Source organism: Papaver somniferum, chromosome 4, assembly GCF_003573695.1.
Source record: "Papaver somniferum cultivar HN1 chromosome 4, ASM357369v1, whole genome shotgun sequence".
NCBI lineage: Eukaryota > Viridiplantae > Streptophyta > Magnoliopsida > Ranunculales > Papaveraceae > Papaver > Papaver somniferum.
In genome coordinates, this window is record NC_039361.1 from 53,705,079 (window position 1) to 53,777,167 (window position 72,089).

At 36.9% G+C, this 72,089-nt stretch overlaps 4 protein-coding genes and 1 long non-coding RNA gene across 5 annotated transcripts; 1 reads left to right on the plus strand and 4 right to left on the minus strand.

Annotated features, from left to right (window-relative positions):
- Window positions 1–5,184: 5,184 nt before the first annotated feature.
- Window positions 5,185–9,599, minus strand: LOC113275523 (serine carboxypeptidase II-2-like). Its single transcript, XM_026525055.1, has 10 exons — window positions 9,111–9,599; window positions 8,727–8,834; window positions 8,524–8,619; window positions 8,332–8,424; window positions 7,902–7,987; window positions 7,534–7,797; window positions 7,232–7,368; window positions 6,977–7,072; window positions 6,584–6,689; window positions 5,185–5,613 (listed from the first exon to the last, which is right to left on the minus strand). Exons 1-10 carry the CDS (start codon window positions 9,400–9,402, stop codon window positions 5,452–5,454), a joined length of 1,440 nt encoding a protein of 479 aa, XP_026380840.1. The 5' UTR covers window positions 9,403–9,599; the 3' UTR covers window positions 5,185–5,451.
- A 15,583-nt stretch (window positions 9,600–25,182) lies between these two features.
- LOC113272527 lies at window positions 25,183–30,834 on the minus strand. Its single transcript, XM_026522350.1, has 7 exons — window positions 30,594–30,834; window positions 29,833–29,975; window positions 27,605–28,490; window positions 26,395–27,017; window positions 25,989–26,263; window positions 25,299–25,422; window positions 25,183–25,239 (listed from the first exon to the last, which is right to left on the minus strand). Exons 1-7 carry the CDS (start codon window positions 30,832–30,834, stop codon window positions 25,183–25,185), a joined length of 2,349 nt encoding a protein of 782 aa, XP_026378135.1.
- A 195-nt stretch (window positions 30,835–31,029) lies between these two features.
- LOC113275524 (protein ESMERALDA 1-like) lies at window positions 31,030–36,768 on the minus strand. The gene is made up of 10 exons (XM_026525056.1): window positions 36,053–36,768; window positions 34,986–35,055; window positions 34,338–34,405; window positions 34,151–34,239; window positions 33,838–34,035; window positions 33,442–33,646; window positions 33,161–33,328; window positions 32,672–32,839; window positions 32,389–32,579; window positions 31,030–31,755 (listed from the first exon to the last, which is right to left on the minus strand). The coding sequence occupies exons 1-10, from the start codon at window positions 36,443–36,445 to the stop codon at window positions 31,593–31,595; spliced, it is 1,713 nt and encodes a 570-aa protein (XP_026380841.1). The 5' UTR covers window positions 36,446–36,768; the 3' UTR covers window positions 31,030–31,592.
- Window positions 36,769–46,587: 9,819 nt separating this feature from the next.
- LOC113273883 lies at window positions 46,588–48,397 on the minus strand. The gene is made up of 3 exons (XR_003322647.1): window positions 48,245–48,397; window positions 47,920–48,137; window positions 46,588–47,554 (listed from the first exon to the last, which is right to left on the minus strand). It is a non-coding gene; the product is annotated as an uncharacterized LOC113273883 (long non-coding RNA).
- Window positions 48,398–54,194: 5,797 nt separating this feature from the next.
- Window positions 54,195–54,524, plus strand: LOC113272528. Its single transcript, XM_026522351.1, has one exon. The coding sequence runs from the start codon at window positions 54,195–54,197 to the stop codon at window positions 54,522–54,524; it is 330 nt and encodes a 109-aa protein (XP_026378136.1).
- Window positions 54,525–72,089: the final 17,565 nt, after the last annotated feature.

Below are 72,089 nucleotides of genomic sequence, written 5' to 3' on the forward strand. Positions count from 1 at the left end.
TGAATTGAGAAGCCAAAAGAGCTAAAAATTAGTGACAACGGAAGAGAGACAACGAAGTTCCCGCTAGAAGGCAGTTGTAAAGGAAGCATCGCGCAAAAAAATGTGCAATCCGTTTGCAACTTATCCGCAAGCATCTTGCAAAACCTAAAACTAGCAGTGGGCTTGAGAATTAGGCTTGAAGAAGACATGGGCCTAGAAGAAGATTTTCCAAGAGGACCCAAGACCCAAACCCGTTTCTGTACCCGAGAAATCAAATATGATACACCCGTTCAACACCCAGAAGCTGCTCAACATCCAACGACATCTCCGCAAGGTACATTAACATCTGAGGCATCCACCCAACACCGTAACACCTTTTATTTCTTTCTTTATTCGAACAGAAACCAAAACCATCTCCATTTATTCTCTTCGTTCTCTACATCACCACTTGTAGCCCTCTTCCATCAAATCCATCTCCCCGATCATCTCTGCTCACAACCACCATCATAAACACGATTAAACTCTTAATATCTATCGCTCTCTCAATCTTATCCTTTTCCTTATCAAGAATAGTAACACTAGAAGCTGGGATTGAGAGAGATAAGATTAGGGTTATCTTCAACAGCTGGAAAAGTAGGCTTGCAGGGATGGATTGAAGATGGAAACTGTCAGAGAAACACCTTTTGGTGAGTTGGGTCCCTCTTAATTGTCGAATTAAAGATGAATAGAGATAATTTTGTGTATAAATAGGGGTTGATGCTTTGTAATTCGATATCCAATTTTAGCTGGATCAATTAGTCTTAATAATATTGTGTTTGCATCTTGTTCATCATGTTCTAATCTCATTTGCTAGAGTTTAGATGAAGCCCTTTTGCTACTGCTAAGGTTATTCATGTTTGATTATTATTCTTGGTGTGCTTAAAATGGTATAGAAATGGTATAATTTGTGTGTCACGGTATATTGATTTCATCTTATTTGCTATGCAACATAGGTAGTTAGAATAACTCTGTGTTGTGCTTCAACTCATGCTTCATTGTTTAATTCGATTTGTGACTAGTTGTTCTGTAAGAAGACAGCTAATGATAGGGATTGATTACCTTAGTTGATATTAGATCATCCATTTAAGAATACCCTGGATAAAAGGCAGAATTGCATCTTCATCGGAGTCCATTACAAAGGGACAATAATAATATTTGAGTCGAATTAGCTTAGTAGAAGTTAGGAGGTGGATTCAATTTCCCTAGTCTCTTCCATTCAAGTGTTTACACCCTTGTTATTCACATCCTTTATTTATATTCTGTTTTACTATTTCAGTCAGTGCAAACATCTTATCGCATCGACACACAAACCCCCATTGTTGTTACTTCTTATTTGAACTATAGTTTGTTTTTAGTTATTTAATAACGCCATGGTAAGGAAGAAAAGTTTAAGAGAAAGTTTCAAGCAAAAAGGAATTGAAGAGTAAAATAGAGATTGTCAAGGTTCTCATAAATACAGATGTTCATCATCGCAGATGCAAATTGAAGATTGAAGATTAAAGATGAAGACGTTTCTATAGATGTTATGAGAGTGGTGATGACTTTCGATCGGATGTGAAGGTAAGTGAGTACCCTCATCCTCGAATAATGATTGATTTCCTTTCTTAGAGATCATCAGTAAAAGATTCTTATTTCCCATGATTTTGTGGAGGCTCCAGAAATTATTTCGAAAGGTTTTCCTTCCCACCATTCAACGTATGCAGGATTTCTATCTTTATTCCTTCCTGCGCACATGAGAGACTAAAAAGCAGTCTTTGTGAGTGCAATTATCATAAAACCATATTGGTGAGGTAGAAGTCGAGGCTTTTAATCACTCTCGAACCTGAATTCTTTCATAATGGCGTGGTTATTTCTGGCTCAGCTCTTAAGCATGAAAATGTGATCTTTGGTGTTTCTAACTTCTTATTACTAGCATGCAGAAACTCTATGTCCTCATAACTCCTTGGATGCTTTCGACATATCCAATTTCATACAACAAAATCTTGATTAATCTTTGTGATTTTCATGGAATGAAGTAATTCATGAGCAATGATGATATTATCTTGAATGTGTCAACCTTGAATGTAAGTTGTTTGAGTGGGAGAAATATGTTTGGGAAAAAGAGGTTTTAGTCTGTTTGATAAGATTTTTGAGATAATTTTATAACTTACATTGCATATACTAATTGGTCTATAATCAGCAGGTGTTTGAGGGTATTGAATTTTGGGAATCAATACTTGATAAGTATGATTGATAACCTTCAACATATTTTTATGAATAAAAAAATGATGAACAATGGAAATTACCTCATTGCTAATAGTATCCCAATATTGTTGATAAAAGCCAGCTTGAAATCCATCATTCCCTGGTGAATCCCAAGGTCTTATGCTGAAAACAACATCTTTGATTTCTTGAGTATCTGGTAATCTGATAAGATTGTCATTTTCTTCATTAGAGATGCAAGGACTAAAAATTTGTACTGTAAAATTTATTGATTAAGATGAGGCTTTGAAGTAGTTGATATAGAAGTAAAATGTGAGAGAAAAACTTGTTCAATTTTATTCTTAGAGTCATACCATAAACCCAGAGGAGCTTGAATAGCATTAATATTAGATCTTCTTTTGTTAAAATTGTATTCTTGTCAGCTTCTAAAAATTTATCACCAGCCTGCTGCATAAAGTATTCTTTTTGAACCGATAACCATTGTTGTAAGGAGTTACCAAGTTGAATGACTTTAGGATGTGTAGCAGGAATATAAGTGTCATGACAAACTTGAAGTTGAGACTGAATCGAATGCAGATTCTCTTCAATATTACTAAAAGATAATCTAACTCAGCTAACTTGAAAATCGGTAAGAAGGAAAACCTAAAATCTGATGATTCCAACTCTGATTAATAGTCTCTGTACAAGAAGAAAATTTGAACCAATACTTATACAACTTAAATGGCGAATGCTTACTAGAATGAGGAAAGTATGCAAAATGATTGGACTATGATCAGATGCTATAGGAACTAACTGCTGAAGAAAGGCATTAGTATAAGTGTTTATCCAATGAATATTAACTAAGGGTTTATCTAGTCTGACAGAAACATGAGCATCACCAGATCTATGATTAGACCAAGTAGTATATGAACCAGAATAACCATATCAATTAGGCCCGATTGTTGTACATAATCTCTAATATGAGTAGAATGATGAGAATTTTTAGCATGACTATTAGTTTCAGCATCATTCATGGTAAAATTTAAATCCCTAAAAAGAACCCAAGGAAGATTTTAATATGACTACTCATATGTAAGAGATACTGCCATTGGTTAGTAGTATCCAAAGCATTGTGAGCTCCATACATGAATGTTATCAAAAAATTAGGGTTATTATCATGAATATGAAGGATAGAGTGTATAGTTTTAGAGGTTGTATGCATAATTTCTAAACCTACACCATTTTTCCATGCAGTAGCAATTCTACAAGAGAGACCAATGACTAGATAAGACCAAAAGTTAGGATATTTAGTATGAGTAAGATAAAGATGCATTTTCCAGTTTTGGGCTTTGGTTTCAGAGAAGAAAAAAATATCAGGGTCATACTGAGTCAAGCAAAATCTAAAATAATCTTGAGTATGAGGATTACCTATACCCTAACGGTTCCGGAATAAAATTTTCATGATGAAAACCAAAGAAAGAAAAAGGAAAATCAAGAGAAAAAAAACAAAGAAAATAACAGAAAGAAATAAATAAAATAGGAGAAAAGTAACAACCTATTGCCAAACATCAGTGTGATTTTGAGCTTCAAAAGCTTGAGCGGCAGCAATGTCACAGATAACATTTTGATAATCACTAATCGGAGAAAGATGAGAAGAAGCAGTATCTTGATTAACTATATCTTCCTGATATTAACTGGTAAAATATGATCTGAAATGTTCATAAAACAAGGTAGCTAATTATCCGCCAAAGGTGGTCTAATGTGGACAAGAATCCTGCTAAAGCACTAATCCAGGAAATTTATTTTGTTGTTTGTCAATTCATAGAGAAAATTAAATTCGTTTTCAAAAACAAGGTGCTACATCAAATGATTAAAGATCACTATACTTATCAGTTGCAGTGTAAATTAAGATTATTACCTAGTAAGTATATATTGCATGTACTCATAATGTTGTGCAACAAAACTTTGGCATTTGCTTCATTGTTATTAATTTATTATCATGGGAGTGAGACAGTGAGTTAACATAAATAGAGAGATCAATTACCCATACGAAAGGGTTTTCGCAGATAGACAGACTTTTTTTTTTTTTAAACTCTAAATCCGCGGTTAATCCGCATCCGGCCCATGCAATCCGCTGATCCGCAAAGGTCAAATTCGCAGGTGATTGGGCTGGTTACGGTTCAATTTTCCAAATCCGCAATTTTGACGGTTTACTTGCGGGTGAGCCCTAATCCGCAACCGTCCATCCGCTGCACACCGAGGTCCCGAAAGATAGCTGTGAATCCTAAGAAAAGGAACCGGAAGAAAGACACATTAATCCACAATTCTGTAAGAACTCACGTGAGATTGATATCTTTAATGTGCATCAGCGTTGAACATGGTAAGCTAGAAAAAGTCGTAATGGACACACGGCTGTGCACATACAGATTTACTAGTCTCAGCCATGATGTACATGCATTGGGCAAACACTTGTTTTCTCTCATCAACTCTTGGAATAATTCTATATTTTTCGCAACTGTTTGAGAAATAAAATTTCTTATGTCTAGGAGTTGAGCTTTCTTAGAATTACAAGTTCCATTGTTTTCCTTGTAAAAAGAGGCCAAGTCATTGTAGTTTTTCATTATAAAATTTCCATTACACTTCTTCGACTTCCCTAGCTTTTTTTTTCTATTCATCACGCTCAATCAACAACAACTAGTATAAGGAGCCTTTACATTTTTGATTTACAATCAATCAACTGAAAATATGTCAGGTGAAGAAGCTGTTGTTATGGACATAGAGCTGGATGCTATATACTGTTTAATAATGTTTATGTGCATTACTTACGGTCTTGTTTTTTTTTTCCAAAATTGCTACATATAAATGGCAAACAGAAATCAGCATCACTAGACAAATCACTTTTAAAGAAATATCCACATGGAACACAGTTTGTGGTCAATGAAGACAGAAAGAAGAAGGAGAAGCAACCAGAGAAAGACATCCTAGTTTACATAGTAGAATCTAGAATCCTATAAAAGTGAAACTCATCCAACAAGTCCAGTTTGAGTTGACAGATCAAAGTATCAGTACACTTATTTCATAAACCTCAGCACATATTTATTAAGCTCAACTTACGGATAATCTGGTTTCTACTTTCAATGCAGAGACTATTCTTACAGGTTTTCCCAACATTTGTTCACAGTAACGTTTGCTCCTAAGATAATAATAGTACATTGATGCATACAGCAAGTACATAGCATGAACATGATAGTCTCATGAATCTGCGAGTTGTGATGGAGTTGGCATTGGACTTCCAGATAAGTAAGATTTGATAACTGGATAGGCGAGGCTAGGTTTATACATTGGGATATCATGTCCAGCTCCTCTCACAGAGACAAAAGTGAGACCCTTGTACTCTTGAGTCCATCCTCCTACCTGTTAATTAAGTAGATTAAATTCATAAGAATTGGTTATCAGCTTATATAAATCCATGGATATATTTTTTAAAAGCATGCATTTCATATGATATAGCTTGTTGGGTTATGCACAGTTCTTGCACATGTTCCTTTTGCTAGGTTTATACAAATGAAGTAATCAAGTATATGCAGTAGCATGGCATTTGATCTTCTTCAGATATCTTAAATGGACAAGTCTAACTCGACCTGATGACCTTTTCTTCACTACTAATCTACTTGTTATTTTCATGCTTTATACCAGCCTACATGCCCCCAAATCTGGACAATAAAAATCAATCCTATATTCACCTCTAAGTAGTTAGGCAGAACGACATGTCTAACCATGGGATAAGAAAAAGCTGGTGTAGGTGGGAACTGCGGAGAACATATAGTAAAAGTAGGACTGAAATATCCTTCCCCATTTTGTGTAGCATGTAAGCATTCCAAATGCAATTGCGTCAATCCGGCACAATAAGAAAGGACACAGAGCCATAATTACAATAACAGTAGAGACACACCATTCAAAATCAAAGGTGTAAATGTTAATGACCAAGTTATGATATCTTACACGAAAACAATATTTGACATGGTTTCTTTTGAGCGGAAACTTAATGAAGAAAACGAATTAGTAATAATATATTCAAGTTTACTTTTCACATGAGAACTTCTAGTCTCTAGATTATGCGAGCGAGATCACTTACACAACTCGTAAACTATACAGAGATTCCTAAGGAAGTATGAAAAACTCATAATGCACCAATTTTCTTCCTTATTTGTGAAGCTTATGTTTACTTTCCTTGCCATAGGAAATACTTAAGGAATACAAATGCGACATAGAGGAAACATATTTTCAAGAACAATGTTCTGCATAAATTTTTGGAGAGTGCTATGATTATATTTCTACTCCTAGAGAAAACAAAAGGATGAAAATGTATTTAAAACAACCATACCTGTCCATCATCATACCAAGCATGGAAAGGAGTGATTGTTGGAAGCTTGAGAGCGTTTATATTGTAGCGGGTGGATGTTACTGAAGCTAGAGAATCAGTGTCTCCGCTGATTGACCCAAACCAAAAGAAAGAGGACATTAGTGCACTATTCATATTTTCAGGATTATGCAGAAGCTACATATGTGACCTGAAAAACTTTGATTACACATTTAAGGAAAAAAAAATCCCTGATAAGAACATAAACTCGTTTAGTGCATCAATGTTTCATAAATTTAAGGTTTTAAACTTGGTGCGTCCTTGTTACATGGATAGACATGCTTCTAATTCCAGAGGCTGACTATCATGAAAGCAAAAAACTAGCAATGAGAAACAGCATCAAGTGTTTTGAAGCACCTGAGCATCCAGATGCGAAGTCCTAAATGTATCAGCTTGTGATAAATAGGTAGCACTGACGTTGCAGAGTCCTTCCAGTGCTGGTCAATAAAGCCCCTTCAAAATATAGCCAAGAATGTGTTATTACAGAAAAAGTCCACACAACTTTCTTTACATTCTGTCAGCATTGTTATCATCTTTGCCCAACCAACAAAAAAAAAGGTGGTATTAAACAAAGAACAAAATAAATAGGTGATATTATCATATGGGCAGTACTTGCAAGTTTCCCATGCAGATGCAACTCCCTCTGCATCAGCATGAAGTGCCTTTTGAACCTCGGGTCGGTTAAAATAAGCAGTTGTGTGGCCCTCAATGCATGGGTCATACTCTTCATGGATTTTCCCAACCTTCTTCTGCAAACATATGAGTTTCTACATTAATATATTGAAAACAAGATTCACAATATTGTCACATTACATTTTGTACCACACATTATCCTAACTAGTACCAGGAAAAAGACTGAAAATAAATCACGAAATCACAAGAAACATAATAACTCTTATGAAATTCAAACTTACGAACAATCTTTTAAGTAGCATTTTTGATTGAGTAGAAGTGCCTGTGCAAGAAGGAGCAAACACGCTGTATGAGTCAATGTCACCCATTTCTTTGCTGGCCTGTTCAAGAAGAGTCTGACACTTGGATGAAACATGTTCATATGATTGAGAGAGACAAGATGTGTTCAGAAGGTTGTATGTGTTATCGGATATCAATCCGTTGGTCCACATATACTGGAAAGATCCCAAGTGATTATAGTAGTCGTCAGTCAAACCGTTTCCTACCTGTATTTTACAAAGGTTTTTATTAAGATTAATGATCAGAACATTTTACCATTATTGCGAAAAGATACAATATAGTGTTGAAGGAAAGACGTGGAGAGATTTACCATGATTCCCTTCAAATTTATCGATTTATCTCCTGTTGATTTATGGAACCTCACAATGGCTTCAGCTAACTGAGGAACGTAGTGCCCTATAAGTATTTCCAATTTTTAGATTTCATTCCATACACACGACTAATTAACAGGCGAAGTTCCATTCCTATTAAATAACTATCAATGTCAAAGGATTGAGATCATTTTAAATAGTGAGCAACCCAATTTGGATTAGCCATAGACTTAATCCCATATAGCGGTCCACATTATAAAATGGTAAGGATATCCATTTGACGAATCATAAAAATCCTCTTTGCACTATACACTACAAGTTCGATGAGTTACCAAACAGGAGTTTCATGCTATGCTCAGCTATCATCAGAAAGAAACTAATCAACATCAGCAGCAATAACATGCCAACAGCATAAGAAAGCTTTATCACCTGCGTAGCTCTCTCCTACGATGTAGAACTCCGTGTCTTTGTATTGAGGAAACCGCTCTAACCACTTCTGTAGAAATATCAGGTTGTCCCGGGCTGCATAAACAGGAATTAACCATGTCAAGAATAATTCAGACACTTGTCAAGAATAATGCTAAAAAGGATCGATATTTAGGAATCATAAGTGAACAGCACCTGTCCTCTCATCTCCATTTTCCAACAAATCATCGGAGTTTTTGGAGTAAGAATATCCAGTTCCGACTGGAGTGTCAATGAACAGAAGATTGGCCACTGCGGAAATCACAAGTTAGTTGACATGAGTATATTGTTGAAACTACACAACTAATTCAAACTATGTTATATTTAGAATCATAACAAAATTTGGTAAATCTACTCACTTTGATTCCAAGAGTAAGGATTCAGATAAATTGTCTTTCCATCTTCCTTGACGCGGAAAGGGCCAATCTCCATTGCCTCGCCATAACCAACCGAAGAACATCCAGGCCCTAATGTACAAAATACCAATCACAGATCACACACCCACAGTCCAAAAATAATTCTAACCAATGTAAAATACTAAAGAAATCACATATGGCATGTCTTGGAAAATGGAAGTGAAAATGTCATACTCAAAAGCCCTAACTTCCCAATCATATCTAACACAAATGTTCAGATAAACCCACCAAAGTTTAAAGGAATCAATCAATAAAACATGGTAAGAGCTAACAGAAACAAGAACTGGATAATTTCTTGAAATGAGAAAATAAATCTGCAAGAATTACCTCCATTGAGCCAAAGAACGAGAGGTTTAGAAGAAGGTTCTGTAGTGGCTTCAACAAACCAATAAAAGAAATTTCTTCCTGCATCTTCATTGACTGTGACATACCCAGAGTAATGTTCAAACTCAACATTGAAATACTGTCCAGGGAGGTGATTAACTTTATCTAGTTTTTGTTGGTCAACTGGGTTTAACTTAAAACTACCACTAACACTATTCCTAGTACTAATGCAACTCTTTAAAGTCGCAATGAGTAAGAATAACTGAAGAAACAAAACCCATGTCTGTTTTTCCATTTTTTTGGATTTGAGAGTTTGAAGTTGAAGTTGGTATTACATGTGATGGGTTTATCTTGTTTATATTTGACCAAGTATTGGATCTAAGTTGGTAGTATCATGTTGAGATTCTCTGAGAATGTCTGGGGAAAATAAATTTAAGATTTAAGAGTGTTCACCTGCTCACTGCTCACTGTTGAGAGTCTGGAAATAGTCCAGTGGTAACTAATGCAGACAATATTTATATTTATTGGACTTTTTTAGGAGGATGGTGTGCACTATGCAGTTAAGGTGTACAACGACAACACTGTTAAAAATGGGAATGTGTCGAGATTGTTTATATAGGGCATGTGGCAGCTAGCGGAACATATAAATGTTATAGGCTGAGCTCAGTTGAGTGAACCCCACAACGTGTAAAACGTGGCAAAGCCAGTAAAAAGTAGCACATCTTTGAAATATCAATGGTCATTTATGTTTTTTTTTTCTTTGAAGTATCAATAGTCATTTGTGTTTACTTGATTTTTGTATTGCTTCAAAAAAATAAAAAATAATTGATTTGTATTTTAAGTTCTTGAATATACAGGTTAGGATAAATAAATAGAGTCGAAGACTTTTTAGTGTTGGTGAATTGGGAAGAAAAAATTTAAATTCAAGTTTGTCTTGTTTAATTTTTTGAAATATGGTTCAAGCAATATGTGTTTAATATAAGTCACAAACTTAGCTAAGAAGGATTTATTGTTCATCATCTATATCAATTCAAGTTAATCATTTGAAAATTGTCCAATCAATGATGTTTATCATCTATGGCGATTTGGAAAGTTTCTAATCGATTAAAGAGAGTTTGCACAACTACTGAAATGTACACGTACCATTGATATTTGAGTTCCGGAGTAGGGGTAGGTACGCGCACCCAGTACGCATACCCCTTAGTTTTGAGTTCCTGTGAAGGGGGAGGTAAGCATACCTAGTACGCATACCTCAAAGGTCTGAGTTTGTGAACCGCTAGGGGTATACGTACCCTAGACGCTAGCATTATGAGTTCATGGACTGACCTACAGGTAGCGTACCCTTTGGCATACCTACCTTGTACGAACTAAAGCAGATGCTCATGAGCTATTTTCACAAATATGTTTGGCATTACTACAACTCTCGTAGACACTTCTAAGACAACTTTAATCATTGAATTACTTTGTGTTTGTGGATATTGGTTTAGTCTTGAGTGTTATTGAACACAATTATTGCATGAATGTTCACAACCTTCTTGGTCCATTTATGAACATATGATGCATAGTCCTTAACATATATATATATGCATCTTCTCCGTTGTCAAGGAAATCTTTTCGTACGCTTTTGCTAGCCATTCTTAATATAAATCCTTCCGGAAAAGGTTAAATCTTCCTTCTGAGAGTAAATCAGATCTTGTATATTCTTTACAAGTTTGTATCCTAGCTAAGATGATCGACTTGATCCACATGATTATTCTTGTGTATTGCTTGACTTCCTTGAGATATTTTTCTTTGTTATCATATTTCTATGATTAGAACGTCATATCATGATGATTTTTCCTTAAAAGTTATGCTTTTAAATTTTACGTTCTTAATAGATTAGGAGGAGTAAACTTTTGATGGTGATGGATAAAAATTTACTTGTGAACTTGTTAATATCCATGAAAATCCATTCCTTGTAAAGGTTGTCGTGTTATTCTCTTTGAGGATAATATCAAATGGGGGAGAGTTCAATTGAACCTGTGCTTAATTGTCACATCTTTGTGGGGTGTGCAGTTGTGGAATTGTAAGAGATTCTTGTACCTATGTATCTCCTTGATGAAGACGTTAAGTTTACTTGGTGAGATCTTCTAAATAAGAGCCGGTATATGTTCTCTAGTCTTGATAACTCTTTTTTTTAATTCATTACGATCCCTGTTTTTGGCCTTTGCCAATTTCGTTGACAAAAAGGGAGGAATTATTTTGTAGTATTTTACTGCAACATATATATTTTTGGAGCGTTATGTAGCGCGGAGTAGATTATAATCTATAGGTTTTACCTATTCTGAAAAAGTAGTAAGTATCGAGTAAGGGGGAGAACATACCACCGAGTATTGCTTCAAAGTTGTCGTGTAATTAAACTTTGAGGAAGGTAACAATACTATGTTTTTGGTATACAACCAATGAGTTAAGTGATTTCTCATTCAATAAAAGCTCGAATAGAGTATTCCCATAAGTTATTATCTCTACGGATCTTCAACAATAACGGGGCTGAAACGATCATATGCAAAACCATAAAAGAACTTCAAAAACCGAAGAATTCAAGACGATGTTGTAGAACCACGAAAATTAAACATGATGGATTTTTGAGTTGAAAGATCTATTTATTTATTTTAAATCCATATGTCTTCATAGTTTTATCACTAAAATTGACAAAGGGAAAGATTGTTAGAGCACTTCTCGGTCGAACTCTCAAGTGTTTCTATCTCAAGGTTGTTTGTCAAGTTTAGGTGATCAAAACTATAAGTCTTGATTTCTAATCTACTTATAGATATGTCTAGGACTAGGATGGAATGTGTATTTGAGCTTTAGACTTCACGACATTCATCGATTTGAAGACGAAGATCTACTGAGGAGAGCTTGGAGGAAATTTATCAATGAAAGGTATGTGGAGACTAAAACTTATCTATCACTCAGAAGTTTATTCTATTCTATATCCTAATGAGACTAAGTCGTATAGCTATATAGACTTTCACATTATACATATTTAATATTTCAAGTTGAGTTTAACTCGCTTATATCGTTCTCGAAATTGTGTTGGAAAACTTTTTTCTTTAACTACGTTCACCATTATTCTTAACGAGTTTAGTTGGAAAACAAATTTATTTGTTGAAAACTAAATAAAGAGTAAAAAGATGATCATGTGAAAATTGCCTTGAAACATCTTACATGATTTGTGTGAGACGGTCATTTGATGTAGACTCGGAATGTTTCGTATTGATTATTCGATCACTTGAAAATTACTTATAAGTTAATAGTTTGTGTAAGACAGTTGTTGCCGTCTTCTAAGGATGTTTCAATGATTGAAATGGGAGTTTAAAACAATTAACCATTGTCTGGATATAGCACAGTATGCATACCAGTATGCAAACTGTTGTAGTATGATTCAGGTCCGGGAACCAAGTTTGCATACCAGTATGCGAACGTTTTTAAGTGTCAATGTCCGGGAACCAAGTAGGCATACCAGTATGTGAACGGTTCTACCTGAGTTAGGTCAGGAATGACAGTATGTGTACCCTTTTGCGAACTGTCAGACGTGACCAACGTCCGGAACTTAAGTTTGCGTACCCGTTTGCAAACTAAGTTGGTAAGTTCTAAAATCAGTTAAATATGATTTCATACTCATAAACAATAAATTTATATATTAAGGAATGTAATCTTTGCAAACCTTGGCTAAACGTTCATGAATTGATTCTCTTGAATCAATCCGATTTTGTTTCAATTGATTCTTGTATACTTTTATGGGAATATAAATATTTGAACAACACTATGAGTAATACAAGTAGATTCATTTGATTATCATTTGATCCAGAAGTATTAGATGAATGTTGTTAATCCAAAAGTGTTCATATGGCTAACTTCGGTTAACTGTTATTGATCCAACTCAATATACACGTTTAGGTACGGTTACCCATATCTAAATGAAGGTATATTTCATTTGTGTGTAACAAGCTAAGACCATCTAACATTGGGGAGATATTGCTTTGGTTTTAAACAAACTTAGCTTGAATCTTACATCAGAATTTCATCTAACGGTGAATATTGATTGCTTTGTTTCAAAAATATCAAACCCTGATTTGAAGACTATATAAGGGAGAACTCTGGCAACTGGAAAACCTAATCCCCACACCTCATGTGTGATACTAGTTGCGTACTAGAGTCGATTCTCCTTTAACCTAGGCTTTTCCTAAAACCATTATATGTTAACGACTTAAAGAATTCATTGGGATTCTGACGCCAGATACAACTATTCATTGATCGTGATTTACCTCTGATAGGTAAGATATAAACAGTAATCCCAAATCTCCTCGTGTCATTCTTTGTGATTCCACAATAACTTGTTCTACTACCATATAGTTAAGTTATTGTGAGGTGATTCATATTTTTACATTGTTCTTATGGAATATAAGACTGGATTATCAATTGGTTCCTGCTCACCTTGATTTATCAAAATATGTAACACAACTTCATAGGTACTTCTGTGAGAGACATATTTATCTATCAGAATAGAATTTTCTGTGAGAGACAGATTTTTTTATAAAGTCTTCGACTTTGGGTCGTATCAACTCTTAGTTGTGGGTGAGATCAGCTAAGGGAATCAAGTGTGTAGATTCCTGATGGGATTCAGAGACGTAAGGAACGTGACTGTACCTTAATCGGTGTGAGACTTAGTTAGGGCTCAACTACATTCCAGTCCGAAGTTAACTTGTAGTAGGCTAATGTATGTAGCGACTTAATACAATGTGGTGTTCAAATATGGACTAGGTCCCGAGGGTTTTTCTTCATTTGCGGTTTCCTCGTTAACAAAACTTCTGGTGTCTGTGTTATTTCTTTTCCGCATTATATTTGTTTATATAATTAAAATATCACAGGTTGTACGTAGTTCAATCAATTGGTAAATCCAACCTTTGGTTGTTGATTGAAATTGATTGACACTTGAACATTGGTCTTTGGTACCATTCAAGTTGTTTCTCATAATAATCAGGCTCACGGATTCCTAGCTATCTGTTTGATTTGCTGATTACATTGAGAAACAAAGATATAACTCTTGGATATATTTCCTTGATTGAGTCTGATTGGAGTTGGTCCATACAGATTGCCGAACGAAATATTGGATGTGGTTGTTAGACCCCCGCTTTTTCAGAACTCGCAAGTTTTGCTATCTCAAGCTTGTTGTCAATGTTTGATGCAGACAACTATATTTTGATTTTTAACCTACTAAAATCAAGTCTCGTACTAGGATTAGAATATGGTAATTAAGTATCAGACATCACTGAATAACCCTCAAAGATTGAACACTAAAGATCAAATGAAGACATCACCAAGGACTTCATCGAAAAAGGTATGTGGTGACTGATCTACCTTTCTAATTTGGAACTCTGGTTCAATTCTACCTTTCTAATCTATTGAAACAAGTGCTTACTCTATACAACAATTCCTATGACAGGAAATATACATTTATGTATGCGCTCGATGATATTTGAGCCCAAGACTTTTATGAGAATGACCTTTATCCCTGAAAAGGTACTCATGTTGTAATAAATGAGAATGAAGAAGTTATAACGAAGAGGTTATGAGTGATCTATCAAACCGACACTTATTATGTGTTACAGTTCGTGAATAGGAAACAGTCCACGAACTGTTTGTAACGGTTCACAGACTTATTCGTAAAAATGTGATTAGATGCCTTTTTAGTCAAGTTTTGGATGTTTCCGCTTCTAGGCAAGATGGTTATTCTTTCACACAAAATCGATTGCCATATTAAAGTGTGAGTGATGTTTTAAACTCCTTCTTAAGTTAAATTATAATTTATTTACAAAATTATAATTTGTATTAAGTAATTATTTATTTAATTATTTATGCTAGAATTGTAACTTAGGAAAGACTCTCAAAATAAGGAGAGTTTTGTAAAAGGAAAATAGATCACGAACTTGCTTAGGATTCAAAGAATCATTTGCTATAATTAAAAGGTTTACTATCACTTGGAAAATTTGTGTGTGCTTTATAAGGTTGTTTTTCACGACTTCTATTCTTCAAGAAAAAGAGTGAGACAATAATACTTTTCTTGGGGATCGCGAAGCACAAGTTGGTTATAATCTTCTTAGATAGTTACAGAAATTGTATCAAGGTTAATTCAATAATCCTTATCCACTCTAAGGTCCTTCTATTCTGATATAAGGCCATTCAAGAATTGTTGACATAAACCCTAGATTTGATAGATTTCAATCTGAGATCCCGTATTGATACTAGTTGGTCGAAATCTGGATTAGAAAGAAAACTTCGTATAAGGTGTCTCATAAATTCCTTAAGAAGTTTTACAAGATATCTCTAGATTTATTCTAGTTTTTCTTGTTATAGAAAAGATTAGGTATCTCTACAAGTTTTGAAGAGCATAAACCCTAATTCTACAAGTTTATTTTGATATTAATTTTTACCTAGTAATTATTCAAAACAAACACAAGATTTCCAAAACTTTGATTCACATCTAAAGGAAACTCAAACTGGTGTTTTGTGAAAACAGAATATTAAAAGGTCTCCCCTTAGGCTGAAGAAACTCTAAGGATGTGTGGGATCTCAGCTAAGGGGATCAATTTCATAGAGCCTTGCGAGATTCAAGAGACGTAAGGAGCATGACTGAAGCTGAACTGATTGAAGGTTGAATTCGGTCTCAACTATATTCCAGTCTAAAGTCTGATAATAGGCTAGTGACTGTAGCGGATTAATATTATTCGATGTTCAAATCTGGACGAGGTCCTGGGGTTTTTTACAAGTGCAGTTTTCCTCGTTAAAAAAATTTCTCCTTGACTTGCTTTACTTTTTACTTCTGCATTATATTTGTGTTTGAGATAATTAAAGTGAAACCAAGTGATTCGATAACCAACGTAGAAAGTTTTTAATTAAAACTGTATATAACCTACAAGACTTGTTCTTGTGAATTTGTATTTTGAGATATAGATTGCAAGACTTATTTTTGTTGGAATTCGGTTCGTGTACTGTTTTGATACATACTATAGGTTAATCTTGGATATTGAGTTTTTAGATCGTCCAAGAGTTCTTGTATACAATCAGGTTCACGGATCCTTCATCTGAACTATTGATTGTACAAGAAAGATAAACCGTATATACAATCATATACAAGGATCTTTTCTAAAGTTCTACTTGTCAATAATATTAGGTTTTGTCTTATAGGTTCAAATAAAAAAGTTAGTGGTGTATTTGATACCCTATCCTTTTCAGCTTCATATTCATGAGAACCCTAATATGGATTCAAACATGGAGAATCACATCAACCAACTGTCAAGGCAACTATGAAATGCAGCACCGGAGATTCTAGCTAGTCAAAGAAGATTTGTCGGCTTATCTCAACCATTAATGAAGCAGCAGAAGACTGGTTTCATGGTATCTTGGAAAAGCTTATGGCTAAAGGAAAGGTGAAAATGAAGATTATCAGAAAGGACATAAAGTCTCTATGGAGAAGATATCGAAACAAAGAAATCCATGTTATAGGACATAACCTCCTATTGGTAAAACTGAACCGTGAAGAAGAAAAAAAGGAAGTGATTGGAAATGTTTTGTGGATTATTGGTGGTGCTTTATTTGTCATCCATAAATACATAAATGGGTTTTCCCTGATAGATTATGTCTTTACTCATCAAGTGTTCAATGTCCAGTTCAAGTATCTCAAACTTGAGCACATGAATGTTAGTGTTGTGGATAAAGCTATTGGTTTTATGGGAAGGAAGATATCAACAGATCCTAAGAATTGTAGACCAAGATATTGCAACACTGTGAAATCAAGGATTGAAGTTCAACTTATGAATCCTCTACATCGAGGGGGATAGTTGAAAATAATCTTTGGATAAGATGTATGGGATCGATTTCACTGGGATTACCAACCCAAGAATATTTGTGACAAATGCTTTGTGAATTAGTATTCAGAGAACAGTTTCCTACATACTGCATATTTTTTCTACTAATATATTTTAACAATAATAGAATATCAGAGGGACGAAAGTGATGTATGGGAAGGAAATGATAATAGGAGTCTGAGTTACTCTATTGAGGAAGATATGGAAGATGGAGAACCTATTGAAGTCTTAAGGAGTAACAAAAGAATGAGGAACTCAAAACCTTAACCAATATCCTTCAATGAATCCTCAAAATATCCACATCAGTCCACCAAATATTATGCAGTATGAAATTACTACTAGCATGGACACTCAAAATATCTTGACTATCCTAATTATGATTTTGAGCCTTCTATAAGTTTATCTGGAGGTTTTTTTCTTCTATGGAAGGATGGATTTGAGTTTGAGATAGTACATTCTTTTAAAAACATGTTCCATTGTTTGGTCTGAAATGATCCCCCTAAGCCAGAATTGCTTCTCCCATGTGTTTATGGTTCTTGTAAGCCACAAGAAAAGGAAAAAAATGGTCATTTATTAGAGATTTAGGTATAGAAGTAATCCAACCTTGCGTTTTAGTTGGAAACTAGAATTTTATTTTTGATTCTGCTGCAAGACAGGGTAACAATGTTGCTTCCAGCTTTACCTACCCTTCTGTTTTCAAGTGTATTTATGACACGGGTTTGATAGACTTAAGCTACAATGGCAAGCCCTATAATTAGACAAGTAATAAGTACGGAACAGGAAAAATAAAGTCCAGATTAGATAGAGCTATGATTAATGGTGATTGGATTAATTATTTTTTATACTCTAATTTGTCCCATTTAACTCAGCTAGAATCGGAACATACCCCAATTACATTAAATATTTATAATTGTGATAACCATGCAAGTAGGAATTGGAATTTTTTTGCTTGTTGGTTGAGAGATGCTTCTTTCAAGGGTCGGATTATTAAAGCTTGGGGAGACAATACCCAAGATAGTACTACTTATAATGTGAACAACAAGCTACATATGACCAGAAATACTTTTAGCTTATGGAATAAGAGTTCATTTGGTCATATTGATACCAATATCAAAGCTCTTGATTCTCAACTGGGAAAGCTTCATTCGGCAGCTGGTATACAAGATATTACAGAGGAAAATTATAAATTTGTAGTAGACATAAATAAATGGGAGGATATTAAACAAAATTTGCATGCAAAAAAATAAGGACAATTTTTTCATGAAAATGGAAAACAACACTAAATTCCATCGTGTAAATGTAAATAGAAAGAGATTTCGAAACCGAATTGATACCTTGCAAGACAAGAATGGTATTTGGTGTTCATATATGGGTACTTTGTATACCCTATTAACTAAACATTTTCAAGAAATCAGTGCAACCTCCAATCCTATTTCTGATGAGGATTTTCTGAAGCATGTTACAAGCGTTATCAGTCTAAAGGATGATGATAAATTTCTACAAGCTGAGATTCTTGATACGTTAAAGAGTGTGGATCCATGTAAGGCACCAGTCCATGACGGCTTCCCAACAAGTTTTTATTTTGATGTCATTAAAGATTACATTGTACGTATGGTATAAAATTACTTCAGAATTCATTTCATCGGCAAGAAGATCAACCAAACAAGATTGATGTTGGTTCCTAAAGTAAAAACTCCAAGCTATCAACGGACTATAAGAATATTTCTCTATGCAATAACTCATATAAACTTATCTTTAAGCTTATAGCAAGAAGAATGAAGTATTTGCTTGATAGGGTAATTTCACCGATACAATCTGCTTAGATTCCAGGGAGACTCATCTCAGATAATATTTTACTTGCGCTTGAAATTATCCACACTTTGAAAAAGAAAAAAAAAAGGCGATAGTTACTTGGCGTTAAATATTGACATGTCGAAAGCCTTCGACAAAATGGAATGGGACTTTGTTGTTCAAGTTATGAAGAAATTGGATTTTGGAGAGAAATGGTGTGATCTTATACACAAGTGTATCTCCACAACAGGTTTTTCTGTGCTTCTCAATGGTTCGTCGTGACACCATTCCGTCCCACGAGAGGCACACGGAAAGGGGATCCTATTTCTCTATATATTTTTATTATAGCTACATAAGCATTTTCAAGAGCGATGGTAGAAGTTGAATACTCTAAGATATAAGTGGTATCAAGATGGCGAAAAGAGAACTTTTTATAAGTCATCTGATGTTCGTGGATGACTGTTTAATATTTGTTAAAGCCAACCTAGACAACATCATACATCTTCAGAGTATCCTACAAGCTTTCAGCCATGCATCAGGCCAGCTTCTGAACTACAAAAACTTAGGTATTTCTTCCAGTAAGAATCTTAGTCCTTTTGTTGCTACCAATATTACAAGATTGCTTCATGTCAAGAAGATGAACCCTCAAAAGAAGTATCTTAGGATCCCTAAATAAATAAAAATATCATTTAATTTTCTTATCGACGATATGCAAAGAAGATTATCTATATGAAATGTGAAGCTACAATCTCAAGCAGTGGGATCCCTATTACATCAGATGAGTTCTTTAAAATCCCACAAGATATCATAAACAATATGGATTATATCTGATTTCATTACTGGAGGAACAAACCCGGGAAAAAAGGTTTGTATCCCATTGCTTGGACTGGAGTTTTTAGAACAACTACAGACGGGGGACTGAATTTCAGAGACATGAGATATTTCAATCATGCCTTACTTGTGAAGTCTGCTTGGAGACTCTATACGGTTAAGAATAGTATTTGGGTGGATCTGTAAAGGAAAATTACTTCAAAAATAAATCACCTATTCATGCCCCTAAAAAGGCCGGGTCAACTTGTTTTTGGAAGAGTATCAGTTCTGAATTTCAGTTTATCTATCAATATAGTTTTTGTTGTGTTGGTGATGGAAAGCAGATTCTTATCTGGACAAATGGATTCCTACACTAGACCAACCACCTTCTCCATCAAGCAGAGAAAATAATCGTTGTGGTTATTCTTATGTCTCTAAACTTATAGATGAGGAAAATAATAGTTGGAAGCGGGACCTCATCTATTCTCTATTTGTAAAGCTACAACTCATAAGATTATAGAAACAAGAATTCCTTTTCACATTAAAGATAAAATGATATGGACAAAATCAGAAGCGGTGTGGTAGATTCTCAATCAAGTCTGCTTATGAAGTATTATACAACATGAAGTATCATAATGGTCAAGACATTTTCTTTTCGAACGAAAGAATCAACAGAAGATTGCCACAAGATGATAGTACTTGCAGCAGATGTAGATGCGCTTTAAAAATTACAATGCATGTTATTCTAAAATGCCCTTTTGCGAGAGCGATATAGTTTAGTGCTGGCTACAGATTGTCTGAAACTCAATAGTCTTATCCAAAGGATTGAATGGTTGAAAGGATGATTGTTATTAGATGGTTTCTCTGGAAAGATATGTTTAGTATAGTCTTTAGTGACAAGCTTTCGATACCCCAGCAAACCTTACATAGCATAAATACTTTCCTATACGGTTCTGAGTCAGTGCATAAACCAAAAAACCAACACTACCAGAGTTTCAGTCAACCTTAAACGGTCTCCACCTAATAGGATTTTTTCAAGATGAATATTGATGTTCCTTCCGTCATATTACAAAATATGAAGGTTATGGTCTGGTCTTTCGTGATTTTGCAGGTATACATTTAGCTTCATGATGTATCGGCTTCAATGGTGCAATGGATTATGAACATTTAGAAAGCTTATCCATCTTGGAATCTGTGAAGTTAGCAACTCAGAAGGGATTTATGAAAATCATCATTAAATCAGATTATCAAACTCTTGTCAAAGAAATCCAAGGGGGAGCTGATGTTTCATGGGATCTACGAGGGATAGTTTAACACACTATGTTTTTTTTTAATTCGTTTGAGAGTTGGTCTTGTCTGCATACTTAAAAACTTGCTGATAAGTGTGTTGATGTTTTAGATAAACATGCTCGCAAAAGGGAATCTCTGATACTTGGGTAGGTGTCCCTCCTAATATCTTGTTGAAATAAATCCAGCACGATAGTGCTTATCCTTATTTTCATAAAAAAAATAACACTCTGATTCCTGCTGGAATCTGTCTGATATATTCACCGTGTCTTACCTATTGATGCATGTACAAACATCTTCTCTATTCCAGTTCTTATATCTTCCACTTCTAAGGATGAAAGGATTTGGAGTAACCATTCATCTCAGGAGGTCACTTTTCTTAGAGCATAGCTCGGTTGAACCCACCAAGCGTTGGTATGTCAAGTTTGGTTGTCATATTTTAGTATCAAAACTCATGATTTCTCTTTCGATATAGGTGTGATTTTATCATAGGAAACTAGTATTATTACATTGGTTTAAGGAAGTAGATGTATGAACTTGTTTCATAATCGAAAGGAAATCATGGATGTGTTGGTCCGGTTTTTTTATTGAATATCTTTTGGATGGCCAATACTAGATGACAAAGTTGAACCTATCTTGACTTATATTGAGAATCAAGGTATAACCGGTCATAGCCTATAGTGTGTAGCAAGGTGTAGCCGTTCACAAGCTACATTGGGAAGCAAGGTGTAATCGGTCACAAGCTACATTGGGAAGCAAGGTATAATCGTTCACAAGATGAATTGGGAAGCAAGCTGCAACCGATTACAAGCTACTTTGGGAAGTAAGGTGTAACTGATCACAAGCTACATTCGGGAGCATGGTGTAACCGGTCACAACCTATCTTGGGGAGCATGGTACAACCGAGCACAACTTACATTGTGAGTCATGGTATAATCGGTCCCAAGAGCAAAACCCAGTTTCCAAAGTTCACACATTTTCTTCATGGTTGTGTGTGAATCAGGAATTAGGGTTTGCTAAAAGAAACTTCTAAATGTCAACATTCTTTGAACATGTACATAACTCTTATCATTAATTGTTCAAACATATTCCTTGATGCTCAAGGTGATCTCGAACCGAAATATTGAAAAGCATTTAAATATGGATTTCATAATATATGTTTTAATTACCACCAATTAAAGCATATCCTCTTAAAAAGGTTTATTATTTAATGTGCTAAACTAATAATAGAAACTTTCTAAGAGAGATTTTGGAAATATGGTTTGGCATTAAATTGGAAATACGAAAACAGAAATTAGGTAATTTAACGAATATCTTGATAATATTTTCGGTTTTGGAATTTCCTTTTTGTCCAAACAACATTTGGCTATAAATACTTAATTTTGAATTTCTTGTGGACTATCCTAAGAGCCATGCAAACTTCATTCTTGTTGTTTCTGGTGGAGCCGTCTATCCGGAGAGGAAAGTACCCTAGCTAATTAGGCGAAATCTCTAACGACCGCTCGTTCAAAGACTTCTGAGGGATCAAGAAGCTCTATGAGTACCGTTGGTGGGAAACTAGATAGTTGCACTGTTATTTTAGTTTTCGATTATTGATTTGATTAACTAACGATTGTTGAACTTTGATTTCACCTAGTTTGATTATTCTTGATAGCCTTCTCTTCTGACATAAGGGTCATTCAAACTAGATCAAAGTATCTACATGATATTTAGAACCATTTGAGGATCTAAAGACATCTTGTGATAATCCATTGTTAACTGTGTGTGATTGATCTCAAGAGGATTTAAGTTTGTGTTGTGCAGGTTATTGAGAAGGCAATTGAAGATTTGAAGACAAAGAAAATTTTCTTATTAGTTTTCGTATCTTGTAAATTTTGTGCACACATCTTGATCGGCTGGTATCCAACTAGAATCGTGTTTATCTTTGATAGACTTGATTGTCTAGTTGTGTAAGATCGGCGTCACTATATTGATTGATTGCGAATCTGGAAATTGGTTATTTCGATAATCAAGTTTTATACTGATCTAACCAGACAAAGGAGTTTATTAGTTTAAATATAAGAGCCTTTGTCGACAACTCAAACATATCTTTCACCAAAGATTGAATAGAGTGTTTATCAAACAGATTCATTCCTTTGTTGTTTAGAATACGATCAAGGAGTTGTGATTCATGTGCGTGACTCTCGAAGTCGAAGGCATCTGGATAATGAGGAAGCTAAGTATCTATGAGTAGTCTAGTTGGTATCAACTATACGAAGTTGGCATTATATTTTGTATAGCGGCTTAATTATGAGAGTATTCAAAATTGGACTAGGTCCCGGGGTTTTTCTGCATTTGCGGTTTCCTAGTTAACAAAATCTTGTTGTGTCATTTACTTTATTATTCCATAATTATAATTTGGTTATTATAATTTAAAGTAAATACACTTGTACGTTAATCCTTAGTCACTTGATATTGATCCTACAGTGTTTCTGTTTAATAACGTACCTATTATCAAGTGAATATTTTGTTGTTGTATTATCTCGATTTCATACCCATAGACAATCACACAAAGTTTATATCATAGTTGTTGTATCGTTCGACTTTTTCCATAGACGATGACACTTGGTATAGGACTTATATGTTGATATTTAAAAGATTGTGGTGTATTTGGGTACCCTCGTGTTTTCAACTGTTAAAAATGCCTACGGTTTTCTTACCAATATCTTGAATAGTGATGGTTATAACAAGGACTGGTATTTCATTTGGCATCTTCCAGTCCCTCTAAATAATCAAAAAACCAGATGTTTTGTTTTCCAGATTTGCCTTAACAAGATTATGGTCAGGGATGTTCTCTATCGTCGCATACTTATTGACTCGCATGTTTATTTGTTATGCCACTCGGTTACTGAGTATAATTTTCACATGTTTTTTAATTGTCCCAAATTTTCTCTTATGTTGCAGGAACTTTATTTTAAGTGGAGAATTTTGATTCCTCTTAAATCCTTCGGATCATCTTGGCTTAAAGAAACTGGTTCCCTTAGAAAAGTTGGTGATGGCATGAACTGGAGTATGTTTGTTAGTTATCTGTTATGGCATGTTTAGCTTGTACGCAATCAATTTGTTTAAACATTCCAATATTAGTTATGCCATAAAGAATACTCTTGAATATCAAACTCTTATGCATGTGAATACACATTCTCTGAGTGTTACCAAGCAGAATATTCTTGTTCACTGGAAACTCCGAAAGCCTAACCACATAAAGCTTAATACTGACGGATATGTTAATGAATTATAAACATGCAGGTATGGGCAGAGTTCTTAGAGATGACACTGGAAGATATGTGGCTGGCTTTAATCATCATCTTCATTGCACCACCAACAATATCGCTGAAATTTGTGTTGTATGAAGGACCTTTTTTTGACTAGGCAATTGGGAATTCAGAACATTGAAGTCGAATGCGATTCTCAATGCACTGTTCAATGGTATACATGGATTTCTAACCCACCTTGGCATTTTCAATGGCTGATTAACGACATCCGAGAACAACAATCTTTATTTTGTTCTTTTGTAATTACTCACAGATACAAATAAGCTAATTGTGTAACTAATATTTTTTCCAAGGCTGCTGCCAAAAATGTTTTGACCGGGGATTGGTTTCCTGTTCCACCCTAAGAAATATGTAATATATTAAGTGTTGACCTTAGGGGGAAAGTTTATCCCCATTCTGTTAGGCTCTACTTTTGTGCTGGTTTTCAGCTTAAAAAGACAAAAATAAAATAAAATAAAAAATGACTGAGCCGGTACAACACACATGCACTCCGTTGGATCAATATTTGTTTTTTTAATAGAAAGGAGATATTATTGGTCTAAAATTATAAAAGAGGTTAATCCCGATGGATTAAAGTTAAAACCCAATCTGGACAATTGTATGAACAATCGAAACTACTTAATTTAGACCTTGCATGTTTAGCAACCGAGTCTGCAACATGGTTTGCGTCTTTATGAACATAAAAGCAAAACCAAACAAAGCATCCAAAATTAAACTTAAGTTTGTCCATTTGACTAATAAATGATTGGCATTCAGAGCATTTATTACATTCACACAATCTCCTTCCAAGTGGATTCTTCTGATTCCCATTTGCTTTACCCACATCACTGTTTCGGGAAGTGCCATGGACTCTACTTGTTCTGGATCTAATGTTTTGGCTGGCTTCCCTCGCATTTCATTGCATTCTCATGCATTATTTCCAGAATCCCAGTATTTCAATATATGATACATCAAAGTTTATCTTGTCTATTAAATGCTCAGAGCACTTCCACCTTGGTGGGACAATATTTTCTGAACTGCTAGTGACTGCAATAACATCAATTTATGCTCCAGTCACTTAATTCAGAATTAATCTGCCAAATTACTGTTGATTCATTAAACTGTACATTATCAAACACTTCAAAGCATTTTGATTTCCTAATATGCCAAACTGTGCAACCAATAACTTCAATTGTATGACTGTCCAACTGTATATTAGAAGCTTGTAAGCTGAAAACATTGGATAACCAATTATGGAAATTATGATTAACAGTTTTAGCATGTATTTGAGAACTTACTCCATTCCATATTCTTCTAGCCACTACACAATCCGAAAACAAATGATAAAGAGAGTCAACTCCATTACCACACATTCAACAGGTTGTATCTTGATGTCTAGTAAACCTAGTCAACCTCTCTTCAACAATGACACAATTGGATCGACTTCACCTCCACAAATGACCAATTATTACAAGATAGGGAAGAAATTTCCAGTTGGGTTCACAATCCCCCTAGAAGAAATAGTATTTTCACTTCAGTTATGTGGATTTTTTTTTTTGATATGAGGAAAGATTTATTAAGCTCAATGAGATTCAGGCACGATGTGCATTGATAATACAAAGTTAAACCATGGAGAGTAATCCTTATACTCTTCTAAGATAATTTTAGCAACCCTAATATTCCAAGAGATGACGTCTGCTACATGATTACCATCTCTTTTAACATGAGATAATTTCCAAGAACTGAAAACAAATAATCTATTTTTGATCTCTTGTAGGATCTTTTTATTTTCCCACTTGACTTGCACATTATTAGCAGTTATAGAATCAAATATGACTTCAGCATCAGATATCAAGTGAAAGTTGTCCAACTTCAATCTTTCCATCCATTTCAGAGCTTCTAGTATAGCCAGACTTTCACTAGCTTCCGCATCCATTATTCCAGTTGCATAGGTGCACTTGATTCCTTCAGCACATCCTGCATCGGAATAAAGCACCATACCAATGCCAGATTCATAATTTAGATGACTAAAAGAGGCATCTACAAATATTATATACTTAAAATTATTTTCCTGCATCACAGTATTAAGATTAAAATCTATAACAATAGGATGCATAAAGAGATAAAAATCATGCAGGTGATGATTAATTCTAGAAGAAGTTAAAGTAGGGTTTATAGTTTTCTCCTAAAAGACATATTTACATCTTTCCTTCCAAATAATCCAGCAACCAACCATAACAGTGTTCCTCCATTTGACCATATCTTCAACTCCAGTATTATCAATGTTGTTGAACCTGGAGAGTTGAATTGAAGCAAGTTATTCTTAACCTGATCAATATCAATATTGACTAACCTGCAAACTGCTCTTGAATGTGTACAAGTAATAAGAAGATGAAAAAGATATGTTTCCTCATTATTACAAATGGAGCATTCAAGATCCATATTTCTGTTGTACTGAGCTGGCCTTAGTTTTGTTGGTATAATGCCTTTTAAACATTTCCAGATGAACAGCTTTATTTTGTGAGGAAGATTCATACTCCATAGATCTTTCCAAGTCTTTTTACGGATAGTATTCAAAGCATCTTGGTTATTAACTCTGTTTTCAACCAACTTATTATAAGCACTCTTGACTGTGAAGTTACCATCTCTTGTAGGCTTCCATTTAACTGCATCTTCTTCATGGGGAGAAATAATCATGAACTTAATTCTATCAACAACTTCTGAAGAAAAGAGAGAGTTAAGTAAAGGGATATTCCAAGCAGCTGGATCAAGTAATATTAACTCACTAACCAAGTTATAGGACATATGTGAAGGATCTTTGGGAACTGGTTTAATATCCATACCAATAATTTAGTTATCTGACCAAATTCTTGTTTTTCCATTGTTAACTTCCAGGCAGTAATTTTCTTGAAGTATATGAAGACCAACTTCAATTCCACTCCAGACCCATGAAGTATTGAATTTTTTTGAATTAATATGCAGAAACTCTTTACTTTTGAAGTATTTTGCTTTTAGAACTTGAGATACCAGATGATCATTTTGAGTACAAATTCTCCAAACCAGTTTAGCTAAGAGAGCATGATTCAATATTTCAAGATCCCTAAAAGCCAATCCACCCAAATCCTTAAGAATACAAAGGTTGAGAAAAAATTTGATGGGGGCATTTTTTGAAGGGGGCATGGGGGACAAATGATATATTGACACATGTCTTTGATTCCCATGAATTCTGTTTCCAAAAATATAAAAAAAGTGTATTTTTGGAGAGAAAATTTGTTTTCTTAATTGGTGTTGGCATTTTTGGAAACATCATTCATGGGAATCAAAGATATGTGTCAACATATCATTTGTCCCCCATGCCCCTTTCAAAAAACGCCCCCATCAAAAAAAAAATGCCACGAAATGAACTTAGTACCTTTATTATCTTTGTACCCCCACGAGAACTTTCTTTGTTGGGTATCCAGTTTTTTAATCAGCTTCTTTGACATTTTAAATGTGCTCATCTGGTACATTGGAACTGAGTTAAGAACAACTTTGACGATGGTTGTTCTTCCAACCTGACAAAGATTAATGCCCTTCCAACTTGATAATCTTCTTTCAAATGCAATGTTGACTTCTTCAAAAGAAATAAATTTAGATTTACCTATAAGAAGTGGTGAACCTAAATATTTCTCCTTCTTGTCCATATATTTAACACCAGGGATGTTCTTGAGAGTATTACAAACATATGGATCCATATTGTTGCTAAACAAAATGGAGGATTTGTCAAAATTAATGACTTCACCAGATTGAGAACTAAAATCATGCAGAATTTGCTTGAGATTATTCACACTAGTTAAATTTTCTTGGGTAAATATAAGACAATCATATGCAAATAAGAGATGATTAATAGGAAGATCTATTCTAGCAGCCTTAATTCCTTTGATATCTTTTGAATGATGAGCATCAGTAAGAGTTCTTGAGAACCATTCCATGGCAAGAATACATAGGTATGGAGATAATGGAACTCCTTGCCTAATACCCCTTCTTGGCTTGAAATCATCACATGGAAAACCATTAAGAAGAACTAATAAAGAAGTGGCATTGATGCACTGTTGAACTAGATGAATCCATTCTTTAGAGAAACCAAAACCTTCAAGAACTTTGAGTATAAAACTCCATTCCAGCCTTTCAAAGGCTTTACTCATGTCCACTTTGAGAGCCAACCAACCACTTTCTACTTCTTTCTTTCTCATGGAATGTATTAACTCATGAGCAATAATAGTATTATCATTAATAAGTCTTCCAGAGACATAGGCAGCCTGATAAGAGAAACTATTTTACAAATCAGAGGTTTCATTCTTCTAACCATAATTTTAGAGATTAGCTTACAAGAAGTATTACATAATCCAATTGGCCAATTTTCAGAAGGAGTAGTTGGTTTCTTAGTTTTAGGAATTAGAGAAATATATGTCTTGTTCACGGATTGAAGGATAAAGCCTGAAGAGAAAAATTTTCTAACCATCTCACAAACTTCTGAACCAACTGTATTCCACTGATTTAAAAAAAAACTGCTTGAAAACCTTCTGGACCTGGAGCTGACCAATTTTCCATACTTTTTAACGTATTTAATATTTCATCATCTGATGGGTGAACTAACAGAAGTCTATTTTCCTCTCCAGTGATCAAAATTGGCAGCAGATGATTGTTCTTGAATATCTGATGAAAAAGAAGTACTTATCTCTTTAAAGTTGTTTGTTAAGAGCTTAGATAATTCTTCTCTAGAGTGTAACCAGTTGCCTTCTGAATCTTTAAAAATTTTATGTTGTTCCTAGTTTTTTTCCTCTTAGTTAAAGTACGACAGTACTTGGTATTGTTATTCATGTCTTTCAAGAAGTTATCTCTTGATTTTTGCTTGTGAAAGTCTTGTTGTACCTGATGCCGTTTTTTGAGCTCTTCATTAATTTCAAAGGCCTTAGAAATATTAACTGTTGAATGAGGCAATTGTTGAATTTCAGACAATTGATTTTGAAGCATTTAAACTTTTTGATGGATATCACCAAAATGAGTTGTATTCCATCTTGAGAGAGCAATTCATGTAAATTGTAATTTTTTGAGAAGTTTAAATCCAGCAGATCCATGAACGTTCTTCTCCCAAGCTTTTGCAATCTCTACATCACAAGATTTATCATGTAACCAAATAAGAAAGAGTCGTGTTATTAAGAAGGAAAGAATGAATTTGAGGAGGGAAGGATTGTGGGGGAGGGAATCATGTTTTTAGAGGAGGGATTGACTTCTCAAAAAATTAATGAAATGCCGGAAATGTCCTGATAGCTAATTTTTCTAACCAAACAAATACCTAACAGTAAAATATCTCATCTCAAAGTGATCGCAACTATCTGATCAAAAAAAAAAGTAATCGTACTAGGGAAATGATCATATAAGCATCACCCACACAGAACCTAAAAGTAGAAAGTGAACGGGATGAACTAACAAACACCAGAAATCCTGCAATTAAACTTAGAATTAAACTAAGATGATCGAATTGTACTTCTTTCTTAATTGATCTTATAAGTTTCTTTCAGAGTTGATCTGATAAAGCTGTGATACATACAGAAAACGAAGAAAAAAATTTAGAAGCATCTAACATATGGACTAAAAAACCTTATTACTATGCAACAAATCCATCTTCACCGTAATCATGATTTCAATCAAGAACAGCCTATATACTGGTGCAAGTATAACAATACCAAAAACTGGATGCACAATGATAATGAATGGGAGATAAGTTTTTAACTTCAAAGCTCCTGTAAGAAAAAAGTGGATGTCCAATAACTTACATCTGTACGAGATTTTTTTATAAAAAAATAAATGATAATGCATTAGAGATGATTAACATGCGATTCTTGTACTCGTTGATAATCAGACGCATACAGACAAAGAAAATTCTCCTTTTATGTGGATACTTTCCCATCTACACATTCATCCTTACCTTCTTTGTCCATGATATTTGGTGATGTTTATCACGAAATTCGACTAAACAATTTAATCGATATTCGGGGAAAGAATTAGGGTTTTAAACGAAGAATATGGCCCACCGGTGATTATGAACGACTAAATTAGTTAGGGTGGGATTGGCATTTTATAAAAAATTGGTTATTTTTGTTATGTTTTTCTTTGACCCATGTTGACCTGAATTTTGTCTTTATTTTTCCCTCCTCAAATCCATTCTTTCCTTCCAATAACAGTACTCATAAGAAAGAACTTGAAAGGTTTCCATAATTTTGATTGGCTATAATCACTGACCAACATGATTGGACAATGATCATTACCAGCTTGAACAAGATGAAGTAATTTAGAAACAGTAAAGTTAGTATTCCATTATGCATTACCCAAAGTCGTATCAATCCTAGATCTTTTTTTACCCGTCCCCAAATTGTTGCCTGTCCAAGTATGTTCCTTACCAATAAAACCAATGTCTTCTAAACCAGCAGATTGAAGAACAGAATTTGCCCATCCATCACTTGAGGAAGAAGAAGACTTAGAAGTAATAAGATGTATATTCGGATCACCTAATAAAATCCAAGGCTGCAATATTTTGTTGCCAACTTCCTCAATGCAACTCCATTGCTTTTCCTTTTTATCTAAATTGCAGTAGCCATACATAAAAGAAAGAAGCCATTCAGGTAGACTTGGCAGTTATGTGGAATTTGAAAGTTAGTAAAAACACAGTAGAAACTGACTGGAGATTAAACAGAGATGAACAATGGTACACAGCATTACAGGGATATCAGGTGTTTAAGATTCAGAACAAGAAAGAAAAACTTGATTAATCAGCAATACAGGGAACTACAAGAAAAATGATAGCACAGTAGAAAAATGAATCACATTTGACTAACAAAAAATAATCTGATTGTGAGTGAGATTACATGTACACAAGTTCAGTTCATCCCTATCTTTACAGTCTTCACATATGATACTGTCAAAAGCAGAGACTAAATATACAAGCCTGTAAAAATGAATAGCGCACAAAATTGCAATTCACATGTCAGCAGCAATTGTTAGATACAGCACCAGTTATCGTAGCAGACTCGATTTTTCTTCACTTGATGAAGTCCCAAGAAGCTCTCTTTCTCCTGCCAGCAGCTGATGTCTCTTCTCTTCTCTTCTCTTCTTCTATTTTCTCATCCAACAGCACTATACACAATGGGGGTGATGTACTCTGCCTTCCATCGAGGATGATTGTCTTTCAACAAATTCCTCGAAGATCCAAAATTCGCAGAGTGTATCCCACCATACGTGAAAAAAAATGAAAGAATTACAACAATGCAATATTGTGGGGGTCAACAATGACATGGCTTGCGCCAAGATACAGGAAAATCGAGGCAAATCAATCATATCCTATCAATTTTTCCCAAGAAAAATCATGGAGGCGATTGCGGTTTAGCTTCTTCTGTTTTGTTCACACGACACATACAGTCTGGACAGGGGAATGTATATATGGAGTCATTTGGTCTCTTGAGCTCAATTCCCTTTGAATCACTGTGAGATCTCATATTCAGCATCTGGCGTTTGAAGGTCTTCCATCTGTCAAAAACATTGAGTTCTCTGATAGTCAGAATTAGGTCTATGTAAATACTTGTTAATCTAGAACAATAAGAGTGTCAAGACTACGGGAGATGACATACACATAGATAAATGTAATATGATATTGAGCAGCCCTAAATTTATAGCAAAATATAATTAATGTTCCTTGGACCTTTGAAGTAGTGAAATTAGAAACAGGAGCCAAAGTCACAAACAATGGAAGAGGAATGCAAGCATTAAAGCTTCTGCTTCTATATGAATGTCCTATGCAAAGATGAGGTGAAGCTTTTAGAGAGATCAACAAACTCATTTCATGATCACCAAAAAGAGTCTTCGGTGTCTGTTCCTACACTACTGTGCTATGACGTGTGAGATCAATTTCTTCATTTAATAAATACAACTGAAACCTCATGCATAACTCTGTCTGGCAGGACCCACATAAACTTATTCTTTTCTCTTTCTCGTTTTGAAGAAAGAGTAGCGGTCTTCAAATACTAGGCGACTACAAGAGAAGATGTGAAGAAAAAAAACTACAACCAAATATATGAATCAAGTAGAACCCAGATTTCACAACTGGTATCTCACATAAGCAAAATAATGAAACATGAGTCTGCCTACATGTTGGATACTTACCCGATATTTGGATTATCAAACAACAACGCCAATTTTCTCTTGTCCGGCCTAATTGTCTTTGAGTGTCCACCAAACAAGTACCTCCTATGCCCCATTAGAAAATGAGGGAAATTCCCACCTTGAGTTGTCACAAACACCTCACTATGGAGACAAACAGTGTAGTCGATAGCAGCCATCCTCGAAGAAAAATTCTATAAACAGAAACAAAATTAAAGCGAAGACATTGACAAAGATCTTTATTTTTGTTAAGTTTAACACCAGGGATGCAAGTAGGAAGCCTAACCTTGAATGGGGCGAGTTCTTCAGCTGATGCAAGCATATCTTTTGTTTGTAATAGAGGAAACATTTCGAGAAGTGGTGCCATGGTTTTCTCAGCATTGTAAATCTTTCCAGATGCTAAAAAGATGGATGTGCTATTATCAAAACCCATGCCCCTAAGCATCAAGCCAACCTGAGATCATGTAGTAAATAGGGAATATGAACATGTGTGGTTACTTAGATGGAAATAAAAATCTGTGATTATACAGAAAAGTAACAAGTTTATTTCTTTTAGCAGGGTAGTGTGGAGTAAAACTTAGAAACAGCTCCCAATAACTAGGTCTAAACTTGTTTTAACAGTTATAACGTTCTGCGAATCACCTTGGGAATCCAAAAAACCATAATATTTACTGTGTTAGTATATATACACTTATGTGACTGGATCTGAGCATTAAAACATTTGATTAAAATTGAAATAGATGGAAAGAGACCGCACAACAGATAGGGGCATTACCTCCAAGGGAGTAAGTGGACATTTCCCATTAATCCTGATTGATCCAGGACGGATTACACGACCAGGTTTAGTAAATTTTCCTCTCCAACCCCTCTCCCTGGCTGCATTCATGTCACTTATTTCTTGCTCCCCTCCATCAAATATGCAACAAGAGAAGGCAACCATATCCTGTATGTAACCAGAGAAGATTAATGGTTACTATCGAATTTCCGATGATACTTTCAGAAGTAAAATCATTACCAAAAATTTTAGAAAGTCGCTCATCTAGTTTGCAAATTTACCTCTTCGAAACGGAGATGAACTGCGATATATTTTCCATTATTGTGAGCACTGCGTTCTTTCATTCTTTCGACCAAACTTTCTGCCAAAGTTGCAATTGGATTTGCAAACCTCAATGATTCATAATTTGCCAAGCATCTAAGCCTCTGAACAGCTGGAGGAGCATCGAATGACAACCGATTTGCAAAAGGAGATATTCTTATAAACCTGAATTGTCCAATTAGAGAAGCAGATGCGTTTCAGTTTAGCTGGTTCATTAACAACGGAAAAATTAAAAAAGAAATTAAATTTAGCTTGCTTTTCCTTACAAAGGGGACAACATGACATTTAGTATTCACATAAGAGCAATTGATGAAAAAAATATATAAAAAAAAAAGAAGAAAAGAAATTCAACTCACTGTTCTTCAAGTAGCCTAGGAAGAACCGACTCCCTGTAATACTTGATGGAAGACCAAGCCTTTACTTTGAAGTTGTAAACATTACTCATGTTGTGGTCAAACCTTTCCATGATATATCCTGGTAACTTATTAACCACTCTTACATCCCCTTTCAAGGTCTGAATAAAGTACTCCTCATCATAGATATCACTGAATTTGCTGTAGAGACATTATTTTTACTGATAAGCCAAATAGGTGAAACAAGGTTTATATGTAAGCAAAATAATAAAGATTAAACTACTTAAACATGTTCAGGTTCAAACACAATACGAACCTAGGATCTCTCCAAATGCTATGGTAATGGAAGTTGGGTATTACAAGTGTTGCATTCAGATAGCCCGCAACAGCAACTGCATTGCCTATCTGCAGCTCAGAGACAGTAATTGCATCACAAATAAGCCACAATTTATATGAAGGCTTAAACTAAACAACTGCAGAGTGATTGAGAAATAAGAACAAACCGATGTCCTTTGCTGATTTAAGCCACCATTTGCTTCGACATAAATGTAACCGTTTGATTCAGGCAGACCTATAGAAAAGATAACCCCATGTTAATGTTGTCATGATCATAATGTGACAGCACTAAGACTAGTAGAAAAGCATATCAAAAAGGCAGGGAGGAAAAAAACAATTGGTGTTCCAGAGATAAACATTTGACCCATACACCTGTAATATTATGTGGTTGACAGAACTAAATGTGCTATACCAAGTACAATAGGTCTTCCACTGAAAGCTGAGTGCTGGAGTGGACAAAGTTACAAAGAAGTACCCAACACTAGTGTGATAGCAATGTTCTAAGACGCGATTTAGGGGCGTAGCATGAACCACATCATATATTTTACTTGAGCAGAAGAAGTCTTGCTGCTCACATCGCATGCTTTACAGCAACAAAATCCCTTAATACAATAAAATGCCTCCAGTACTAAATTGGCACCAAAATTATGCAAGAAAAGTAGTTCAACTCTAAACCGATATCTATGGAACCCGAAATAGCTTTACAATAGCCATGACAATCTTAATAAAATATTCGGGGAGGGGAAACCCATCCATCCAAGCTAAGATGATCACAAGAAGAAATTCAAAGCTTATGTAGCATACTTAGTGCATACCTTCTTCAGACTTGTTTATACACGGCCTCCACTCACCACCTTTATAAGGGTGTCTCCATACTGTTGCTAACTACAAAGAATCATTAGCTTGCTTTTAGAAAGAGATGAAGAAACAAACTATATTCGAAGAGGAACAAAAAGTCAAGGCTGCGGTCACGAAATGCTTTTAAGGATCAGTTTTTGAAGGCAGCAAAAATGCAGCATATGTAATGAACAGAATTGAGTAGATTGAAAAGATTCCCAGTGGACAAAAAAAATCAATTACAGATCCCGAATGTGGTCGATAAATAAAAACAACCTCCACCCTGCAGTGCCGTAAGCTGATGCATCACGACATTAAATTTGAATAAGTTATGGGCTCCAATCCCAACTATATGCAACTATACACCCCATGTTATTCTACTCTTAAAGAGAATCTCACACTAAACCAAACTTAAACTTAAAACAACCCCATGCATTTGCAAAACTGACCGCCCCATCACAACCTTAACAAATCCCAACACCTTCTTCTCTTTCCCATCTGATATCCAATTATTAAAGAAAGGTATCGTTTTATATAGATACAGAAAACCCAAAGCTTTTAAGTTTATCCCATTGCTTCTTATGTAACCAGTTCTCTAATCAACCACATTGAGGCGTGATTTTGTTAGAGAGTTCAGTAAAACATTTATGACAAAACTGAACTCCAACAAATCGTAGTAGTTGGTAGAGTAGAAAGAAACTTGTAGATAAACCAAATTCCTATATCAAGACCACTAGCAAAGGGTATGCTCATATAGTTTCTCTAGTAAAAAGACTTAATGGCTTACAGGCAATTGCACCATGTTATACAACAAGTAGATCCTATGAATCCAAAAAAGCTGAATTGAAGCACAATTACTTCTCAGGAAAGAAATTCGACCCAAAATAATAAGCATTTCGGCATTACAATATCACAAACCTAAAAAATTAAGAAAACTAGGTTTTTGTATTGTTTCCCCTTTTGTGGTAAGTTTGATCCTCCTGATCCAAATAAACATGCATTGTGATAAAATTTTCAGATCTAGAAATAAGAGATAAATACTAACCGCATCTGAAGAGAAATTATCAGCATCCATTTCAGGCCGTAATTTGTTATAAAGTTGAGGAGAACGATAGACAGAACCAGGAGGAGGACGAGAGTTGATATCAGGAACAACAACATCTAACGAAACGGTACCCATATACAGAAGCATCCCAGAAATATAAATAAGAGGAGCAAATAGAAAAACTCCTTGACGACGTAGAAGAACAGACAATAGGATCCATGCGATTCTCTGTGCAAATGTTTTCGGTGGTGGTAGAAATTTACCACTACTTCCACCACCTTTGTTATTGCTGCTTCTTGTATGTCTTAATCCTGGTGAACCTCTTAATGGTGATTGCGGTGGTGATGGTGAGTTATGACCACTACTTGATATTCTATTATATGCTGGATGCATCTCTTTTTTAGCGCAAAATCAAAAAACTCATCACAAATTTACATAAGCTCTCTATCAATTACTCTATTGTCTGTATTTCTGTTGGTGGTGGTGGCGGTGGTGCTGGGTGTGGGGGGGGGGGTGGTGGTGGTGGTGGTGTTTCTGTCTCTCTCTCTTCTGTGATTTTTTTGTTCTGTAATGTTTTTTTGTTTTTTAAAATTATGGGTTGTGTGTGTGATGAGTAATGTCTGTGTAAATCTCTCTCTCTTTTATTGTCTTTAATTTGCTTTCCCTAATAGGTTTTGTGTATTATTAATTTTAGTTTTTTTAAATTTGGAATTGGGAAAGCAACAGAATGGGAAGAAGAAGAAGGAAAGGTGGAGTAATCGAAAGACATAAGAAAGCACGATGCACGTGCCAACAAAAGGATGTGATGCAAAAAAAAGTGTATGCGTGTAACTTCCTGGGGTTTTGGTACCAAATGTTATGCATTTAAGTCTAATTCTTATGGGCTAAACTGAACTGCTAGATTGGCCAAAAAATGTTGCAAATCAAAGAAAAAGTGTGGTTTAAAAGTTAACACTTGCACTTGCTAGTTCTCTCTCCTAGCATTTGCTCGCAGTTCAACTAGCAGCGAGATTGAAGCGTTGCGTTCAAAAAGTGACCTTAGCGCTGAACAGTTCAGCGCTCACGAAAATCACAAAAATCATACGGATCACAAAAATTACAACAGTTGATCTGACGACTGAAATTTAAAGCGTTGAACCAAACAGCGCTAGACAATGGTCCCAGATAACGTGGACTGCTAATCTAGCTGCTAGATTAGCTATCCCATAGGATATAGGAGGTTGCCCTAGCTGACGTGGATTGCCAATCTAGCTGCTAGATTAAAAGACCATGGGGATTAACCTAAGGAGTTCTACTGAGGACAGGCGGCTTGTTGGCCACTGCCCACAGGCGGCTGACACTTTGGTAGTTGCAAGATATTTTTGAAACAAACTATTGTGTTTCAATGATTTGTGCATTTCGTGCTGAAGGCGCATAATGACTTTTTCTTTTGACATAACTTGGGCGAGCTTTTAGTTCATGGTTGTTTTTTTTGTTTTTTTGTTTTTTTGTTTTTATAAATAGAAAGCTTCCATTAATGATTCATGATAAAGCTTACATAGATTTCTAGTACATCAAAGTTTAAGAAACATAAAGAAATCCCATATATAATTACAAAATCAACAAATTTAGCAAGAAAAGAGCCAAAACGTTGAAGGACGACTAAAAACATGTATGATAAGAGATCCGATTTGATCGGAGAAGAAATGGTTTTTGGATCGGATGTCCACCATTTTTGATGATTTTGTGCTTCTAGAGAAAGATGTGCTCCAAAGGAGTAATTTGCTTCAAAACTTGAACTGAGCAATGAAGATTCCGGTCGCCGGACGTCGCTGCCAATGTACTTGAAAGCTAGAAAACCAAACAAAAAACGACCATGATAGCCAGTTAAAGGTGTTATAAAAGCACAGGCAGAAACGCCATAAAGACGTATGTAACTTGCCGCCGGCAAGGGAGGGTGATCAACTGACCTAACCCTAAAAGACATTAAAACCTAGCTAAACTATGAAACAAAACTAACAAACGGAAAAGGAAAGAGGGTCCTGCTCAGATCCACCTAAGAGGGAGTAGATCTGAGCATAAAAGCTCGCGTGAAAAAATGGATTTTCTCGCCTGAAATCACAGGAAAGAGAAAAAGGAAAAAATGAGAGAAGTTGATTACGTGTAATAATGTTAGCAATTTATATGGATTTTGATATCCATATAAACTGCATCGACCGGTAGCGTCGATGGATTTTGATATCCATATAAAAAGTGAGTGAAGTTGATTACATATAATAGAGTTTATATGGATTTTAATATTTCATGGTTGCTAATGGGTTCCAGTTTACCTAGGGTACTAACATTTTATATAGGACAAAGCATATTTTAATTTATTATTTTATAAATAGATTTTGATATCTTATTCTTTCCGGATAGATTAGCAGTTTCTGTCATAAGTGTTGTCTTTCATCGACCCTCTTGTAAAAAGATGTGGATGTTGCTATGAAAACCTGTCGAGCCTATTTGGGTCCCTGCTTTTCCAATAACGGTACTACTAACACGAACGATTTCCAGATCTGTCTCCTGCGGGATAACTGGCCGGACTTAGCCCTTAGTAAGGCTACCGTTTCTGATTTTCAAATATCATATGCCAAAGCTTCATCAATTTAAGTTGTGTGTGCATGTGGAACGTCATTTGGTTTTAATTAAAAGTAGGCTACGGTACTCTCGTGGGAGGAAGTACCGCGTGATGCCTCCCGCTCTCCTTTTTATTGCAAGTGCAACCCACTTATTCCAACGCATCCTCTTTATTGCCTTTGCTATATATGTCAACAAAGTATCATGCATATTTTGGGGAGTGACCATGTGTAAGGTCCCGTGGGATCAGGGTCTAGGTCTTGCTGGTTTAGATATTTATCAACCCTAAAATAAGAAACATCGTTTACCTAATCTAGTCACCTTGGTCCAAGAGATCGTTGCATACTTGCATAGTTTAGGGGGAAACCTAAACACTTCCCAAGTTGGCATTCAATTCATGAGCTCGATCCATTTGCGGTTCTACTTCCTTTTCGCACATATGAGCCAGTGTCTGGTGAGTATGTCGTTCAGCTCTATCAAATGGTTACAACTTCCAAGCCATTTTAAGAACTCCATTATTGGGGTTTTGAGGGGGTTGGATTTTGGGGGCTTGAAAGACTAAGTGGTATAGGGGTAGATCAGATTTATGTAAAAGTTCAAAAACATCCTCAATAATTTTCACTTATGACACTTCTCTTCCATTAACTGATTAATCTAATTAAAAAAAAAAATCATTAAATTAAAAAAAAAAACTGAAAATCAAAATAATTAAAAGAAAAAAGGACAATTTACAGAAATAGACCTATTTTTTATGGTTTGCAAAACAAGGCCTGTTTTTTTATTTATTGCAAAACTAGGCAAGTTTTGACAAAAAGTGATGGATGGAAAGTTAGTTGCAGTTATCTGCCAACTGTCAAAAGTTCCCCAGCTTAAAAGACGTTTTAGTCCTTCAATGTTGCATCAACTACACAGATTGTCAAAATGGAGCAAAAATTTATCGGTGAGTTGACTCGGCTAACTCTGATTCAGACAGAGTTTTGGATTTTTTGGCGTTTCTCAGGCCGAGTTCAGGCTGATTTCTTCTCATTCCGGCACAATCATCTGCCAATTGCAGCAGCACCAGAACCTTGTTCCTGCAATTATTCTTCGTTTTTGCATAATTACCTGATTCAGAATAACCCCATCTCTTTCTGCATCTTCATTCATTGCAAACTGCACCATATGTAGTTGTACAATCTATTGCAGCAGCATCAACAAATTGGCATTACGACCTGCAATTCATAACCATCCATCTAAGTCATTCTTCATAACTCGGGTCAATTCCATGTTCCAGTTGCAGAACCAACTCAAAACCACCAACATCCACTGCAACAGCAACAACAGCTTCATAATCTTCATAACCTAATTCAGCTTCAGAAACCTTTCAGCTCTTCAGCTGCTTCAATCTGCAAAATCCTTCAGTTCCAAATCCCCCTTCTCAATTTCAGATTCAAACACGATTAAAGAACCTTAATTCCTAATTTATCTTTTTCGTGAGTTCTTCTTGAACAACAACTTCGACTCAATCCCGTTGAACTCAGAAAGGGTCACCAACAACAACAACTCATCATCTTTCCTTATTTAAACCCATCTCTTCAAAAATCCACAAATTCCTTCCCAGATTCATGTGGAACTTCGAATTGAGAACAACCCATCTATTATATTCCTGAAATCTCCCTTCTACATCTTTGAATCAAGTTACTAGACTTCTTTTCCAGATTTTGCAGCAAACCCTAACCCTTGATATATTGATTCTTCTGAACTCAAGAATGAGATGAAAGCACAGAAAGAAATTAAATTTATATAATCGATCGACATCAACATCTCCATATTCTCATCACAATAAAACCGTCGAATCTCTGAAAATCATTTCAATTTCTCATGAATTTAATCTCGATTGCAGATAACCACACAACCATAATTTCTTTGTAACATCTCCAACTAGAGTTAGATTGCAAATTCGATCGAAACCCAACTCAAATCCACCATAAACTACTTGTGTTTCATCATCATCTCTCAAATCAACTGCAAGTCATGGCTTTCTCAGTTCGTAACCAGAGAGAACCAGAAAGAAGAAAATCAAAAGCGATCTCTCTGTTTTCTGCAATTAGATGGGTTTTCCCCCGTATCATCTTGGTATCCTAGCATCTAGACCGTCCAATTTCTCTAAGATATGGATATGTCAGATTACTCATTCTGAGACCGACACGTGTGACGTTAATTCCTATGGACTTCATCGTATCCGTTCAATTATCTTCGAAATTTCAGCACTCTTAGATTAGGCTTTCAGATCGACACACATGGGTGAGATTAACTATCTATTGACACACGTACAGAAAGGGTAATTTAGTAATCTTAACACCTTCACGATATCTCTCGATACGAGATATTGACAAGTCAACAAGAGATATTGACTGAGATAACAGATTTGGATGGAATCCGTTCGATAGGCTTAGATTTGCAATAAATAAAAAAACAGGACTAGAAACGAAAGTGAGGGTCCATAACATGCCTATTTCTGCATATAATCCAAGAAAAAAACCCGTCCCACCACCACCTCTCTCTTTTCCTTATTCTTCTTCCCTTACTCCCCCCTTTTTGTTTTCATTCTTCTTCATCTATCATTCTTCGTTTGAAAAGATTAATCGTCGATTCAAAAAAAATTACGTCGTCGATTAAATTCATTGTATAAAAGCATGAAAGCAAAGGAAAAATTAGATCATTCTTCGTCGAATCAACCTCCTATTGAAGTACAGAAACCAACTTCAACTAATGAAGTGGTAAGTAAAGATGAAGAGGAATTAAATGAAGGAGATGGACCAGCCTCCCAGACTCCTGAGATGACAGCAATAAGGTATGAATCGAAATACCCACTGTTTATTTAAGCTCTTTCTCGATCTTTCAGTTGGTTTCGAAGATTTTAGGTCTGAAAAAATAGTTTCAGAATTTGATTACGGCTGGGAGTTCTTTGATTCCCAGCCGTAAATATGTATCACGGTTGGGATATGTTCAATACCCAGCCGTTTAAATGTAACACGGTTGGGAGATATAAGAACTCCCAGCCGTTTTAATTTTCACGGATGGGAAATTGTTGAATACCCTGCCGTAATTCTGGTCGATGCGTACGAGATAAATTATTCCCATCCGTAAAAACTGAATCACGGTTGGGACTTTCCTAGCCATATATCTGAGTTCGAATGCATGTTTCAGCGGTAGTAGTAACGTCTAGGTTTTGTTGTCCGTAATTGGTTTTCCAAACCGTAAATAATAGTTTCCTAACCGATTTTATTAGGCGGCTAGATCTTCCTATCCGTAATATGAGAAAGCAATGAAAAGAAAAAAAATCCCAGCCGTTATGGTTTTTAAGGCTTGGTCGATAAATCAACTTCCCATCCGTTATTATATTTGCGGCTGGGATTTTCTATTTATCCTTGACGTTTTTTATTTACGTCTTGGACTTTTGAGAATTATCCCATCCGTAATTATGTCTTTGTCTGGAACTTTGTACACATCCTAGCCATTGTGACTTATCTTCTTTTGCATTTTGGTCTGGTTTGTCTTTGAATAGAAAAGAAGAAAAGAGGAAGAGAAGATCAGTAAAAGTAACACCTTCTAGTGAGCCCACTCCGCAACCCCGTCACGGAAAATCATTGGGTGCAAACGCGAGGAATAAAAGTGAAGGTGTACTTGTTATTACTGGAGGAAATGTTGGTGTTTCTCTTACTAGAGGAAATGAAGGTGGAGGTGAGACTGGAGGAAATGAAGGTGGAAGAAATGAAGGTGGAGGAAATCAAGGTGAAGTTTTTTCTGAAACAAATGAAGGTGGAGGAAATCAAGGTGAAGTTGTTTCTGAAACAAATGAAGGTGGAGGAAATGATGGTCTTGCTGTTACCGGTATCATTGATGCGGGAGAGATGTTAACAATCCCTGAACTAAGATTACTTCGGAATCGAGTCCAAGGCATAATACTCCCTGAGAAAGGAGGTTTATACCCTGAAGAAGGTGCACAATCAAGGAAAAATAAGAGGGATAGGTCTCCTTCTCCTAGCGACGATGACTCGGATACACCCCCTCGTCAGCAAGCTCCATCAAAGCAAGGGAGAGGCGGCAAAAAAGGAGGAACAAGTGCTAAAGGATGAACAGGTGCTAAAGGCGACAAAAAATGAGGAACAAAGAGAGGTCATGCTGGAACAAGTGCTGCTCGTGGTGGAAAAGGTCGAGGTGGAACAAGTGCTCGAAGTGGACGTGGTGGAGGTAAAAAAGACTCCACCTCAAGGTGCCAAAGGAAAAGGAGGTAAAAAGGTGAGAGTTGTTGAACCGACGCCGATTAACGATTTGGATGAGTTTCTGAACGAGTCCACGGGGGAGGACTCAAGTGAATCAAGTGAATGAAAATCTACTCGTTTTTTTAGTATTTTACTTCATGGATATTTTGTTAGCCTTTGACATTTTAATGTTTTTCGTTGTTTGGTTAAGGATTGAGATGGATGGATTTTTATAACTTTGCATTTATGAATTAATTTTAGTCTTTCAATGTGTTTAATCTAAGAAAAATGAGGAAAAAAACAACATCTTGGTTTTTTCAGGCATTTTCGGCTAGGTCGATGCTTCACAAAACCTAGCCGAAAATACCTATAAATCTTGAAAAACAATCTTTCATAGCCGTAAAAAGAACAACGGTTAGGAACTCCCAGCCGTGAAACTCAAAACGGTTAGGAAACCCGTCCGTAGGAGGTTCACGGTTGGGAAACACCTAGCCGTTTTTTGGTATGAATTCCCTGATCTACAATGACTTATGTTTACGGCTAGATATCCAAGCCGTGTTGGAATCACGGTAAGGAATTATATCCGTAAATATATTTACGTCTTGGTCGACCTAGACAATTCCCTACCATTAAACTCCGCACAGTTAGGAAACCCATCCGTGGTTGGTTACGGTTGGGACATTCCTAGCCGTTTAGTACTCTGATAAACCCAACAAAAAAAGGCTCCTAGAAACGGCTACATATCCAAGCCGTAATGTTGTTCACGGACATGAATCCCAGCCGTTATTCTGCCTAAAATTAAAAAATCAGAATTTCGGCCGGGAATCCCAACCGTAACTCTGATAGACCACCAACTCTGCAGGGCATACAGAATTACGACTTGGTATACCTAGCATTTCCCAGCCGTAATCGCTATAATTTCACTTGTACCACTTCAAATCGTCTAGTTTTTCGAATTTTGAAAAATAGATCCGTTTGAAGACTAATCTATAGAAGGTTCTAGTTGTTCAACCACCTATTTAAACTTGAAATAACTTGTTCTCCATATAACCACCCATTCCAAATCAAAATCACACCTACAAGCTCTAGTAAAACTCCTAATAACTCAATGCAATGTACTCAAAGGATAAACCCGACTTTAATTTGGATGAAGACTTATCTCTTTGCCAAAATTTTGTGCTATGCTATCGAAAGAAGGGAGAAGAACGAAGGAATGGTGGTGTACCAAGTCAATCTTATTGGAAGACGATTTTTGAAATTTTTTGTAGTGAAACAGGTAACCCTAACAACCGCGATGGGATTGAATTGTATCTTTGATTCTCAAACATACGCAAAAAAGTGGAAGAGTATATGGCTTTACTTCGTATGTGCAAGCAACTTCGACTTAGAGGTGAGACTGATGAAGAAGTCGTAGCTCAAGCTAACAAGGAATGGAGAAAATGGAAAGGTTATATTTCAACTTCAAAGCTCCAATGACCATCATCAAAGATTTCTTGATACATCAGAAGGGATGTTATTAAAACCAACTTTGTAATGGGGATATAATAAGCATGTAATGAGTTTTATTGTGGTCTAGTTAATGAAAGTATCAGTAATTTTCAATCGTATTAAGAATTCATGTTGAATCCAAAAAAAATTCAACTTTCAAATCTAATTACGGTCGGGAAAGTTTGTATACCCAGCCGTTTTGCAGACTCATGTAATTCATGGAAGAATTACGGCCAGAAGTTCGTAATGTCATGTCCGATATTTTTAATCACGGCTGGGGGTTCCTAATATCCCAGACGTTTCAGTTATTTACGGCTTGGAATTCTTAATATCCCAACCGTTATGTGGTGTTTCGGCCGGGTCGACAAGTTTACCCAGCCGTTACTGCAAAAAATTTCAGATTTTCGATGGATTTGAACTGATAAAATTGACGTCGAGAGTTGTTTATAAGGTTATCTTGAGTTTTGTGATGAAGGGTTTCGTCATTTGTCTTCAAAATTTGTCAATTTTTTTTTTCCAAAATCTACATTTATCGTTCTTCAAGACTCAATAAAATCAAGTTTTTATTTTCAAATGATTAGTCTAATCGATTCACTAAGACTGATTAGTTAGCTTAATCAATTTAATTAGCACTAATCAAATGAAGGGTAGATTAGACACTAAAGAAAAATATGGATAAGGGGTCCTATGGGTTGTTATTTCATGACTCCAAAAAGCCCCCAAAAACTCATCTGTTTTAAGCTCCAATAATAGGATTCTATTTTAAAGAGGAAGGATCTCTTTATACTCTTATTATCACACTATCTCACGTGTTAGACGTTATTTTTGTAAATAAAAATAAAATCGTAACGGATTTGATATTTTAAGGATATGTTCCTCTTACCAAGTTCTACATGCCTATCAAAATGAGCTCTTTCTGAAATATAAAACCTCACAATCTACCGATTTTAATTTCGACGATCAGAAATTTACAGATTTTCAACGACTCATTTTCAAAGTAGTAGATGATGATACTATACGTCTTGGACTCATTTTCGGCAGGGAAGTAGAGTTATCTAATAGTAACATATCCCAAAGTATTAGCTTGAAAACCGTTACGATTTGGATTTAATTCACAAAACGTACAAGCGAGATAATGTGATAATAAAAATGTGAGGAGATCCCTTTATTTTAAATTAAACTAGGGATTTAATATTACAAGATCACAAACTACAAAGACGCTTTATCTTTTTCCTATTGTTCGTTGTTTAAGAAAAAGGTTAGGATTTTATTCATCAGACAAACTTAAAAGTGCTACCATCCCATAAGCATTATACGCTAAGTACCTCGTCTCACTCAAATAAAAATTGATCGTGAATATATTTTTAAACACCTTGATTCGAGCATTAAAGTATCAGTTCAACTTTGAAAGAAAATTAAACCCAAAAGATGTTTTTATTTGTTATACAAAATCATCTGATTTTTTCTCCTTCTAAATAGCCCAATAAACACATATATGAGCAAAATTTTTTAATCACTTTCCCACCCAATTAGCCTGGTTCTAAAAATGAAATGTTGCTTCAGAAAATTGATAGGAGACTGAGATATCTTAAAGTACTTAGTAGGGTAAAATTAGGAGAGTCTTTATTATATAGATACCTCTGCATCTCAGCATATTTTCTATCTCTAATAGGAGACTCTTAATAGGGTATATTTCCTATCTCTAATTCAAATGCCAGTTTCAGTTGAATTTTTTTTTAATTATTTTGATGAGTGAATTCCTTTGGGGAGGTACAAATAAGGAAAAGATTAGATGGATATCTTGGCACAAGGATTCAAAGCCAAAAAAGATTGGAGGTCTTTGGTCTGAGAGACCTTAGAGCAAACAACAAGGAATTATTAGCCAAATGGAGCCGAAGATATGCACATGAAAAAAAGAGCTTTATGGAGGAAAATAATCCAACTGAAAACATCTACAGATGAAGCAGATTTATATCCCAAGAACTATAATTCCCCTTATGGGAAAGGATTCTGGAAAGGCATAGAGAACGAGAAAAGTATAGTGTACAAGAACTCTACCATGATATTTGGAGATAAAACAAGTATAAACTCTGGCTAGACCCTTGGAATAGCCAAATTCCTTTCAGTGAAACACATAAGAAGGCATTCATGGCAGTTAGAAAGAAGGATGCTAAATTAGCAAATTTGATTCAGAATGGCACAAGGAATTTAAAACTCTCTCACACTCCAGATGAAGAAACCAAAGCAGAACTACTCAATATTCTTGCGATTATTGGTGCTCCTCCAACCCTGGTGAATAATGTGGATTCCATCTCTTTTCTAACATCATCCACATGTACTGTGAAAGAAGGGTATTTATGGAAAAGTACAGAATCTTCAGCCTGGAGTTGGAGATGATTTCAAATATATATGGAGAAAACAGGTTCCCCCAAAGGCACAACTCTTGGCATGGCTTGTTATCCACAATGTCATCCACACATTGGACAATCTCAAATCTCTCTGCACCATTGATCAAGAGGAGGTTGACCATGCACTGTTACACTACAGATTCTCAAAAAAAAATTGGAACTACTTCTCTCATTCTCTAGATCATGCTTGGGGATCAAAAAACTACTCTAAAAGTTCAGTTCACTCTCTGGCATTCTGACAGTTGTAAAAGCTAGCAAAAAAAGGTTTGGTACATACTTCCGTTTGCAATTTGCTAGGCACTTTGGGGAGAAATAAATAGAAGAACTATGGCCAAGAAGATAGGCAGATGCAAAGAGATGGTGATAATTGAAGTTAAATTCCTAATTTACTAACGAGGATTTCTTTTTTATTGGTTTAAATTTCTCGATTTCAGGAATTTGATTATGGATTGGAAAACAACCATAAATAACGACTAAAAATCAGTTTACTTTCTTTGTAACTGTATGATATGGGCTCAGTCCGATGGAATGAGACATGTGAGTCCTTGACTCAGTTGTTTGTTTGTTTCTTTTTTATCAAAAAAATCTTAACCTTGTCCATCAAGAAAACAACAACAAATGGGCTCTACTTATGAAACACAACTCCCATGAAGAAAGAGATTTTTAAGGAATTAACTTCTCCGAAAGGTGTTTAACAATACCGCAACTAGTGATAACATCTTCCGAATCTCGTTGTGGAGTGTTCTCATAACTCATCTTAGAAACTGTAATACAAACATATAAATCAAATTGTAATCAAGTTCAACCAAACATATCTAGTTAACACTCTGACTCACATTTCAGGGTTTTATTATCTAGTCTGAGCTCCTCAATGTTTTTACATCAAATATATAGGCCCTTTGCATAAGCTAAGAAAACTGTCGTGATTAGTACGCCAACCTTGATATCTATGGATCGAGTAGCGGGTTAGACACTGCTATTGATTGCATTATTTAGATCAGGTACCGCTTAAAAATTGCATTTTTTTAAGGATTTTTTAAGAAATATATTACGTTGGAACTTTAAAAAATCTGATAAGCAACTTTTTTGCTTTTTGAAAATATCACCCCTCATTACTAAAAAAACAAACCTGAAAGCCATATCCGTGCGAAGCTCTTTTCTGCTAAGATCTGCTGAACTGAAGCTGATATGAGCATATCAACTATATCAAAAATCTCTCTTAATCTTTCTTTTAGTAGTCTCATTTATGTCTTTATAGTAATTAGTCTTCTTTTAAGTTTGGAATGGGTTTGGTGATTCCTTTAGCAGCTAGATCATCTTCAATACCCTCTTTATCTTCAACAACATCTACAACAACAAAAACAATCAGTTTCAAGACCGAGTTTCTGATGCCGATTCAAACTAATCTTCAATGATTCAGACCAATCCAGATTCATGTTGATTGCTTGTTTTACCTTTGTTACTGTGTTCTTGATCTAAACCCTAAGAAATTGTTGGATCTTTCAATGATCCTAGCTTCTTCTAAGTGTGGGTCTTTAATAGGTTTGACTTTGCTTCCAAACCAAAAATGATCGTTTAGACTAGTTACTTTATCTTTGTAATTGATTCTTGAACAGTTAGAACTCAGTTGAGGAATATCTGTTATTGCTTTTTAATTAGCCTTAATATTTATAATATTGTTGAATCGTAAAGTCCAAGACTGTCATGTAACTGATCCCGATTTAGGTTATATCATTAAATATAATTTAAGATCTTCGAAGAAAATAATAATGATATTTTCGGAGCCCCTGATACATGATGCAACTATTGGATGGTTTTTGTACTCGCATAAATCAAATACAGTTAGATGTGAGCAAAACATCCGTATATGCATATTTTACCCGATCCAATTCGAGTTTTGGCGGGTGGATACCCAATCTTTTTCTTGACGGATTGGACCTGGGTGTATTTTCGAAACCAAGGAATTTCCACGGATTGGACGCGGATGGGACGTCACTATATTTATTTATAGAGACAAACAACATATTTATTTATTTTACTAAATAAATATATGAATATTTCAATGAAAATATATTAGTCCATGCATGGATAACATAAATTGTAACCATATTTCCAATAGAATCAAAACGAGACGAACAGAAGGGATTTCAATCTCTAGTAAACTTATTGGGTTTTGGAAAAAAACAATTTTTTTTTTCATTTTTTATGGATTTAATTGCAGCTTATTTGGTTGTTGTTTTTCATATTTTGAAAGAACAAAGTCTCTCAAAATATCACCTACTTAGGAGAGATTTTTTTAGCCATTTATGATATGTTTTACAATAAAAGTCTCTACAAGTCTCTCAAAACCATAAATCATTGATTTCAAATTTCAAATCCAACAACAGAGAATTATGAAGACTTTTAGAAAGTCACGATCCAATAACAGAGATTGTTTGAGATTTTGAAGAACTCTCTATTGACTAACAAGAGATTTTAGAAACCTCTAAAAAAAAATTTCAACATCCGCAAATCTCAATTGACTAGCCCCGTAATATTAACCTAGTTATTGTATACGAATGGCAGGGACTCCGGATGATTCACAAGGAAAAGAGGGAATTAACATTTGCTACTACCAACTAGCACGGGGCTGTATACCAACTAGCACGGGGCTGTATAATCACTAGGTTTGGTGTAATGTCATTTCCATGCATATAGTCCACAACTGTCATACAGATGGATATGATAAATTAAACCAGCTCTCAAACATGCATTGCTCATTAATGCGGAACTTACAATATCAATGTCATGTGGCATTGAGAATGAATGTCTTTACTGGTTTTTTTTTTTTTTTGAAGCATACTTTACTGGATATGTAGCTACCGCTGGCATTATTACTTGACCTTTTTTATCTTTTATTTCGCAAATACACTTACATTTACTCTTGTGCCTATTCGGCTACATGGTTTCAATTTTTTCACAAGTTCGTGGACCATGAAATGAAAGATCTTGAATTCGATTACCTGCTTCTGTGGCTTCAACGGATTTAACTCAAGTAATTAGCACGGCAATTTAGTTCTCAATATTGTCCGTGCATTTTTCAATACAAAAAACACTCAAACTTGTCCCACCACGTCAATGCATGAGTCACATTACAAATCAAGAAAAAAAAAGGAATTTTTAATAAGCGCACACATATAAAATCAATATATCAACCTCACAGACGAGAACAAATCGTGGGGGACCAAAATGTGTTAACTAGGACGTGGCTGTATATGATTAGACCTGATAACAAGAAGGAGGCAAATAATAAGACAACGAATAAACATTCACCGGATGTCTGGCTGCATAACATGTGACGTGATGATGAAATGATTAGAGGAGCGTATCCTCCACGAAAGGCATTACTAGCTGCACCGTGAGCTGGTTGTTTCACTTTCACATGTTTCTCGTATTTTCTTTTCTTCTTTGTTCGCTCATCCATTATTTTCTCTCTCTGCTGGTCAATTTTATAAGCTTCTGGAATCTAAATGGCATTTCCAACTGCGTAGAGCAGGCGCTCGAGACGAGCTCAATATATGGGGCTCTTTTATGAGTTATCTTATCAAGAGTAAAGCTAGAATTCTAGTCCGGGAGGAAATAAATTTTTATAGCGATAGCCCGGAATTGGCTATGTATACACACAATTCATCATTCGCCACGTGCATAAGAAAATACACGTGGAGGATATACGGTTAAGGGCATCAAGATACGATGCCACATACCAGCATCCAAGGAACGTCTAACAGTTGTATGTGGTCATTCTTGAACTGATCCAATGGCTGAGAATCAGGGAGCACTGAAGGAACGAGCCTCCGCGAAATACTGAAGAGCACCCAAAGATCTGTTTTATTTCATCTCAAGGCAGACCCAAGACCAACGGCTAAGATTAGCTCCACTGACGAAGACATGACAGGGGCATCAGACATCTGTCTGACGCGTGCAGACCACCCCAACCACCCGCATTAAATACCTTAGGCATATGGTACGTGTCAATCGATCTATGGAAGAGAACGAGGTGGTTCATCGTCATCAAGCATAATCGCTTGGGGCATCGGTTATGAACGAAGACACCATCTGCATCGGAACAAAGAACGAGAAGATAAGGTTGTAATTGTCCCTGACAGTGGACCCCATGTATCAACTCTATAAATACCCTTCTCCACCAAGAGAGAAGAGGTCGACCAATTCTTAGTAAACATAGGAGAGAGATAAATAGGAAGAGTAAGTATGAATTCCCTTTCCCCATCTAACTTCGTATTTCAGATAAAGTCATTTGACTATCTTTGTAACTCCCAACTACATAGTGAAACAACAACCCCCGTGGATGTAGGCCTTAGTGCTGAACCACGTAAATCGCCGTCCCATTTACATTCAGCATTTTATATTATGTCTTTATGTTTATGCTTCGACTTATTATTTATTCTACCATGCGATTATCTATTTCATTACCATATGACTAGACAAAGACGAGCCCGATGGCTCTGTGTCGATGAGTCAATGTCCCTTTCTAACTTTACGCATAATAGTTTCAGTTCTAGAATGAATGATTGTATGCGAACATTGTTTGTGAACACGTGGATGCCATCGTGATTTATGTGTTCACAATCTGGCGCAAGAAACATGGACTATGTCCCGATAAAAGATTTATCTTATCCTGTGACTTTCCACATGCTTTTTGTTCCAAGCACAATTCTCTGAAAATAACAGTGCTCGAAGCTTCCTTAGCAAGCATTATCTTTCCAACAAACAAATCTATGGGTAGATCTACTTTCATATTTACAAACTCTACGTTTTTTAAGAAGATTTCAAATTTTTGACTTTAAAAAGCAAACCTATAGGTGGATCTACTTTCATTTTTACAAGATCCACGTTTTTTAAGATAATTTCAAGTTGTCTTTGAATATCAGATTTATGGGCAGATCTACTTTCCTTTTTAAAGGATCTGTGTTTTTAAGATAACCCCAAGTTTTTATCTTTAAAAATCAAACTTATGGGCAGTTCATTAGCGAGATCTGTGTTTTCCAACCATCATCTTTAAAACATGAGAACTCGTTAATGCTAACTTCGCCAAAATCTATGTTTAGTATAAGACCCTTTAAAACTATATTTTCAGATCCATCAATAGAACTATATGTTTTAAAAAAGCGGATCACATTTCATTAAATTTAAGATCTCTGGATCTTCGTTGCAGGATTCCAAAGGGGGCTTGGTTTAGACTAACTTATCTAACCCAACACACGCGGATATCATTTCTTCGATGATAATTTTCTTGTGCAGAAAAAGAGAGAGGATCGAAAATGGAAAAAACGAAGGATGTAGGAAAAGCCAAAGCATCATCAAAAGACGTGCCAAGGGCAACCCCGGTAATGACGCGCAGCAAACAAAAAGGCGAAAAGCTAAAGGAAGCAGACAAGAGACAATATGGAGCTGAGAGTAGGATGCCTTTGGATGCCAGCGCAATAGCAGCGGAAGCATTGAAGTCCGTTGCTGCCAAAGGGGGAGCCTCTAAAGAAGTAGCATCCAGAGCAGGAGCCTCCAAAGTGACAGCAGCCACCCGGCCAAATGAGCAGCGTGAAGGGATGGCAGAGTCAGTAATACAACAACCACTTTACGGGATGCCGCTCACCAACGAACAGAATCTGCCACTTCAAGTTAATCAACCTCATCTGATAGCAAATCAACCCGCACAGCAAGCCCCGCATATTTACCCTCCGGTCCCATTGATACAAATTGTTGGCGAAGATAACATCGTAGTGGTCGGTGGACAAATGCAGGGGGGACACCAAACCAAGGAATAAATCACTCTGTCCAGATGATGGCAGAGTTGGAAGAATTAAGGAAGAAACAGAGGGTATAGGCGGACGCGGTAGCTCTAATGGCGCAGGAAAACCAACAACTCAAGGATAGAATCTCCCATAGCGCAGAGGTGGAAAATTCACACGACGAGGCTAACTCCATGGCACCGCTACTAAATCAGGACCGAATGATGGTAGTGGCCAACATGAACAACCCGCAGCCGCTAAACCAAAGAGATGCCAGAGGAAATAGAAGATCCGACCCAGATTACAATCCAGAGGACTCAGACTACTTCGATAGCGAGATCCCGAGACCAGGACGATCCACCATTCACCAGGAGCACCAGCAAGCAATGGAGAATCTTCGTGCGGAAATGATGGCGGAAATAAAGCAGTTGAAATCCAAGCAGGGGGCGGAAGACTGGAGCAAGTGATGAAGGAATCCAACACTACCCCGCTAACCCAGCATTTATCCAAAGATCTCATCCCCCATAAATGCTCTGTCCCAGCCTTCGAGTGTTACGACGGATCCAGTGATCCCGCTTCCCATCTTCGTTATTACAATTGAGTCCTGGCCCGGTGGGATTATGACGATGCAGTACTTTGCAGATATTTTCCTTCAAGTCTAAAAGGATCCGCGTTGTCCTGGTTCGATAACCTACCACCGGACTTCATTGATTCCTATGACCAGCTCACTGAGAAGTTCTTGGCGACCTACATGTACAACAAGATCGTCAACACCGGAATGGACAAGCTCTTCTCGCTGGCAATCCGATATAAGAAGACGATCAGGGAATATACTGACAGATGGCACAAGATCTGTCAGGCCATAGGGAACGTCGATCCAGTGGTCAGTATCAATTGCTACAAATGGGGGCTAGACAGGATGAGCCCGCTATTCGTCGAGATTCATGGTACCATCCCCACTATCGAAGGAGATCTTCGAGTAATCATAGAAAAACATGCCAGGCTGGAGGAGATTCAGCGTGAAAATCCCAGATCCCAGACTCAAAGACCTCATCGAACCAACTCGGTGGAGAAAGCCAGCAAATCCAAAAGGGGCGGTTCTGGCGAACGGCCTAGCGAGGTTAGGAAAGAACGAAGAGATGATCGTCGATGTGAGGATCGGAAATTCGAAGACCAGGTCTATATGAAGCTAAACGCCAGCTAATCTCGCATCCTAAGGGAGATCAAAGGACGGTAAAATATTGAGTGGTTGTGGTCCAAAAGGAAACAGCCCTCAAGGTCCGAGAAATCTAAGGAATACTGTGAATACCATTGCTTTAATGGCCACCAGACCGAAAAATGCAAAAACCTCAAGATAATGATCCAAAAGCTGATCGACGCAGGAGATCTCAAGAAGTACTTACAGAAAGTGGATACCTAAGATAGGACCAAACGAAGCAAGCAGGTTCAATTGCTTGAAGGAAACCGAACCCTTAAAACCATCTCATGCTCCGAAGCCTCAGGGTCTTTGCTAACAGCGCAAATAGGTAAAAGGTTAAGGAAGCAATTTGAAGAATACTGTGAACTGTACAAAATCGATGGAGTGGAGGTAGACGAACACGAACATTGGATGAACGCACCTATGACTTTCGACGCTGAAGACATCGAAGAGGATATGGAAGATTACAATGATGCTTTGGTCCTCACGTTACCAGTAGCAGGATGCAATATCAGGAAGATCCTCATCGAAGGAGGGAGCTCAATTAATGTTCTGTTTTATGACACATTCAAACGAATGGAGCTTAACGACGAGCATCTAATATCTTCGTACTACACCATCTATGGGTTTAACGAGGCACCTACGAAGCCATTAGGAGATATCGTCTTGCAAGTAAACGCATGCCCCATGAAAGTGGACACACGATTCAGCGTGGTATATGCTCCTTCCCCTTATAATGCCATTATTGGCTGAAGATGGGTGCACAATCTCAAAGGAGTGGCGGCGACTTATCACCAATACCCCAGATTTCCAACACCCGAAGGTGTAATGGAAATAAAAGGAGATCAAGTCACCGCTCGGGAATGCCAGGCTCTACAAAATCAGCTCAACAACGAACAATATGAGCAGCGGAAATCCCGAAGGGACCCGAAACAAAGAAGCTGCGAAAGAAAAAGCAATTGACCTTTATCTCGAAGAGATTTTCGGAAAAAGTCTGACGAAGGGTAGCGTCGTTCTAAACACGGAAGCAAGTACTTCAACATCTAAAAAAATTGAAGAACCAACCAAATAGCAATTAAAGAATGTCCTTCTCCTAGGGGAACCAAAACCCACGTTCACACCTGTAGAACATGTGAATGAGATCAACATAGGGACCAAAGAGAATCCGAAGATGATCAAGATATGGACCGTAATGGACAAGGAAAGAGAGATGTCCCTAATCACGCTACTCGTGGAGTACACAGACATATTTCATGGAAACTGGGGGACATGCCGGGGATTGATCCAAAGATAATCCAACACGAACTCCGTATAAAGCCAGGCACACCACCTTTCAGGTAGAAAGTACGTAAAGTAGCACCAGAGTATCATAAAACAATAGAGAAGGAACTCCGCAAGCTGTTAGAAGCAGGGTTCATCAAGGAAGTCAAACATCCGACATGGATCTCGAACATGGTCATCGTGCCAAAAAAGAATGGATGAGTAAGGATATGCATCGATTTCACCAACCTCAATAAAGCATGTCCGAAGGATAGTTATCCACTCCCAAGCATCGATCAACTGGTTGAAGCTGTCGAAGGATACGAAGAATTATCATTCATGGATGGATATTCTGGTTACAACCAAGTGGCACTGGTAGAAGAAGATCAAAAACACACAGCATTCTATACCCCGCACGACTTCTATTGCTACACGAGGATTCCCTTCGGACTTCGAAATGCAGGGTCAACATACTAGAGGATGGTTGATGCTGTGTTCAAGCCATGGATCGGTAACACCTTAGAAGTATATGTCAATGATATGCTCGTCAAAAGCAAGCTGCGCAAGGATCACCATCAAGATCTGAGGGATATCTTTGAAGCAATGAGGAAACACCATATGAAAGTAAACCCAGAAAAATGCACATTCGGTGTCACCTCAGGGAAATTTCTTGGGTATCTAGTAACGAAGAGGGGCATCGAAGTAGATCCCGCGAAGATCCAGGCCATCGTAGAAATGTCATCCCCGAAGAACCTAAAAGAAGTCCAAAAGTTCAACGGATCCTTAGCAGCTCTGGGTAGATTTATCGCCAGGTCATCGGATAAATGCAAACATTTTTTCAACATCCTCAAAAAAGGGAGCACGTTTGAATGGACTGCTGAGTGCAAAGAAGCTTTTCAAAAGATCAAGGAATGCGTGGCCACGATCCCGATCCTACAAAAGCCTGATCCCGACGAGGTACTGGCCCTATACATAGCAACAACAGAAGATGCATTCAGCGCAATATTGGTTAAAACAAATAAAATAATAGAGCAACCTATTTACTACGTCAGCAAAACCCTCAACGCGGCAGAAAGAAACTATACGAAGATCGAGCAACTCATCTTGGCGCTAGTATGGGCTACCCAAAAGCTAAGGACTTACTTTTTGACTCACTATATCCGTGTTCCATGCAAAGCACCATTGGAGGCAGTTCTCAAAAGCGCTGGGAAAGTAGGAAGGATAGCAAAGTGGAACAACCACCTTGATCAGTTCAACATTATCCATGAAATCCAACACTCCCAAAAATCGCAAGTCTTGGCGGACTTCCTAGCAGATCTACCTCTGGACAACGACGAAGAAGTGAGGGGCATACCAGAAGTAGATGAAGGGAAAGACCCAGTCGATATTATCGAGCCCTCAAATCAAAGACGATGGGAGGTTTTTGTTGACGTATAGAAGAATATGGAAGGTGCGGGAATATGCATCGTAATCACCACCCCAACTGGATAAAGGATCGTGCATGCGTTGAGGTTGGAATTCAAAGGGCATAGCAATAACATCGTCGAGTACGAAGCTATGGTACACGCTCTTCGTTTGATAATAGAAATGGGAATAACCGATGTGCGACTGACAAGCGATTCGCAATTGGTCATATGACAAATAGGGTTAGAATACAATGTCTACGATGAGACCCTTTCAGCATACATGGATCTGATCCAGACTCTAGCATCCCAAATACCAACTATCAAATTCCGGCACTTAGGCAGAAAGAAACTCAGGCACGCTGAAGCCTTAGCTTATATATCATCCATGCTGAGAGACGAAGGTATCAAGGAAATCAAGATAACTAGAGTATACGAACCCTTAGTCATCCCTTAGGAAGCTTTCGCTGCAAATCGTAAAGACGACGTAGGGGAGTATATCACTGACGATGACGTAGCTGACGACTTTCACGAAGATGATATCATGACAAGAGCCAACGAAGACGAAGATTTCAAGAAACGAAGAAGATTGGAGAACCAAAGTTCTCCTTTTCCTCAAAGAAGGGATGCTGCCTGCGGAATTCAAACAATCTAGGAAGGTGCAGTCGAAGGCAGGAAAATATGACCTGCGGGATGGAATCTTATATAAAACGTTTTTCCTTATTGTTACGCTGCCTGTCAAGAGAAGAAGGACATTGGGTGTTGAAAGACATACACTACGGAGATGCGGACAACCACAGCGGAATGAGGTCGTTAGCAGATAAGGCAAAAATGCATGGGTATTACTGGCCAACAATGATACGAGATACTGCAAGAATGTCAAGGAGATGTGAGTAACGCTAGCGCTTTGCCAAAAGAATCCATACACCTGCAACAAAGCTGAATTCAGTGGATAGTCCATAGCCTTTCTCAAAGTGGGGCATAGATATTGCGGGACCCCTGATCGAAGGATTGGGGAAAGACGATTCTTGATAGTAGCCGCAAATTATTTTAGTAAATGGGTAGAATCCAAGGCCCTAGCAAGAATCCGCGACTCGGATGTTTTCACGTTCATCTTCCAAAACATTATTTTCAGGTTCGGTATCCCAGCGAAGATTGTCTCCGACAACGGCAATCAGCTGCAATGGAAGAACATCGACATGTTCTTTGATACCTTCAAGATCAGAAAGAACAAATCGACCCCCATATATCCTCAAACCAATGGCCAAGCGGAAGCCACGAACAAGACCCTTGCCCTCATACTCAAAAAGCAGTTGGACGAACACAAGGGACGATGGTGTGAGCAATTACACAATGTGTTATGGGCATATCGAACAACCCGAAGGTTGGCCACAAGAGAATCACCGTTCCTCCTCACCTATGAAGCCGAAGCAGTCATCCCAATAGAGATCATCATGCCAACCACGAAGACCGAAGCATGGGAGAAGAACCTCACAGCGGATATGATGCTGGAAACGCTCGATGATCTCGAAGAAAGAAGGGAAACGGCGCTGCAGAAGATGGAGAATTACCAACGAAGACTGGCTAGGGACTACAATAAAAGGGTTAAGCTTAGAAACTTTGTAGAATGATAGTATGTGTTGAGAACCATACCCCAATACCAGCGAGAGAAGAAACGGGGTAAACTGGCACCATCATGGGGGGGACCTTTTGTCATACATGATATCGCAGGGAATGGATCCTACTACCTGCGTAACTTAAAAGGAGAAGTCCTCAGACACCCGTGGAATGCGAAGTATCTCAAGCCTTACCATCCATAAAAAGCAACGTAGTTCTGCACCTGCGTGAAAAGCACCAGAAGAAGACGACGGCGTACCCGCTTGATATGTTTCTATCTCTGGACGAGGAATAGCAGACCTTAACTCATCAATCGAACAAACTTTTTGCAAGATTCCCATTGGGGAAAGTAACTATTTACAATCAATAAAGGAAGCGTATCAGCGGAATGAATTCCTGTAAATATATTAATAACGCATTACATACCCGGGAACGCTGCATCAATCCAACAATCTTTTTACAAAGTCTCTACTGGTGAAAGTAACTATTTACAATCTCTCGGACTCCCCTATCAGTGTCTATGAGTGTAGGACCATAGGGAAGGCTTCCAGCAGAAAGAGATACCCAACCAACTAATAAGGCAGCGTATCAGCGGAATGAATGCATGTAAATATTTTAATAATGCATTACATACCCGGGAACGCTGCATCAACCCCCACAGTCTGGTAATCCCCTGGCTAAGGATTAGCCAACGGGGTGACAGGTCCAAAGTCAGTAACGAAGGTGCACATCCTCGTTATTGCAGCCAAACACTTTCTACTACATAATTCATTCATTCTGATTGAATATATTTGTGTACTGTCTAAAAAAGTAATTGAATTAACCATGCAGAAAAAACAGAAGTGTACATACTCAAACAAACGATGATCTATTCCATGAAAGTTGATTACAAGTTCGGAAAGTCAAGCAAAAAACACAAAAAACGGTAAAAATTGGCTCGAAGCCAAGTAATCAACAAAGATCAACGGCCTGCGACTGAGACCCTACTTCCCCATAGAAGACCCAGCGTTATCAGCGGGATCATTCTGATGAGGTGAAGGAACACTCCCACCCGACGAAGGACCAGAAGAATAATCTAAAGGCTCGGGAATTGGGCGACGAGGATACTCCTTAACAATACCATAATCTTTCTTAAGACCTTGCTCAACTTTAGACAGAGTCTTGTTGATCTCATCGGCAAGCTAGCAGCGGGATTTATAAGTAATCACAGTAGTCTTCATCTCATATTGTGATAGCGCAGATGTCAGGCGAGTCACCTCCTTAGTCGCTTCCTTCGCCGCTTCATCCCGAGACTTAGCGAACCCTTCGTAATAGTTGGTCTAACCTTGCTGCTGCACTAGGACAGATTGAGCCTTTTCAAGCCTTTCATTTGCGAGGTCAAGCTGTCTCTCGAGCTCTGAAAAAGAAGACAAAAATAGGTTAGAAAACAAGAACCGCAGAACTGTTCGCGGCCAAATAAATGTATACCTTCGACTCCAGCCGAAGCTATCTCATATTCATTAACTATAGCGTCCCGAGCATCATCAAGAAAATCGTACTCATCTGAAATTTTCTTATAATCAAACCGAAGATTCGTAAGAGCGAACTGACACTCATCCAACTCTACCTGCTTCATGGAGTCCAAATGGCGAAGGTTGTTGACTTCGTTATTCATCTCTTCTATGCCCTTAGTAAGACTGTACATGTTAACTTCGAGATCTTTTTCATAACCCACTAAACGAGCAACATCAGCCCGAGAAGCGGTTAAAGCATTACTAAGTGCATGAGCCTCAGCTCTGGCGTCGTCTCTCTCCCGAACAAGCCGTTGTATATAATCCTTCACTTCAGGATCATGGGACGAACGAGCTTGACGTAATTCTTCTTCCAAGTGTGTCACCTTAGCCTCCAAACTAGTAGCATTTTCACGAGCAACACGGAGGTTCTCACGAGTCCACAACAGAGTGTCATTAAACTGACGAATATCGGTATTGTAAGTGTTCTGCATATAAACCATTTGGGTCCGCCTTTCTTGCCACTCAGCTACTAGGGTATTATGTTCATCGGCCCGAGCGTTCCATTTATCAACTTCACGTTTAATTTTCTCAACTAATTCTCTAATCCGGGTAGTTTGTCGAGTCCTCTCATTCTGAAGCCATATCAATTCTCTGGTGTCACCCGCTGAAGATAGGGCGGGGAGACTCAGACAACACATTAAGAAGACGGAAGGGAGAGACGAAAAGGAGAGTAGGAAAAGAAAACAAACCTTTAGAAGACGAAGCATGTTTTTGGGCCTTCTCCAACTCACTACGAACCGATGCAAGCTCAACACGAAGCTTCTCCTCTTCGGCTCCGAGATGCTCCTTCCCTGCAGACAGTTTTTCAACTCCAATATGTTCTTGTCCCTAGAAGCAATAAGAACTTCAGCAACGTTCAACTCTTTTTCCCTATAACGAAGCTTCGCCTCAAGCTTGAGGGCCTTCGCCTTGACGAATTGGTACAGAGTTTTTGTTGCAATGTTCACTTCTCATTATCTACGATAATCATGAACAAATTATAACTATTAATACAAAGGTATGTCAGCAATAAAAGAAGGAACCTACGATAACTTACTTCAAGAATACACTGTTGGGGATAACCATACTGGTACCCATCAACGATAACCATCATTTCAGCAACAGAAGAAGGGGGATCGACCAGTAAGCTGGTAGAAGTAGCTCCCAATTCCTTCTCCCAACTTTCGACGACGTCATCGGGAGACGACAACAACATCCTTTGGCAGGTAAAGGCATCAAAGTTTTTCTCACCGGGTATCACTGGGGCAGGGTTCGGCACAAACATCAGATTTTTATTCATCAGCCAATCCAGTGTGGCATCATCACCATCCTGCATCAGGGCTCTATCAAAACCCTCCGAAGATGGACCAGTGGAAGTTCCAGTATCAGCCGAGTCCCTTAGACCAGTGGAACACTTCTCGGACCTGGCCTCCTCGTTAACACGAGTCTCATCGCACTCACCACCCAAATTTCCCTCCTGACCAGCTGCTTTTTCGCCACCAATCCCAGCAACATCTTCATCACCGGTTCCAGCTGCCTTTTCTCCACCAGCCTCGGTTCCTACCCCACCAACGATATTCTCACCTTCGTCCCCAAGAACATCCAGTCATCATTCGGCGAAAGCAAAGAAAACTCCTCAGCGAGTCCTATGGCAGCGTTAATATCCATCGGACCCCCAGCAGAATGAATCTTACCAAAAAAAAATTCTGGGGCAGGATTTCTTGGCTGAGGTTCAGCATCCCCATTCTCCTGGTCTTGCACCGATCCAATAGGGGGATCGTTTATCGGAATGTCAGGCGTAACTCTATCTTCGTGGGTACCACCGTCGTTGCTTGCATCCTTCTCATGATTAGGAGGGGAAGTCTCTATTCGTTCCTCGTCATCGGTAACCTCCTCTTCGTCCTCAACATTTTCATCCTTCACGGGGCTGTTAACCTCATCCTGAAAGTCTGCCTCCTCCGCAGGGGCAGTAGAAGACTGAACCGCGTCAATCTTATTTTTCTTCTTTGCCCTAAGGAAATAACACTCAACACATCAAAACGACGACTATTTACCTTAAACTAAGAAGAAAAGGGGAAACATAAAGGACCATACCTTAGCAGCGGCATTACCATCCGGAGGAAGGACAACATCGGAGTTTTCATCTTCGTCAGCAGCGTCAATGGCATATTCGAAAATCATGCCATCGAAGTTCAACCGCCAGGGGCATAAGTCACCATAGCGAGCGGGAGCGCTATCATGAGGTTTACTATCAGCGGTAGGACGCCAGCCCCGTGGACCAGGTACCTAGACGTAAGCCCAAGGACCGACAACTTCAATAACGGTGACATTCCACTCATAGTCATGATCACGTTTGAGATTTTCACGATTAGGAAAGAGTTTCTGCTGAGAAGTCCCTTCAGTACCAGGAACGTAGCGAATCTTTGAATCACTCACCTCACTTAAGAGACGAATTCACCACGAGAAGCAGAAACTGAAGGAAGACCTACACTCCAAGGCTTGCGGTTCCTACTGTTGTCATAATCCCCCAAAGGAGGCATTAAAGTTTGCAGGAGTATACAAGTCTCTCTCGGAGGGATCGGGAGTATAGCAGGTCATCGTCGTTTCACCATGACTACGAAGATAACACTCCCTCAAGGTCTGAAGATAGTTCCCACTTAGCTGCACCACTGAACGACAATGAGTATTGTGGGTGGAACCTTCACGATCATCCAGAACATCATAGTAAAAAGAATCACCTGACTTATACAAGGGTAGCATCAGACCCGCCTCGCAGGCTCCTATAGTAGTCAGCAAGTGAAACTCATCGTACTTATAGTTCACAATCATATCATAGGAAAGATCGTCATCTGGCGCAAAGAACTTGACATCAAAAAATTCAAGGCCATGCTTCTTTTTGAATACTTTGAGGTCCACATGCTTCAAAGTGACATTCTTCTTCCCCACTGGAATACTTCGAATCATTGGAGCAACGTTAGAGTCATCGGGCTCGTTCAACAATGGCTTCTTCGCTTTTGGAGGACTTAGATCATAACCTTTTCTTTTGACCGGTGGGTTCCTTGGAGGGTCCTCTTAGGGCATCGTAGATTTTGAAAAAGACTCCTTCACCAGAGGAATGGATTGCGAAGCTCTAGGTATCGACTGCATTGACGCCTGAGGCGGCAGGGATTGAAGAGGACGAACATTTAATGGCTCAACACGCTGAGGATAAGGTTGTTGCATACCCTTCGGATCAACACACTGGGGAGAAGGTTCCTGAACACCCTTTGTATCAACACGCTGGGCAGAAGGTTGCGGCACACCCTTTGGATCAACACGCAGAGAAGAGGGGTTAGCCACTGGACGGTTAACTGCATACCGAGACCCCTTCGGTGGATCTCCTTTCTTCTTAATAAAAACCTTCGGACCCGAAGATGATGGAATTTTCTGGGCTCGCGGATCTGGTTGCGAAGACCTTGGAGGACCACCCTTTGGCGGAGATATATCAGGACTTCTATGTGGGGATCTTCAGGGGCTTGATAGCGGAGTTTGATAGGGAACCCGATGACAATCAACCATATCTACCAAGGGGCACAAAAACAAAATAAAGGTTAAAACAGAGAAGGAAATATATCAAAAGATTAGGGTTTGGAAACTTTTACAAGCTCATCAGGAATATCACTCAGAAATTCTAAAAACCGCAAAACAAAAAACCCCGAATTATTTATGGACATGGAAAACGAGGTAAAATCACCAAAAGGGACTCCCTAGGCTTCGTGATAAAGAACAGGGGCAAGTATATATACTTTGGTATATTTGTTCTTCATCACGAAACCAAGAACACAACAACAGAAGATTAACAGTCAATCAACATCAAGGTAAAGACAATCTCATACCTCAATCAGGAACGTCTTGATGAAAACGCAAAATATCCGTGAACACCAAGCGCACAATAACAACCAAAAACTCTAGACGTCTGTAAACTAAACTAGCAAGAATTAATGACTGAAGAACAGAGAAGAAGAAGGAGAAAAAAGTTCAGAGAATGAATTGACAAGGGAATGAAGAAGGAATAAAATTTATTTCACCAACACCTTCCCTCCTACTTATAGCATCCAAAAAGTTAAAACCGTCCCATGACTCAAGAAGGAGTTAATGCTGATAGTGGTAAACGTGCCCTTATTTTCTATGGAAGTTATTACAGAGAGATGAAGAATTGGAGAAGACGGTTTTCTTCCAATTTTGACTAAACATCCAAATCATAAGAAAAGGGGCAAATTGTATACACACAATTCAACACTCGCCACGTGTCCAAGGAGATACAGTGGAGGATACACGACTAAGGGCATCAACATACGATGCTACATACCAACATTCAAGGAACGTCTAACAGTTGTATGTGGTCATTCTTGAACTGATCCAATGGCTGAGAACCATGGAGCACTGAAGGAACGATCCACTGCGAAGTACTAAAGAGCACCCAAAAATCTGCTTTATCTCATCTCAAGGCAGACCCAAGACCAACGGCTAAGATTAGCTCCACTGACGTAGACATGACAGGGGCATCAGACATCTGTCTGACGCGTGCGGACCACCCCAACCACCCACATTAAATACCTTAGGCATAGGGTATGTGTCAATCGATCTATGGAAGAGAACTAGGTGGTTCATCGTCATCAAGCATAACCGCTAGGGGGATCGGTTAGCAACAAAGACACCAGCGGCATCGGAACAAAGAACGAGAAGATAAGGTTGTAACTGTCCCTGACAGTAGACCCCATGTATCAACTCTATAAATACCCTTCTCCACCAAGAGAGAAGAGGTCGACCAATTCTTAGTAAACATAGGAGAGAGAGAGAAATAGGAAGAGTAAGTATGAATTCCCTTTGCCCTTCTAACTTCATATTTCAGATAAAGTCATTCGACTATCTTTTTAACTCCCAACTACATAGTGAAACAACAACCCCCTTGGATGTAGGCCTTAGTGCTGAACCACGTAAATCACCGTCTCATTTACATTCAACACTTTATATTATGTCTTTATGTTTATGCTTCGACTTATTATTTATTCTACCATGTGATTATCTATTTCATTACCATATGACTAGACAAGGACGAGCCCGATGGCTCTGAGTCGACGAGTCATCGTCCCTTTGTAACTTTACGCACGATAGTTTCAGTTATAGAATGAATGATTGTATGCGAACATTGTTTGTGAACACGTGGATGCCATCGTGATTTATGTGTTCACAGGCTATGCGACCGAACGCCGGGTTATAAGCTTGTAATTTTGGGTCATAGGCCGAAGGCCCCAAAAATGTTGTTGTTGGTTTCAAAATAATTTATAATTTATTGATATATCACGACTTTCTGTAACGTAAATAACTATGAGAAACATTTTCTTAACGCTTATAACTGTTACAATTAGCTGTAAGAAAAATAAAAAACTTGAATTGAGCCCCAATAATTTGGGGATCTAGGCGGATGTGTAGTCCGCCTCTATCATAAGATGATCTTGTATACATCGTCCAAGTTTCGATCATGAAAGAGCAAGTCAGACAATAGAAGGTTACAAAGCGCCAAGGCAACTGACATTAGGCATCAAGAGACTTAAGGGTTCATTTTAACCGCACATTTAACAATCAGATTAGGAGTTTAGGTTACTGCAAACTTTAAAAATGTTGGTTTAAGCATTAAAAGAAATGCCACTTTAGATTGAGTTCCAAGTTATCTTTCAAAGAACCTTAGAGTTTTTCTAAAAAAAAAAAACTTTTTAGAACCCAAATTATGGTTGGAATCATTAAATTGATCTTCTACACTTCTTCCACATTTTTAACTGGAACCATTAAATTTTAAATATGCACAAGAGAAAGTCTCGTAATCTTCCGATTCCAAGGTTTTCTTGGAAAACCTTGGACCCAAGGCATATGGTTCCAAAATCAACACACTTAAAAACCTAATATTTTCAAAACATGTTTCACTGTTTCGTATATATCAGGATCCAATCCAAAGTATCGAGTGACTTGTCGCTATTTTGACATGGTTACGATGAAAAGTCACACGTTGTTTACTATAATTATTATAATAGTAAGCTTCTACATGAAGTTCGAAAGCAGCGGTAAATCATTTGATACTTTCAAAATTTACTCATAAAAAATTGCTCTTCCATTTTTTGCTCCAAAGTTTGATGTGGAAAAAAGTTTGGTAAACTTTTAAATGATCTTCTATCCTATAAAATCGAGTTTTGTGGTAAAGGCATGTTTATTTAACGTGCCACATAGACTTCACGGTGAACTGTGTGAGACGGGGCTTATGGTAAAAGAAAATATTGTGAAACCAAATCGTAAAAAGGTAAGTATAAAAGAAAAAACTGAATACTTGAAGTGACTGGTTTTTTTATGTGGACTATTGCTATTATCTTTTTTAGTTGATGTAGACTTTTACGCTATTATCGGAGAACAAAGGCAAGGCCAGACATGGTAAAAAAATTGATCATCTGAAACAGATAGAAGATAGAAAGTATGCTTCAAGATATTAGAAATTTTTCAAGGATTTTCTTGAAAACTTTTTAGGTTCAATAGGTTCTGTTGTTGATTATCGAGATGTTATATTACTTGATCATCATATACATCCTCTGTTCTTGAATCGTACTGCTAATACTATGAACGATACTACTCTTATAGTTCAACAAACTGTGGAGAACCCATCTCATATATAGAGATGGTGTCTGGTTCGGAAAGTCGATGAATTTCTCTTTTCGCAATTGCCAAAACTTATTATGAAGAATAATGTTTTATCAATCAAGATATTTCAAGATGAATATCCCAAAGGGGGCGATGAATATAAAAACAATCTAATTGGGAGTTTAAACCTTTCTACGGGTTCTGCTCTGATAAAGATTGAAGATATAAAAAAAAAACTGCTTACAATATGACCTTCCAACATATCCTTTTTTACTTTCGTTTTAATTCAGTTGATGTTGTTTCGATGATTCGTTTCTTGGTCCAATCTCTTTAAAACCTGGTATGATGAGCTTACAATGCTGGACTAAGGATCTTAGTCTTGATTGTCAAGGAAAAACTCTAGTTCATGTATGGGCTCATATATATGGCGTTAGCTTGTTAGAAATTTCAAATGATGTAGGAACACCATTGAAGGTGGATGACAAAAATCTTAATTGAGCCTATGGTAAAAGTTCTTGTAGAAATTGATATTTCAGAGAAGTTGCATTCATAGCCTACTTTACTTATAAAAGACTTTTTTTGTCACTTATTATAAACCGATTGGGCACAATTTGGAGGAGTGAAAGCGACACCCTAGAGCTGTGAGGACTTGGGTTACAAACAAAGAACATATTGGGCCGAATAAAGGCAGGAGCAAAGAAAAAATCTATGCAATATGTGGGAAAAATTATGTCAACTACCTCGAAGGATAATATTACGGTGTTAGGATGTTCCATGACATAAGATATGAATAACCAGCAGATGTCACAAGGTGTATTGTGATTCGCCACTTGTTGCGGTCTTATTACCAAGTGAACATCTTGTTATTGTATTGTCTCAATCTTGTATCTATGGACGATCACACAAAGTGTATTATGCTTCGCCACTTGGCTTTGATCTTATAGTGTTTCAGTCTTATACCGTAATTCATCTCAAGTGAACATCTTGTTGTTGTGTTGTCTCGATCTTGTATCTATATACGATCATACAAGGTGTATTGTGATTCGCCACTTGGCTTTGATTTCTCACATTGTTAGCCCAGTACGGACTAACCCTGTTCCAAGTGGACACCGTTTTGAAATATTCTTTTAGTGGTTATTGCTTAAACATGTTTATATAAGGAGGGTCTTGAATAGGTTGTGATCATACGAAAGATTGTGGTGTACTTGGGTACCCTCGTCATTCCAATTGGTATCAATATAGGAAAGCACAAAAAGATCTAACAATCTGCGTTTGGTGCGATCCAACTATAAGACTTGAATCCAATAGTTGAATCAGTTAAGGTACCGCCAGGGTTTGATGTCTCAAACTATTTGTGGTGAAAAATGGCAATGCAATCTTTTCTTCAATCCCGTGACTTTAATAATTCGGTTTTAGTTATTGATGGATATGAACACCCAAAAGTACTTGCCAACAACTCAATCACTGAGTTTAGACTAAAGGAATTAAAAAAGATCAATGATGAAGAAAAATAGCTTCCAAAGAAAAATTCTAAGGGATTGAATGCTATTATTCATTCTTTAACTCGAGACCTCCATCATCATGTAACCACGTGTAAAACATCAAAAAAGGCTTGGTATATTCTTAATATCGTATTTGAAGGGAATACCTCTGAAAATGAAGTTAGACTTCAAACCCTTTCTTCTAAATGGGAAAACCTTCGTATGGATTAAGAAGATACCTTTGATGAGTTTTACCAAAAACTTTCTGAAATAGTTAATGCCTATTATGCTTTAAGAAAACTATTTCAAATAAGGATATTATGTGTAAAACTCTAAGGTCAGTACCACCAAGATACGAATCTAAGAAGCATGCTATCATGGAAGAAAATTATCTTTCGACACTATCTAGAAGCTTTTTAGTTGGTAAATTAAAGATCTTTGACCTTGAATACCAATCCAAGAATGAAGTGCGTATTACCCTTAGAGTTGTGACTAAGATTGGTTCTTCGGCAGAAAATTTTTGTGAGACACAAAGTTCGGATTGTTGTGTTAATAAGACTGCACGACAATTTATAAATTTATTAAGACAAAAGAAAAGGATTCATCTTCTCCTTCTCTAAAATCACATAAATGTGTAGAGAATGGATATCAAAATGATGGTGATAACCCTAATTGTTCTAATGAAGAGAACAAAGATCTCACTATAATTGTTGAATGCAAGCCTAAAAAGGATACTGAAGTAACCCCAGAGACAAAGGCACTTGAATGTGATCTTCGTAAGGAGAATGAAAGTTTGAATAACGAATTTGAAGATCTGTACAAGGATATAAAACTTATCAACGATGGTCAAGATTATCTTGATGCTATAAAATGTTACAGAAAACAAATCGAAGAAAGTCATGATCGAGAAGTGAAACAACATACGGAGCTAGGGAACCTAAAAAACATTGAGGTAAGTAAGAATATAAAATAGATCTCAAAGTTCAAATTGAAAAATTTAAGGTTGATCTAGATAGTGTTCTCGAAAAGGTAAAAACGTTGGAAAAAGAGAATATGGGTCTAAAAGTGGACTTGAAAAACTTCGATAGTAGCACAAACCAATTGTACTCAATGTTGAAGGAAACCAGAGCTCATTGTGACACACGAGGATTGGGCTACAAAGGTAAAATAAGGTTGTATGTTAAACACGAGTCGAAGTTTGTAAAGCCTAAAGACTCTGCTGAAGAAATTGCTTTTAAAGCTGCCACAAAAAATTTGCCTTCCATAAAAGGAAAACTTGCAACACCTTCATCTTCAGCAAATGATAGAAAATATAATATCTGTCAAGCTTCAATACAAGTGGATCCACAAAAAGGTAACACTAAACCTCATGTTTCTGTTGTTACTAAGCATTACTTCTATTGTGGAAATAAATGACACTTGGAAAGAGAATGCAGATTCCGTAAAAGGGATGTGAAATCCACAGTTTTACATGTGTTCACAAAATTGTCTAAACTCGATACTTCTCCTCTTACGAACTCAGGTCACTATTGTCCTAAATATAAGCAAAAGAGTTATTATAATGATAGTCCAAAGTTTGCTTATCAGCATTCTACAAAGTTTTCTCATGATCGCTCGACCAATATTAAAAGGAAAGATAACTTTGTAAATGCAAAGACAAAATCTGATGTTCCAAACTGGAAAAAAAAATAGTTATTAAAATTTCTAACATACCAGTTACCCTAACGTTTCCTCAAGGGAGTCGTCAAAGATTTCAGGAGGAAACAATGGGTTGAACAAAGCTGCTCCCGTGAAACCCATTTCCAGATGGATTTCAAAGTTTTCTCTAAAGACAACCAAGGAGGTATCAAAATTTATCCACAACGATGACGTTTGAATGAGAAGTCTCAATACTTGTGACATTCAGAACCTTGTGCTAAATGTAATTGATTAAACTGATGTATCTCCGTGTTGTCGTCGTTGTATGATATAATTAGGTCTCTTAGTGGTTACCTTTTTATGATTTTGTGACTTTTGATTTAGAGGATTTCATATCTAACGTATTAAATTTCTTAATCAAATAATCATAAATGGATGATGGCAATTAATCTCATATGTGAAAGTTACAATGATGCTATTATCGATTTATGTTTACATAAGTTATATATTTAGTATAACATTTGAGTTTCTTTCTTAGGATAAAATCGTTCCAATCGTTCTCTAGTAAAGGTTATTTTGCTTATTATTTTTTTGTCTTGCAGGGAAATAAGAACTCACGGAGGGAGATTTCTTATCGAACTGGTGGTTATTGATATATCTTTGTGGGGAGAGTGGTTGTGGAAACCAAGGGAAATAATTATTCTTATAATCTTGCTTGATATGAAAATTAAGTTAATTATGATCTTAGTTTATTATATCGAAGTGTAAGGTAACAATTTTGTGTTAGTTAATCGTCTCCTTGTGAAGAAAAGCTGATTTAATTACCTTTTTTTTCTTACAAAAAAGGGATCATTTGTTTTAGTCCTTTTGATTCCTGATAAGAGAAACTAAGTTAATTATGATCTTAATTTAAGCTTATCAAATGGAGGTTCGATTATTCAAGTCTAATCAATTCCTTGATGAGAAAACTAGTTAACTAACATAGTTTTTGTCTTGTCTAAACGAAGGTACAATTATTTTTATGAATAATTGGAACCTGATAAGAGATATTGAGTGATTAATGATCTCAGTTGAATCTTATCGAATAAAGCGATTATACATACATAATCAGTTTGGTTTCTTAACTAAGTTTTCTTAGTTAACTAATCGTACTAAGAGAAAATTGCTTCGGGCAATTGTTTCCATGATAACATATTAAAACAAGATTACTCAGGTAGTTTCGGTTTTAACATTGGTTATCTAAAATAGAATATGAAACCTTCGTGCTTAACTCTTATAGGTTTTACAAGTTCTTATGAATTTGTAAGATCCTTTCGGTTTGCTCTTATATTTATTCGTTTCTTTGTCATTTTTGTGATAAAAGGGGGAGAAATATATGGAATAAACAAGTGATTTATGATCACTAGGAAAGGACATATGTGCTTAAACATTATACCTAACAAAGAGTAAAGCATAGACTAAGGGGAAGAAACATATCATCATGTTGTGTAGTATTTTATACTACAAACGATGAATAACAAATATGTTCGAATTGAATATATACCTAGCTTTCCTTTAGAGGGAGTAAAACTTTTGTTATTCGAATACTTCAACAACGACATTTATTTTTGAGTATCTGCAGGTTATTGCGATGTTGAAATGTGGATTAAGCGTATGTAGAATGAGTTATTTTTGTAATCCGTTTATCTCCATATGTAATAGAGTTTTCTCACTGAATCGACAAAGGGGGAGATTGTTAGAGCATTGCTCAGTTAAATCCACCAAGCGCTGATATGTCAAGTTTGGTTGTCATATTTAGTTCCAAAACTCGAGTCGCTTAATAAGAGTCAACTTCGTTAAGTTAGGCTAGAAACGATAGAAATATTATGCTGCAGTTACTCACGAGATCTGAAGATGGATTGAAGACAATGAAGATATTATCCTTCAGATTGCAGGTTAGTAACTACACACTTGACTTGTTCCATTTCTATCTTGTTTCTTTCGAGTCTTTTAGATTGAAAACATAACATGCAAGTTATATATAAAACACTAGTATTAGACTTGATGATAATATTATGGTCAAAGTGTCAAGAAAGAATATAACATTAGTGAATGTTTTTACTGGTATATTGAATTACGAAGTATAATGTTTATCTTTTGAACTTCGTAAATGCTACATCTACATAATCTATGTAACTTGTTACTTGATTGTGTATTGAATATATGTATGATTCCATCCTAAGGAAACTATGTTTTATTACATTGGTTTAAGGAAGTAGATATACGAACTAGTTTCATAATAGAAAGGAAATTAATAAGTGTTTTGGTCGGGTTTTATTGAAGATCTAGTGGATGACCAATTCGCACCTAAGGAGGAAATTAAGGTAGAACTGATGCTAACTTATGTTGGGAGTCAAGGTAGAACCGATACCTACTTATCTCGGGATACATAATAGAACTAATCCTTACCTCTTTATCTTTATAAGGTAGGACCGATCCCTACCTATCTATTTTTATAAGGTAGAACACGTCCCAACCTATTTCATGAAGTAAGGTAGAACCAATCCGTGCCTATTGATCTTTGTAAGGTAGAACCGATCCCCTTAATCAAGCAAAACCTATTTCTAACGCCATGGATACTTTAGAGTCTGTGTGATTTTGGAAATTTGGTTTGCATACTAGGAAAATTCAAGCTATCGAAATTTTATGTAATTTGAACATGTGCACAAATCTTATATTGGTCAA

What these genes read in the sequence shown, in the direction of transcription:
- LOC113275523 (XM_026525055.1), bottom strand. Translation starts at nt 9,402, where the DNA reads ATGGAAAAACAGACATGGGTTTTGTTTCTTCAGTTATTCTTACTCATT. An exon ending in TCCTTACTCTTGGAATCAAA is followed by an intron (nt 8,620 to 8,726) that starts GTGAGTAGATTT and finishes TGATTTCCGCAG; the next exon opens with TGGCCAATCTTCTGTTCATT. An exon ending in AAATGGAGATGAGAGGACAG is followed by an intron (nt 8,425 to 8,523) that starts GTGCTGTTCACT and finishes CTGTTTATGCAG; the next exon opens with CCCGGGACAACCTGATATTT.
- LOC113272527 (XM_026522350.1), bottom strand. Translation starts at nt 30,834, where the DNA reads ATGTATGGCTACTGCAATTTAGATAAAAAGGAAAAGCAATGGAGTTGC. An exon ending in AGGCAACAATTTGGGGACGG is followed by an intron (nt 29,976 to 30,593) that starts GTAAAAAAAGAT and finishes TTTTTCTTACAG; the next exon opens with GAGCTTTGAAGTTAAAAACT. An exon ending in GCTAATAATGTGCAAGTCAA is followed by an intron (nt 25,423 to 25,988) that starts GTGGGAAAATAA and finishes CAATGTTTTCAG; the next exon opens with CTTACAAGCTTCTAATATAC.
- LOC113275524 (XM_026525056.1), bottom strand. Translation starts at nt 36,445, where the DNA reads ATGCATCCAGCATATAATAGAATATCAAGTAGTGGTCATAACTCACCA. An exon ending in TATAAACAAGTCTGAAGAAG is followed by an intron (nt 34,406 to 34,985) that starts GTATGCACTAAG and finishes TCTTTTCTATAG; the next exon opens with GTCTGCCTGAATCAAACGGT. An exon ending in AGCATTTGGAGAGATCCTAG is followed by an intron (nt 34,036 to 34,150) that starts GTTCGTATTGTG and finishes ATGTCTCTACAG; the next exon opens with CAAATTCAGTGATATCTATG.
- LOC113272528 (XM_026522351.1), top strand. Translation starts at nt 54,195, where the DNA reads ATGACTTTCGACGCTGAAGACATCGAAGAGGATATGGAAGATTACAAT.